Source organism: Capsicum annuum, chromosome 6, assembly GCF_002878395.1.
Source record: "Capsicum annuum cultivar UCD-10X-F1 chromosome 6, UCD10Xv1.1, whole genome shotgun sequence".
NCBI lineage: Eukaryota > Viridiplantae > Streptophyta > Magnoliopsida > Solanales > Solanaceae > Capsicum > Capsicum annuum.
In genome coordinates, this window is record NC_061116.1 from 221,029,656 (window position 1) to 221,101,744 (window position 72,089).

The following is a 72,089-nucleotide window of genomic DNA, read 5'->3' on the forward strand; positions in this document are numbered from 1 at the left end:
CTACTACCTATTATTTCACTAGTAGCCAAAGTCGAGCATACATACGATGATCTTTATGCGTAAATAGCCAGGAGGAAAGAAAGGGCGGTAGATGATAATGAGAAAGGGCGCCGCATCTGGACGGGTGGAATAGATAAGCGAAGGTTGTCATGCTATGGAGTAGGGAATAGCCCTTGTCTTATGTAAGACAACTAAATGCACCTTGAAGTCGAGGAACTGAGGGACCTTCTCGAGCACAGGATAGGTAATTGAGAGATAGAGCTAGCCTATTTGTTATGGGAAATCAATGCTCCAGGACAAATAGAGCTTACCTACGACACCTGGATTTCTCCGGCGAGCTTTTTATAATAAATTCAATGACGCCCCAAGACAAGGTACAACTGTTGGAAAGGGGACATGATCAATAGAACCTGGCTGGGATAGTGGCGCCTATTTTTAACCAGTTCCGAAAGGGCTCACTCATGCTGGAGGGAGCATCCCCACTTTGTGATCGGTCCGCTAGTTCACGGAAATCCAAAGAAGTTATCACGAACGAGCCATATGCAGGGAAACTTGCACGTGTGGTTTTGGCTGGGCTTTCCTGAGGTATCTAATAACCTTGCTTCTGCTGGCCGCTGGCGCATCTCTCCTAACTATTTCCCATTTATTTTGGAACAATCTTTTTAGGAGGGACAATTTTACATATTTCTGCCAAATCCTTCTATTATTAAGTACGGCTGGTACCATTTCAATGTGTTTCAATTCTTTCGAACAAGAGAGGTTTGATGGTTTTTAATCCATTGTATTAATTCCACTTCCTACTCGCGGTATGGTCTTTATGATCTCGACTTATGATTCAATTTCCATATATTTAGCTATTGAGCCTCAAATTTTATGTTTTTATGTGATCGCAGCATAAAAAATAAAGTTTGAATTTTCTACGGAAGCCGGCTTGAAATATTTAATCTTAGGTGCATTTCCCTCTGTAATATTATTGTTTGGATATGACCGGACAACTACCAAAATCTATTAATATCTTTTCTTAGAATGTTCTTTAGAAATTTATATCTATCTATCTATGTATCTATCTATATCGTAAACTATCGGATTGGGTATTACAATGATGTGAAACTTGCAGACCTCATTGGTTGTAATATTTATATTACGGGGGGAAAGAAATAAAAGAATATAGAGACTAGTAGAGACTCTCTATGTAGTTGTCTATCTAGGGCGATCGATCTACATCTTTCCTCATAGCCCTGGGGCTGTGTCTCGATCTCCTATGTGCGAAATAGTTGGCACTAGTACCTATAGAGATTCCCCTTGGTCTAATTCCATTCCTTATGACGAAAGGGGAGTGGGCGTGGCGTAAAGTGAATATTGCGGGGAAGAAAAATTCCCTTATGGGGTATTTCGAAAGTGTAACCTAGGCAACGAAAATGGGGGCCCGATACTTCAAATAGAGGAGTGACCTGTTGGTTCACCAAACCCCGACCCAGCATCACACATTATCCAAGTCCGAAGGGATCCATTGCCCAACTACCGACTCCTCCTAAAATTACATTATTGGAGCCGAGCCAGGAATGGTCGTTAGTGGACACCCACCACTTTTCACCGGTTAGAGAGACCTTCTTTAATACATTAAGAAAAGATGCTCACTGGGGCCAGAAAGACTCGGTCATAGGAATTTAGAACACCTACGTGCTGGTAAATGAAAACCACCTCGATCGGATCAGAGTAAACTACACTATGTCGAACCAGGCCGCCCTTTGCCTTGAAAGAATTCATACGCGGCCTCCACCTTTCCTAATATAAGGGGAGATCTGCTGCTTACTGCTCACGGAAACATCCGACCTATACTATAGTCAAGTTGTTCGCCTATTTTTGTAATTTCCTTTCCTTCTATTCATCAGATTTTTGGCTTTGACCCAGTGAAAAATGGGGTTGATGGTGTTGGCTAAAAAGAGGGGAGAGAGAAGAGCCTTATGGTACGTTCACTTCTTTATTTTTGTTTAGGTTCTCGAGATTTTCAATCGCTCTTTTAAGTGGTGGGGAGAAATAGTACGTGAATGACGGTTCTCAGATAAGGGAATTATTCCTCTCTAAATAAAATAAAAAGAAGCTAGAATCTTTCTATTGATAGAGCTTTCATGTCTGCGCATAGAATCCTTTTTTGCCCTTCCATTCTGTTCTTATGATATTTGGGTCGGAATCCGTGTGATGGTTCGAAAGTCATTTTAAATATTCTTCGCATCCCCAGAGAGATAGATTGTTGCCATTGTGCCTTGGTCCTCAAAAGGGGTACGAACAGCCTTATAGTACTGTTACATGTCCTAGAGGTCTTCAAGCCTTGGCATTTCGAATCCCATTGTATGGCTGTAGTTCTAGGACTCAAGTCTGGAGTCGCCAAGTAAGACATTCGGTTCATGAATCGAAAACTTATCTCCACAGCAAGCTCCTCAATTTGACCTAGTCTGTCACACTTTGGACATCACTACCAGGAATGTTGAGGTCCCATGAAGACGACTCTACTTTACTGGGAAGACACGTTACTCATTAGCAAGTGTCTAGTGACCAACGATTCCAGATTTCCCTGCCTTTCTGCCATAGTCTACACTTGTCCGTCCAAATGGTCGATCTTGCCATCAAGTTGGGTCACTCAATCCTTGAGTGTTTCCTTAACAACAGCTGCCGCTGACAGCACTCCACTGCTATCATCATGTACATGGTACAACAAGAAGAGAATAAGCAAAAATCGAAAGGTTTTTACCCAAAACTCTTCTCTGATACCTCCTAAAATGAAATAGGCATGCCCACGGGTAGAGAGTCTGCGTGAGTCATGCGGCCCCAGGTAACGCCTAGTTTAGTGTAGCACCTGGGTTCCACCTTCTCATTGTCGAGTTTTTCTTCTGATCTCTCTCTGAGTCTTTAGTTTGTTACCTTCTACTACCGATCTTCTCCCTCTGCTGCTACTGGAGCTACTAGATATCGACCTAAGAGATACTAAACTGGGTCCGAGAGAAAGAGATACTGCTATTGATGAACCGGTGCTACCTCTGGATCTAAGAATCATGGAAGACATAATTGAAATATGTACCTAGAATTAAATCACATTGGCATAAAGAGACAAAAAGGAAAAAAAGGAGGAAAGAAGCAAGGGACTGAGCGACGAAGCAAGGTTTGGAACCTTTCAATTACAAAGTGGAAGATGCCTCTCACAATGGGTATGATTACTGCATTTTTAAAATGTCGACTCTTATATTTGAGAATATAGGGAGTTGGGGCAGGTTGAAAGTGAGGGAAGTCCATTTAAACATAGTGTCACCATAACCCTAAGAAAATGAGATTGGGTTTGTGTTCAGCCTACATATCATGCTACAAGTAAAAAGAAATAAAGCACCCAAGCTTGCTTCTTTCCTTATTCCCTCAGGTTCAGCAGATCCCGTTCTAGATAGTTCGCTTTGAACCGTAGTCTTTCATATCCTTCTCGGCTGTTATCCTTCGTTCTATGATTATATATTGACCGAGAAGGCTTTCTACGGGATCCCTACAGTTGAATTACTACGTACCTCGTAGAGTTCCCATCCTGTCTACTGATTGGATAGCTTATCTAGTCTTTTCTTTCCAAGAGGAAATCCTACTAGCTTAGCACTATTGGGATTCTGATTTTGCCTTAGACTTCGACTAAGCTAGGACAAACCTTTTTTCTTAAAGAGTTGGACTGGGTGTCTCTCCTTGACATCGGGCTATTTTATAACTTGAAACTTATCCAAAATTTACAATGACTGGCTGTACATTATAAAATCCAACTGGTATGCCATTCATGCTTCTTTACAGTACGAGAACATGCCACATATATCTTCTTGCCAAGATATCCTTTCCTTACCAGACATGGAACTTTCTATCCTCTCCTTAGAGTTTAGTTACTACGTTCCTTGCTTGAAGCTATTGGAATTCCCTATGCAGAGACAGTTTTCACAATAGCTATATTCTCAAGATCTGATTCACTTGCACCCCTTTTTATTAAATTTATTGAAATAAGTCCGAAGGAGCTGGAACTCGGGGTAGGGCTTGACTAAACTCAAGAAGAGCCGCTAGAAAAGAGAAGGACTTTATTTGGCTAGTATTCTTACTGTGTCTAAGAGTTATAAAATTTTGAATTATCAGACATTGTTAATAAGTCTCATAGCAATTAAAAGATAGCCTAATAGATAGAGTGTCTAAGTCTGGAGTAAGGGTAAGACCCTCTAAGGCTATTCTTGCTATAAGGTTCCAGTTTATCTTGGTAGAAGGAAGAAGGGCTACTAGAATCCTAGAAGGAGATAGGAGAACGAAGTGACTTAGGGGATTTAATAAAGCAAGGTAATCGAGTTTCAGGATGTGAAGAAGCCCTTGGCCCCAAGACTCAACACCATCTTACGATAAGACATCGGGCTACCTGGCAGGAGTCAATAAATTGGTGAACCTATGAGAGACACTTCTAATTCTTTTCTTTCTCCTGACACTCACTATCCTACCCGAACAGGAAATTTGTTGAAATAAGGAAACTTAGGCTGTTGTTGAATTAACTTAGAATACAACCGGTACCCACATCGCAACTAAAGCACTCGTAGCATACGTTCCATCCACATCCGACCAGTTGAAGTGAAAATCGAGAAAATGTTCTTTAAAGCTTGCTAATAACCAAAAAAGAGTTGGACTAGTGTAAGGGACTTCCTTTTCAAGCTAGCATTTCAGACCAATACAATCTATCAGGAAAATCAAAATGATTATTGATCAATGTGGTAAGTCTCATTTCCTAAGAAGTAAGTCAAGAAAATAGGGGGATCGAGGACAACTTTCATATGCATTCTTTTCAGTATTACTATAATGGGCTTCTAGAGAACTACTCTAATCAGAGTTTTCTACGGATTGAGCAGTTTTCTTTCTCAAGGCCATGAGCAAGTGGATTGAATCCAACAGTTAGGGAAGCTAGTACACATACAGGAAGTGGTAAAGCTACAGTAGAGTTGGCATTTGATTGCCCTATTGTTTACTTGAAATTTGACTCTAACCTTGCACTAGTATAAGACAATGACCAAAAGCTATCAATCCTAGGGGAACTCAGGAAGGCAAAGGGGGAGATTTTCCTTTATCCACTCGAAATAGAGCTGTCAACGCTAATGGATCAATCCTTATTAAACTGGTGTATTCGCCTATTGCTAATTATCCTATATTTTACTCTACTAAACAATATTAGTTGTCTAACCCTAATAGATAGGGCTCCTTCCAAAGCCGCTAAAACCCTCTTCTATTTAAATCTTCTCCCGCGTGAGACAAGGTTATGAAATAGCTTAGTGCTAGCTAAGGAAGACTGTAGCCGGATCGCATCTGCTTCCTGATACCTAGTACAGATTCCCCAGTCTATTTAGTGCTTGGATTGGGCACTTTATTGCTTTATGTTGATGACAACAAGAAGCTATCCTGCCGACTTTCCTAAGGGATAGAGTGATGAAAATGAATCGTTACGCTGAGTTACACTCATTTCCCTATTCAGGGGAAAGAGAGAAAGAATAAGTCGGCTTCAAAGTAGCTAGCCGGTGAGAATAAACAACTACCATTGTTTATAGGAAAATAGGGAAAAATGAAATAAGGGGAATAGAGGCAGTCAATCGGTAGAAGTCAAGCAACTATTGCAAGAGGTCTTCGATGCTGGGGGAACCAGTAGCTGTGCCCCAACTCAACTCCTTGATGAAGTTCATCAATTTCTGCATTTTCTGTCTGTACTTTACTAAAAGTCTAGTTATATGATTGAGTAGGAAATGACGTAGGTAAAGTAAATGGGTCAATTACGCTCTATCAGTCTTGGAAGGAGTCCATGGAGTGTGCTTTCCCCTTTTTAAAATCATAAAGCTTAGGTTTTTTCCCTCTCCTAATCAGAATCGACTCTACTCGTAAAAGGGGCATTAGATCGAGGAAATATTGGGGGTTTATCTGCCATATCGCTTATTCTTTCTCGGGCCAATGCTTCATTTTCTGCTTTTTATTCTCGTTCGATAAGACAAAATGAAGAAAAATCTTATCCCCAACGAACTAATTCATATTCATCGACAGGCTTCTTGACTCCATTGCTACCCACCCGGAGTCGACTATTGATCCATCGCCCGAGTCCCTTTTCTTTTCGTCCTTGCCTGAGGTACCTTGTTCTTATTTGCGACACCCCTATGGTTTGTGTCTGACCCAACATAGTTCTTTTCTTTCCATTGTTCATTCTTTGTTAAAGCCACAAAATGATAGTGAGGTAGCAAGGATCCCTCAGTGTCAGCAGGCCATATCTGAGGAATTTCTAGTCTTGCAGAAGACGTCGTTCATTACCATATCAGATAGAGAGGGGTTCCAAACCTCGAAAGATCACTATTGAGGGATATTCAGACTCACTCGTTGGTATCAATCTGAGAATACTTTTGCCCCACTGTAAAAGGTTACTTTTGTACGGGCTCTGATTGAAAGAGAAAGAAAGTAGCCTTCGTTCCAGTGAGATGCGGGGAATCTTTTTCTGAATTGAAAAACTCCATAAGGGGATTTACATGCCACCTTCGCCAGGGCAATCAGTTTCTTCACATCTAGTTAGTTGACTTAGGAAGGCGTTGTATGGACTAAAATAAGAAATCGCTCAGAACTAAAGGATCCTTACAGGGATGCAAGTTACTATTCTTCTATTCACATTCACTGGCGAGTAGATCTCTATCAACATACTGAAATGACTAAAAAAGCAATAACTTCGGCAAAGCCACAAAAAGATCCAGTGGGCTCTCCACAACCTTAAATAGGCAGATGCCCTCTTCATTTTCCTTTTGCTTGATTTGACTAAAGTGACATCTTTGGTGAATGAAACTGCTCAGATACATATCTAGGTTATTGAACATAGTTCAACGAATACAATAAAAGAATACAAGGAAGGGTTCCCCAGGAAAGGCATCTCGACTGCTTCCAAAATAAGGTCATTGACTAGTAATGCGCCTTGTAGAAACTCCCTACCTATACCTAGAGAAGTTGGCACTAATGCACTAATAAGGAGAGCAGAAAGCAACTACTGGCCATCAGGAGATCCACGACTTTAAGATCCGTATGCAAGGGCATATTCTCTTTATTCCCACCTCAATCGATTATACTATGACGAATTCGTAGGTTCAATTCCTGCTGGATGCACTTGGAACCTGAAGTGAAATCGCTGCTCACGGAAATTATACATATAGCTCACTCTTATTTATAGGGCACTTCACTCGCTCAACACTCGTTCAAAACATCCACTCCTTCTTTACTCGCTAGGGAAAGAAAAGGGATAGATGACTGAAAATTTTGCTTAGAGATTGTAACTATAGTCAGAGTAGGAGTTCCCATCCATCATCTCCGTCGAGGCCTCATTTGACCTGTAAATTACAGTGGATCCATCAGATTTAAACCTCCATTATATTCAACAACTAAGGACGAGATTACCATAGGTCCTGAATATTCTCTTTAATAGGGTAGCCTTAACCGGGCTCTTCACCATAGAACCTTTACCCGAAAAACAAAGCCCAAGCGCAAGTGACCGACTTAGCCTCTTGCTATCTTTCTTTCGGAAGGACTGAAAAAATCAAAGTAGAATAGGGAGCTTGATTCGAAAGAAACGAATACAGTTAAGTTAATCAAGATAGTTAGTTAGATTACGGAGCATTCCACTTTATCAGTTCGGCTAAGCTTTGAACAAGAAAAAGTATACGATACGTGCGAGAAGAAAGAGAGTGAATTAGATAGAGTTACCTATAGAAATCCAGATGAAGGATGAGAAGTAATGGGGTAAAAATCCACTTATCTAAGAAAGATAAAAATAGAATAACAAGTGAAAAGAGCATTCAGGAGATAAGGTAAACTTTCCTTGCTTGGAAGCATCTACAACAAATACTGATTATGGACCTTAGATCACTAAAGGATAAGGCATAATCTATCAAATCAAGAGAAGGCTACACTTGCGTGTTTTTGCGCTTGGCGTATGGTAGTGTTCCTACACCCTTTTCGTATCCTTGACTCGATAAAAATACCCTTCGAACTTAGATACATAGTGAATGAGTTGAAAAATGAGTATCTTATAGTTCATTAGACTATTAGACTCACTTCAAGTATTCCGTTCGTTGAGTGAGTATAATGAGTAAGACAATGAGATTTTCCCAAAAATATTTCCTCATTGCAGAAAGCAGATATTTATGTTTCTTTAATCTTCAAACCAAATTTAGATTTCCGAATAGGAGGGTAGGCTACTCTTTATTCATATGAATAAGGATATCTTTCCTTACCAGCGTGAGGGAACAAGCAGAAAAACAATACCGTTGTCGTGAAGTTGATCTTTAGGTAAGTCACATGACTCATCCTCTTAGTTGAGGATAGCTAACTCTACCATGACGCTACGCCGCGCCTGCACTTCTAGTTAGAGAATGCACTAAAAGCATACCTTATCTCAGGGGTCGAAAGCCCTACATTCTTTTTCAATTCGGATGGGCTTCCTCTTTTGTCTGGCCTTTATTACTGGTGGAGTAGAATCCCAGATAATGCCTTATTCGGGCTCATCGAGCTCATCCTCTCCCCTCCCTAGGGGGACTCTTGGATCTATTTTTTTAATTCACCGCATGGGGAGGTTTATAATCATTTCACTTCTTCAGTCAATATTAAGTTCATTTCACTACATATAGAATACGAACTATCCAAACCAAGACCGGCTTCTTGCCGGTGTGAACAAGCATTAGACTCACTTCAAGTATATAGAGTGATTCGTTTCACTTTCACTTAGATACGTATCTTTTCGTTCAACTCCTTCAGTTAGTAAACTCGAGGATGAAAGCTCTAGCTAATCTTGGACAGGTTTATTTTTCTATTCTTTCGCGTAGTGAATTCTTCTCTTTCTTATGATATGATATTTTTGATTGAGGCTCTGCGAGACCTGAAATACAGGTTTTGAAGAAACTCGGCCAACGTCATCAAAGATGCTCTTATTTCGCGAAGTAGGGATTGGGAGTTTCATCTTGGACTTTTCTTGAAAAGGTCTAAAGCAGAGGTTCTAAAAGACCTTGCTTAATTTGTCTTCGGCTTCACACTGAACAAACTTGGTTGTATCTTCCCGATCCCCAAAAGGTTTCTCATCCTCAATAAGAGCCAGCCTTGTTTGTCTTTTTGCATCTACTGTAAGGTGATCACCCATCCCTTGTACATCCAACTGAAGCTCAAACACTTATCTCTGAAGCTTTTCTTTTTCCCATTCCCATTCTCTTCGCTTAGTATAAAATTCCTGCCTGACAATCTCAGCTTCTGAAGGAACCTAGAAGAAAATGTTAAAAGCTTCGATCACAGCAAATGGTAACACAATGCCACCGTTAACTCGCTCGCTTCTCCAAATAACATATTCTAGGGTGACAAGGTTAGGTTGGCACACCTGGAAAAGTTCATTCTTTATAATTGTTTCCATGCACTTATAATCTCACGTACCTTTCGAACTAAATATTCTATCCCATAGTCAAACTCTAGCTGATCTAACCCAAAAGTCTGAGGGATGAAAAGCTGAGACTCAAAATGCCTCTGAACCAACAATGGCGCATAGCTGACAGCTTCCCATACTCCCAAAAGTGGAACCCATGGTTTATCGCCACAAGCATACAAGAGTGGATGAGGATATACCCAAGTAACATCTTCCGCATTGAGATTATGAAGAAACGCCACCCATTATTTCTTAGTCATGTCCATTCGCCATTCCCTGGGACTTCAACCATCCAATTTCAATTGCTTCCGCCTTGGATTCATTATTTTACTTTGTCTATATACTCTTTCTTCAGAACCTGACTCTATCTTCGACTAGCAAAAATCGAAAGAAGCCCACATGCCCACTTTTCTTTCCCCCTATCGCTAGGGGCCTCTCTCATCACATCAGTCTAACATGAACTACTATTCCATAATCGAACGAAACAAAATTCAATCATAAAAAAAACAAAAAAGAAATACAAGGAGGGGGATGCCGAACGCAGGGCTAGTGATTGGAGTGAAGTCGTAACAAGGTAGCCGTACTGGAAGGTATGGCTGGATCACCTCCTTTTCAGGGAGAGCTAATGCTTGTTGTGTATTTTGGTTTGACACTGCTTCACCCCCCCCCCCCCCCCCAAAAAAAAGAGCTATGTCTGAGTTTAACTTGAAGATGGAAGTCTTCTTTCCTTTTTGGATGGTGAAGTAAGCCCAAGCTCATGAGCTTATTATCTTAGGTTGGAAAAATTTGATAGGACCCTCTTTTTTACGTCCCCATGCTCCCCCCGTGTGGCAATATAGGGGTAAAAAAGGAAAGAGAGGGATGGGTTTTCTCTCAATTTTGGCATAGCAAGCCCCTAGTGAGAGGTTCGCACGATGGGCTATTAGTTATGTGGTAGAGTGTGCCCTCATAATTATGTCATTATGCCTGAGCTGTGAGGGCTCTCAGCCATATGGATAGTTTAATGTGCTCATCGGTGCCTGACCCTGAGATGTGAATTATCAAAGGCACATTAGCATGGCATACTCCTCCTGTTCAAATCGGGGTTTCGAACCAAACTCCTTCTCAGGAGGATAGATGGGGCGATTCGGGTGAGGTCCAATATAGATCCAACTTTTGATTTACTCGTGGGATTCGGGCGGTCTGGGGGACCACCACGGCTTCTCTTTTCTTGAGATTCGATACATCCCTTATCAGTGTATGGACAGCTATCTCTCGAGCATAGGTTTAGGTTTGGCCTCAATGGGAAAATAAAATGGAGCACTAACAATGCATCTTCACAGACCAAGAACTATGAGATCACCCCTTTCATTTTGGTATGATGAAGGGATCGTACCATTCAAGCTATTTTTTTCTTGACTCAAAATCAAAATGGGAGCAGGTTTGAAAAAAAGATCTTAGAGTGTCTAGGGTTGGGCCAGGAGGGTCTCTTAATGCCTTATTTTTTCTTCTCATCGAAGTTATTTCACAAAGACTTTCCAGGGTAAGGAAGAAGGGGGGAACAAATTCTATTGGAGAGCGCCGTACAATGGAGAGTTGTATGCTATATTCAGGAAGGATGAATCGCTCCCAAAAAGGAATCTATTGATTCTCTCCCAATTGGTTGGACCATTGGTGCGATGATTTACTTCACGGGCGAGGTCTCTGGTTCAAGTCCAGGATGGCCCAGATACACCAGGGATAATAATAGAATAAACATATGACTATTTTATGCATGCTCCACTTGCCTCAGGGGGATATAACTCAGTTGGTATAGCTCCGCTCTTGCAATTGGGTCGTTTCGATTATGGGTTGGATGTCTAATTATCCAGGAGGTAATGATAGTATCTTGTACCTAAACCGGTGGCTCACTTTTTCTAAGTAATGGGGAAGAGGACCAAAATGTTCCACTGAAAGACTCTACTGAGACAAAGATGGGCTGTCAAGAACGTAGACGAAGTAGGATGGGTAGTTGGTCAAATCTAGTATGGATCATACATGGACGGTAGTTGGATTCGGCGGCTCTCCCAGGGTTCCCTCATCTGAGATCTCTGGGGAAGAGGATCAAGTTAGCCCTTGTGAACAGCTTGATGCACTATCTCTCGTCAACCCTTTGAACGAAATGCATAAAAAGAAAAGGAAGGAAAATCCATGGACTGACCCCATCATCTCCGCCCTGTAGAAACTATGAGATCACCCCAGGGACGCCTTCGGCATCTAGGGGTCATGGACCCACCATCGAATGCTATTCAATAAATAGAACACATTAACTGTACGCTCTTAGGTTGGGCAGTCAGGGTCGGAGAAGGGCAATGACTCATTCTTAAAACCAGCGTTCTTAAGACTAAAGAGTCAGGCAAAAAGGGGGGAAAACCCTCCGTTCCTAGTTCTCCTATATTTGGATCCTCCGGAACCACAAGAATTCTTAGTTAGAATGGGATTCCAACTTAACACCTTTTGAGTGAGATTTTGAGAAGAGTTGCTCTTTGGAGAGCACAGTATGATAAAAATTGTAAGCTGTGTTCGGGGGGGGGGGAGTTATTGTCTATCATTGTCCTCTATGGTAGAATCAGTCTGGGGACCTGAGAGGCGGTGGTTTACCTTGCGGCGAATGTAGCGGTTTGGGTCCACTTATCTCCAACTCGTGAACTTAGCTGATATAAAGCCTTATGATAACACCCAATTTTTTCGATTTGGCGGTTCGATCTATGGTTTATCATTCATGGACGTTGATAATATCCATCCATTTAACAGCACCTTAGGATGGCATAGCCTTAAAAGTTAAGGGCAAGGAATCTCAGCAAACATAGGCATTTAACTCAGATTACGCATCTCTGCCTAAAAACTGAGGAGCGTAGCAAGAGAGTGAAAATCGATATGAAATTACTTGACTTCATTTATTGCTTAAGGCTATACTTCAATTCTGACTTAAAGGAATTCAATCCTTAACTTCATTCTAAAGGAAATGATGAAATTCAATAAAGACTTTAATTCCATCCTGGTAAAGACTAAAAATCAGTCAATCCTAAACAAAATATACTGATTACAGGCTCTACTGAAATACTGAAATAAATGAAATCGAAGTCAATCTTACTCAATCTTTGAAATATAAGTCGAAAGCCAATCATTCGAGATTGATGCTTAGGCTGCGCACCTTAGCAAAGAGAAAGTAAGAATTTGAGATTTCTCCCTCTAACTCAAGAGAAAGAGGTGAAACTATTTCCTCAGTCTGACTTCCATGGAATTCTAATTGATTTCATTACTAGGCATAATTGGGAGTTGAAATCCAATAGGATTGAAGTCAGAGTCGTTCTCTTTAAAGTTACGATTGTTCGAAGTTCAATTTGATCCGGGTAAGAATACCTAAAGGAGGACTAAAGGTTCTTGGGCTTCTTACACTTTTATCTCTATCTCTGCTGTAACTACTAACAACAATAGTAATCTCTCTTCCTTTCTAGCTTAGCCTGTTGCGTAACCGATTTTGAGCTTCCAATCTTTTCATCTCTATAGGCGTTATTTCAACAGTGTTGAAATCCCCTAACTTGAACAAAACTAAGGGAAACCAACTCAGTAAATTCCTAGGGTTGATAGAGGCGCACAGTGTTAAAGTTTGACTCAATGGCTAATTTACCCTTCTTCAGCTAAGCCAAAAATGAAAAATGAGATGTTTACTTAAAACTTCCTATCAGTGCAATCTCAGGATGCTTGCAGCTCAACTATATTAATATCCTCAAGCCATAAAGCGTAAGGCATTGTATTCGAATAAAAAGATCAATCTTTCATCTAAAGCTGCAACTCTGTCCTCGACTTCCTCCCGGGTAAGATGAAGAATAGCCAAATACTGGAATTGAAGTAGAATCAATAGGGACTCGGAGGTCCTCTGCAGGACCTAGGAATAGAATAAGCGCGATGAGCTCAACAATAGCTAGATTGAGTTCTCTGGGGCTGTTTTCTATAGTCGTTCCCACGGGATAGATGTGAATAGGAGATAAGTTCAAGAGATAGATATAGTGATCTCGGGCAACTCTTTCTAAGAAATTTCTTGTATCAATAGATTTTGCTCTGTATCCCGTAAGGGAATGCAATAATAGAGAAAGATTCTAACTTTACTTGCTGCCTTTATGCTCTAGGAGTTAAGTGACCCATAGGCATGGGTCACAAATGAGAAAGTAGGTTCCTTTCCTTATTAGATCATCTGTCACTTAGACTTTCTTAGGAGACTATCAATTCTCAGTCAGTTGCCAGATTCTAAATATGAGAAGATTTTAGGGCCTTTATTCTAGCCGATAAGGATATGAATGAATGGGTGTTTGGATGATCAGCCTAGGTTTTTTCTTTTTTTTTTGTTTCTACATGTCATGACGGGAGTGCTAGAGCCATAAAATGCATTATTTAGTCAAGCAATGAGAAATATTGACCAATCTCATCATATGCTATTTCATATAAATATGCCCTCTAACTTGAACTTCTTGACTTCCTAGGGTTTCGACTACCTAACTAGACTTCTCATTCATCAGAAGTCAGGGCTAAGAGTTATCATGAGTTAACTCTGGCTTATCTACTAAAGCTGTAACTTTGAACTCAACTCTAAAGGAAGTGACTTCAGGGTTGGAACATCGGAGCAGAGGTGGGCATAGAATCTATGAGTGTTTGAATTGAATCCCTTGGGACTTGAAAATAAAACTTAGTCTGCAGGAATTAAGACTAGTTTGTAGCTTTCCTACCTTATCTAAAGTTGGATGGGATTCCTAAGTCGAATGACTAATCTCTGGACTCTTTACGGCTCTCAATCTCAATATTAGCTGGGGTTCAAATTGCCTTGACTCCGGTCTTGAAAAACTTTTTTGAGCAAGATACGAGCTTTAGAAGCAGGGATTAGGAATGGGCTTCTCTTTCCTGAGTATGTTCCCCCAGATCAAGAGATGAGAGATTAACTACTTGCTTCTTGAAGACTGACAGTTAGGCCTAAGGTCGTGTTAACTAAATATCATGACTTCTGGCTTTCCTAACTAAATAAAGGAAGCTAAAATTCTGACCTGCTTCTGACTTTGAAAAGGTCTAGTTTGATCTTCCCAAGTGGTACCTTTGTAGGGGTTTACTTTAGCAAGGAATTGAAGTTTGCTATAAAACTGGGGTACACTGTGCTCCTATTGAAAGGATACCTCTTTGAGAAGGGATCATCCCAGAAGTTTTTCCTAGAGGTGAAAGGGGAAGGGGCATTGGTACTTATGAAGGGTCGGGTTAAATGAGTTCCGCGGGTAAGCAATTCGGTGCAAGCTCCAGCTAATGCAATTAATGTAAAAAAGACATCTAGAATAGATCAAGATAAATATTGAATCATAATTAGGAGGGACAACACTTCCTTTTCTCCTTATAGGTCTACTTCTTTCACTACTTATGCCTTATAGCGTAGTGATAAAAATAAGCTTCTTCCGGGATCGGAACATGGAGACCAAAAAGTTTTGACTTACCACCTCACCTTGATTTTTCTTTATTACTATTACGTTCTACCCTTACATCGTAAAAGTAAGGGTTAAGCTATAGAACTTGATACATAAGAAAAAGAGAGAAGAGCAGAACTTTACTTCTCTGCTGAGGCATAAGCAATAGCAAACAATCTCTAACGTTGTAGTTTAAGTGGTCCGCTGTATAACATCTTTTGTATCTTGTTCATGTTCCGTATCTGGCTAACTCCTCAAACTGCTGGGTGCGGCATATTCATGGACTGGCAAAGAGAACTCTCAATTTGATCAGGAGAGCCTAGAGAGCTCTCTATCTTTCCCCAAATTCTGACTAGCGTGGTTTTTTTTCTCGACCAATTTGAATTTTATTTTATTTTGGATTTGTTGTTAAGTAGAGTAGTAAGTAGCTAGGCAGATTTCTGCGCATGCTGTATTGAGAATCTCCAAAGAAATTAGAAGCGCCTATGATAGCATATGATTATTCCCATTTGTGACCGACGGTTGCTTACAAGAGGTGGTGATCGACAGTGTTCTAAAGCACCATAATGACGTGCGTTAGAGCGTTATGGTTACCAATCAAGATATATTTCTTCTCATGGAGAGTGTGACATTGTAAACTTCCTTTGGATGACATTCTGACAAGACTTGGATATACAATGCCCTCAAGGTTTTGGTGTTGTAATCGAACAACAGTAGAAACCATGCAGTATCTTTTTTTGAAGAGTCAATGTGCTGATAAGGTATGGCAGTACTTTTCCTTGGGTGCAGGTCTTACACATGGTGTTAGCTTACAGTAGGTATTTCAAAGGTGGTGTAAACACCCTGCAAATGTATATCTAAAGGTCTTATATCAAGCATTGCCCTATGTAGTTGTCTGGGAGCTATGGAAGAGGAGAAAGAAAAGAAGGTATGATGGTAATATCTTTTTGAACAGGCTAATTTCTCAGGTTTCAGTAACTCTGCACAATTTACTGGTGTACAGGTTTCCTAAGATGAAAAAATTGTCTTCTAATTGGCCTGAATTGGTTAGTGAGTTTGAGAGCTACATCCCCAGGTTACATTATAGAAGAGTATGTTGGGAATTCCCTAGTGGACAATAGAGTCAATGTAAGACAGATGGTACATCAAGAGGTAATCCAGGTAAGAGTGGTGCTGCTGTGGTGTTTAGAGATGCTGCTGGCGATTTTTTTTGTGCTGCTACCCGTTCAAACTAATATGTATTCAGAGATAATGGCTATTCAGTTAGCTGCTGAAATCTGTGTGCATAAAGGCTTCATAAATGTGGTGATTGAGACTGATTCAACCATTGCTAAACTGATCATGATACAAGAGGTGTCTGCACCCTGGGCTGTTGATACAATAGTCAAGAAAATTATTACATTGTTGAGGGATAAATAAATTCAATTTTCTTATGTGTACAGGGAAGGAAATGCTGTGGCAGATAGCCTAGCTAATTATGCCATTGATGAGTAGATTTCTAGCACTTTTGAGGAGTTCCACCAGCTGCCTGCATAAGATAGAAAGCTTATCAATGTTGATAAAGCTCAGATTCCTTCATTTAGAGTCAAAATCCTCCATTAATGGATATGCCTCTCGACAGACTCTTTCATATGTAAAATCTTATTATTAGGGGGGGATATGTTCTATCACCCCTAGAAATAAAGTGAGTAATGGGGAGAGATCTAAGAGACTTTTTAAAGGAGTTAATACCTGAGTGTCCAGAATTCATGATTACAGGAGACGGTGGAGAAGATATAATTCATTAAATTATGCCCTCTAGAAAAGAGGATGCATTGGTATTAATGGGGATATCCATAACCCTACTTTGTCTTTATCATAGTGAGATATCGGAGGAAGGTTACCAAATCGATTATTTGCTTCCTTATTTTTATTCTTGTCTTCAACAAGAGGAAAGGGTAGATAGACTATATAGGATTGACTTGGGGGAATCAATAAGAGCAATTCCTTCCTCTATGATCAAATCGTGGTTAAAGCCTTTAGTTGGAGATGGATCAGTTTATAGATTAATTTAATCTTTTCTTAGCCTCACTGTTTTTTAAGATTTGGGAGGTATTCGTGTCTGTACAAGCAATAGCAGCTCAGGCATACCACCTGCGGGTGATATCACTCGGGTTTTACTCGATATAGCCTTAAAGAATCTTTTCGATAGTCAGTTTCCTAAAAGGTTTCCAGGTATAACATTTCATAGATTTGTCAACAAGGTTTATATTTTCATAAGAAAGAATGAGAAAGTTCTCTTTGATGATAAAGCAGGGTATGCCCTATTGGAAGAACTAGGTTTGAGGGGGAAGATAGAGTCTATTGGTCCAGGTGATGATCCACTTCCTCCTTAGAAACCTTATTTGAACTAAGATGGTAAAGTAGGCATCACGACTTTGTTGTCTTACTTTTTCTAGTTTAGGGAAAACTGGAATTTACGTTAAATCAACCTTCCAAATCAAAAAGATATTCCGCTCCTAATCCAATTAGATATCCACGACTTTGCCGAGAGCTTTGATTTTTCTTTAACGCTCGCTCTTCCCCCTATCCCTATAGTTTAAGTGCTAGTTCTCAATTCTCTCTATGAGATGATTTACACGCTATCCCCGAGACAGTTGGTACACGTGGTTAGAAGCTTTATACCTCCCTGGCAGAGATATTTCCCTATTTCTTCCGCCCTTGGCCTTAACCGCTTGCTCCGATGGATCCGTAGCAATGAAATTGGGAAATCTTTCACGTAATAGTGTGTTTGAAGTTCTACTAAGATAAAGAAGCAGATGAAGCATCGGGTCTTGGATAAGAATAAGATCACAGAGCACAGCAAACCGTTAAACCATGTGTGCGTGATTGCTCGCCTATCATGAGTTTGAATTGCGCTCTAAAGCTGTCTTTTTGAGGAAGAACGGAGAGAACCTTTATGATATTCTTGTGGATAAAGTAGTCGGAGAAACTTTTTCTTATGTTGTTTAAGACCCCTTATGGGGAAACTCTGGCAAGGTATATTATTCCTTTTTCCCAGTAGGTGCAGGCTTCATCAAAAGGCTCTCCGCCTCATAGCATTATTGGTTTGCTTGCAAACAACACTTCTCCTCTCGCCTATTCCTTTTCGTTAACTATTGAGATATATCACAATTTGCATTACCCTCCTAGAAAGGATTCCTTGTTCTAACCGCAGCACCATATCTTGACCCTTTTCTCGAATTAGTCCATTTTGAGTTGGCCCATTCCCCTTCGAATAGTCGTAAAAGGAGAATAACTGAGAGAGTATGCTATGCGCAAACTGACTTGCTGCTTGCTTTCTTTGAGGACTCTTTTGTAATAGCTTGATGTGATAAACTAACAAGAGATATTACATTCTACCCTCTACTTTGAGCTCGTCCAAGAGTGAGCTTCCCGATAGTCTCTTCTTTCCTAAAAATAGAACTCTAACTATCAAACCCATCCTGTCTCCTTACTCGAGATATCTAAGATAGCTCCATAAACTAATACCTTCTAATAGACGAGCCCATTATCCTTATGTTCTAGACTTTCTTCTTGGTACAGGGGGAGGGGCGAAGAATTTGAGTTCTAGTTCTTCTTCTGCCTAATATTTAGTACCACTTTGAGATTGAATCTTTAGAACCATGTGCCTAAGAGGGCAAAGACCTTTATAGCTATAATTCTTCCCCCGGTTCTACCTCCTTCTGTAATAGTGATCTATCTCGTCAATCCCACCCGCAAGCTATCCATTCTAACCTATTTTTGCCTAGCAAGATACGTCTAGTTATCCCTCTATTTGCTTATCTCAGTAGGAAATTGGAATAATCTTTGATTTCAAAGAAAAAGCTAAGGCAAGAGCTATATACCTTCTAGAACTGGAGCAATAACTGTTATAAAGTAAGGAGATGCGCAGGAACGATCCCTAAAGCAAAGACTCGGAATGCTCCATGACTAAGTATACCTATTTAGACTCGCTTTTGTTCAATTATAAAAAAATAAGCACTTTGATGAAGATTTATAGCATCATTCAAGTAAATACAGATTAAGATCGTAGAAACATGAGCTTGTGATATAGCTAAACATAATTCCAGACCAGTTAATGCAAGAACTATAAATAAAGGACCAAGATCCCCTATGAAATATAAAAGATCATTCATACATAGCATAGTCCAAGCGAACCCACTTAAAATCTTTACTGAACTATGACCGGCCATCATATTATCAAATAAACATATTCCTGAGCTTAATGCTCAAAAACAATAAGGGATTAGCTCAAGGAGTACTAAAAAAAGTGCTAATGGCAGTGGGACTCCTGCTGGTAATAAGAAGCTTAAAAAATAAAGCCCATTTTTTTTGAAATCTCACTATAGTAATGCCAATAAAAATAAAAACTGAGAGACCCAAAGTAATTTGAAAATGACTTGTAACTGTGAAGCTATAAAGTATCATACCCTGGGGATTACAAAATAACGAAAAAGTAAAAGTGACTGAGATTCGAGGGGAAAACTTTTGTTTAACATTCTCGGAAAGACCACCTATTTGTTCGTTTACCGGGTTCAACACAAAATCATAAATAAGCTCTACCAAGGATTGCCAAGCATTTGGTGCTAAGTTTCCTCCTCCCTTTTTAGTAACAAAATAAACCACAAGTAGGACCAAACTGAGAGTTAGTAGCATAAACAAAGATGGATTTGTGAATGAGAAATATAAGTTTCCTATTTTCATAGGAATCAATAGGGTTATTTCAAATTGTTCAAGTGGGCTGGAGACGATCTATGCTAGATCCAGTGTGAAATAAGTGAATTTATCTATTTGAGGCATTATTGATTGATTGAGACAAAACGATTCCCTCATGCAGCTTAACTCTGTCAATCCTGTACGAGTAGTGAAGAAGTATAGAGCATTTTAGTTGGTTGTTGACCAATGCAAAGCATGGGATGAAAAAAGGCAGAATTGAGAATCTCAAAAAAATCTCTTTCTTTCCTTTTTAGAATAGCGAGCACAACTCTGAGGATCATCTTAAAGCATCTTCTTCTTTGGCTATGTGTTCCTGTATAAGGGAGGCATTTTGATGACGTCATAGATCTTTCAGTCACTCCACCTCGGCCAACTTATTTCTTGGTTTATCGATTGGTAAATGCCCGAGGCGCAAAAGATCAATGAAAGGTCGATGATGTTTATAGCCATTCTTTCTTTGTTTTTTCACAACTTTACAAGGTAGCCATAGGGGAACCTGTGGATGGATTGAATCCTTATTTTATTTTGGCATCCCCCTCCTTGTGGTTAACGTAAGGACTTCGGGCATGGCCAGCTAAGGATAAAGTTCCATTAAAGAGAGTTTCCACATGCTAGACCCATCTTATCTATCTGATGTCTACTCTAACCTTTTAGAGTGTGGATTTCATAGTTTGTATTGGGAGTAGGATTTCGAATATATAAAACTCATTTATGGTTTTCAATAATTAGTTCCAAGTTATCCATGTACTACTATCGATCATACAATTGTTTTTTAATTGTCTTTCTTTTTTTTCTATGCCCGCGGGCCACCTAATATTTTAGACCATCCTACTGATCCGGCTCCATAGATGTAGGTGGGATTTGCCGAACTGCATCACAAAAGTGACTCCTCATGATAGGAGAGAAAGAAATTAGGGGAATTTAGAACGGATTCCACTTTTCTATATGCTAATTCAAATCTGACAGGTCGCTCATTTCTTCATATGGGGAGTCTCGTGAGCTCTTTATGGAAAAATTATTATTATTATTCTCCTCCATTTTTCCTATCCTATGGATCTAAAGCTATGATTAACTCATCTCTGAACTAGACTATAGTTCCCCTAGGGAATGCACATTCTCTATCCTATCCAAAAAATAGGAAGGTGACAGTCTCAATCTTGCGGCGTGGTCCAAAACAATTTCGGATTCATGGGGTTTTTGCTTTGGTTACAAAAAGTTCTTATTTTTTCACTTACAGCACTTCGACTCAAGTTTCTGCTATAGGATTGAGTGAGGTGATGATAGATGAAACCAAGGTTCCTTGCTACGCTCCATAGATGTTCCTACGATTCTTATGGATTTTAGGTGTGTTTGAATTCAGCCTCTCGTTAGGTCTTCACTGAAGAATTGTCCACCTTCTCAAGCCTCTCTACCATACCCTTAAAACGTGATAACGGATGACTTCCATTACTAAATGGAAGAACTTTTGAAACTAGTTGACAGTTGTTCCCTGCCCCATAATGGGTTCTAATTTACTAAATCATATGTTTCTGTTTTCGGAACATCACATGACTTTTTTGAGGGAGAATCACTCGGAGCGGGGCCTCCCATGTGAGGTCAGGTGATGGTCAACAACTCAGGAAGAAAATACTAAAAAACGGCTAGCGATGCAAGAGCTCTTTTCCCCTTATACGCTCTAAAAAAGGGTATGTCGGGTTTTTGGACCCTATGTTGAGTAAGGGTTCCAAACCTTACAAAAGTGATAGGTATGTGTTCTTTCTTGGCACTCTCTTTCTATATTATGCCAACCTAAAAAGAGCAATGGAAAGTGGATTTTAGGCTCGATAGTCTTGAGAAGATATTAGCCACCGGTGACCATACTTTCGTAAAAGCACCATTGGGCGGTGGTTCCTCTCCTTCCTCTTGAACCTCAAACAAAAAATTGATCCTGCCATCAGCTCTACTATGAGTTCCAAATCAAAAAATTCGACTGAACTTTACTTAAGACGAAGGAAGCGAGTGACGAAAAAAAACCGCTTTCTTAAGGCTTGAAACTACTAGTCATTAAAACTACTATGAATGAAAGGTATGGAAGTCCATTTCTTGACTTAGCCTGCATGCATTATACCTAAACCTTTCCCAAGATTTCAATCTCAACAAAGAAATGAAAGCATAACTCTTTGCTCGCTTGCAACACCTTTTAGTCTTTTATTTTAGCCTGCCTTGTGAAGATCTCTCGGGTGTCTACGACAGATCCGATCAGTCTTGTGATGAAGAGAATTTCTGATGTTGAAAGGTATCTTCACGAGAACTCAATTTGTCTGGTAAACTACTCAGGGCTCTCCATGGTTTAGTAAAAGGGAGGGGATATTTTTTCTTCATCCGGGGGTTCATTCATTATGAACTAAAAAGTGGTTGGATGATTAGTGAGGTCTTAAAAACATCATAGAATTCATGATCGGCCATTCCATTTTTTCTTTTAGAAAGTAGGCGATGCGAATCTATGCTTTCTATCTTTCAATCGGATACCAATTGCTTGGATGTGTTTGAATACCTCGAGATGACTTGCAGAAAAAATGCTTTCTAGGTTTGTCTTGTGTCTCTGAAACAAATGGTCCATTTATTGATGGGTGAATGATGGGGATTGAACTTGCGTGTGGTGTATTCACAATACACTACCTTGATCCACTTGGATACATCCTCCCCTACCCCCACACAGGTTGAAGTCTCTATCTACGATTAGATCCTTTCTAAACTCCCCTATAACCGCTTATCAAAGAGAAGCTTTTTCCATAACTATAGTGGCAAGTCTATTGTTGTGTTTTGGAATTAGGGGAAACAAATCTTCAAACAAAGAGGTTGGAATGTTCACTTCATTGATTTGACTTCACTTTACTTAAGATTAAAGATAGGGGCCGAGCAGGCAGTGAAGGCTCATTTAGTAGACAGCGAGCGAGCTGCAAGCACCTACTCCTATCAAAATGAAAAGCAGCAAGTGGAACTTGAACTTGAAGAAGCGAGCCTCTATCAAAGAAAGCCATTGCGCGCTAGTCCCTTCTATAGGGTTCCAAACCTGCGCACCCCTAAACTACAAGCTTTCTTTGAAGCCCCTACAACATGGGATATTTGAAGAATCCCCTTTCTACAAACCTTTCTATAATATAAGAGAAGCTCTTCGAGCTTTTTTCACATGGTTTAGCGCATCCCCTTTCTATTAGTAAGGTTGTCAAATTTCCTTTAGTTTCTTTATGACTATAATATAAATAATAAGGGTGGGGGACGTTAACGAGCAAGAAAAGGGGTGCACTAAGGCGCAACGGCCCTTGCTTCTTGCCTTATCTTTTACTAAGAAACTAATCTAAATAGAAGCCTTTCTTTCTCAAAGTCAACTTTCTCCCTTCTTGCTTTTAGGGATCTCTCTTGTTCATAGATCTTGAAACCAAATCAATATCCATTTCTCAATAGATCTATTTATCGATAGAAAGATATAGATCTATATATGGATCTATATCCATATCTAAAATATGGAAGAACCGACACACTTAAAGGGTGTAACCAATGGAAGGTTCTTACCCTGTACCCTACATTGTTCTCCGATGATGTCCCCTGGGCAAAAGGTGGCCCTTGGATCACTTGACTGGTTGGAAAGGAGCCACCATTCTCTTTCTTTCTTTTTCCAATTAAGACAAGTGGGTTGGTTCATTTTGTCCTCCTATCTACATAATTCTCTGTCTTCGTTCATGATTATGTTGGGTAAAAGGTAGTTGTAGAGGAGTGTTCAACCACTGTAAGGATAGGGCCTTCTTTTTTTTCTTTCTTTATTTTATTTTCTTATATTTTTTCTTCTATATCTTATATAGATTTTTTAGCGTATAATAATTACCAATACGAGGACTATCGACTTCGCTTTCAACTTATAATAGAAGGGTCTCCTCTTCCTTTATTTTGGTTGCTTGTTAGCTTACAGGCTGAACCATCATCATCTGCTTGCTTGGTCACTTTCATGATAAGGCACTTGAAAGGATTCTGGATTATATATATTTTGGGAACTAAAAGAGTGGCTGGTTGAGGGGAAAGGGAATCCAAAAAATCTAGGGAATCGACGTCCCCCATATCATTAGACTTCCAGAGAAGAGGAGTCCGATCGCCATTAAAACCCTTTTCGTAAACCGAGGAAATATCAAATCCAATTCCTATACTGGGTAGGATTCACCAGCCACTAGATATAGCACAGAAGCCAATATTAGTATGAATGGGACTGGAACTATTCGACCTCTTTCAGGAAAAGGCCTTACACACGGGGACACTGGCTGATGCCGCCGATAGGAGCAAAGAAAGGTCTCTTTCGCCTACGAGCATTTGTACGAAGAAAGGAGTCTCAAGGGTTGGAAAGAAGGATTTTACCTTATTTCAAATGGGTTAGTGCATATCTGTTCGGGTAGAGGCAGACAATGAAAACACAGAAAGGAGCGAATGATGCCAACCAACTCGACAAAGACATTCAGATATGAAAAAGATAAAGAAAGATGTGTTAAGCTTTTGTTTTCCTAGCCGACTCGCACACGACCATCTTTCTTCCAAAAACTTACTCTTGAAAGCATTGCATGTTGCTACTAGAGGGAAAAGAAATTAGCTTATGATGAAAAATAAGAATGAAAAAGCTTTTCTCCCCAACTGAGGTGATAGACCACCTTATGGCCGATGTGATTACCAGCCAAAGGGAAAAAAGATGAGGTTGAATACGACTCTACCAATACCAATCTCCTCTAGAGTAAGGAAAAGCAACTCTACCTGGTATCGCTAACTATTAAGATATTCTTTTTTTTAGAGATGGGAACCCTTACTTAAAAATAGAGAGTGGCTGAGTAGTATAGTAGTATGCTGGAAAAACTTGGGGTAACAATCTCGGTAGCAAAATCGATAATATTTGAGAACGGAACCATCAAGTTTTCTAAGAGATTTTGGACTAAGGATATGCAAATAGATTTATCGCCAATTTCTCTTAGGGCATTAACTGCTTGTCGAACGACTGTGGGTCTTTACCAATTATCAACAAGATATTTGATTTTTATATCGATGCTTCAAGGGATGGGAGGGGAAGAATTCAGAGTTTAGTCGCGCTTATATTTTACTCAATCTAAGTATTGGGAACGATTGAAAGCTGTTGCTCAGAAACCACACAGGTCACACTTACTATCTTTAGAATAATGGATTGGAAGAAAGGGCTTCGCTTTTCGATCACTTTTTAAGGCTGGTTTGGATGAGCGTGGGCAATTTTGGGATTCTCTGTCGCTTTTCTCTTGGAGCGGCTCACCCTCTTGTTACTTAAAGGGCGAAGTCGCCAAAGCAAGTCGAAAGGCCAAAGAGTTATCTTTGAAGGCTACTATGCATCCTTATTCATAGTAGAGTGTAAGGTAGGTTTTGGTATAGCACGACTTGAACCTGCGACCATTAGGTTAAAAGCCCAATGCTCTACCAACTGAGCTATACACCCAAAAAAAGATGTAGTAGTAAATAAGGATTTGTACGGAAAAAAGGCCGCCCCTCCTTCTTCTCATCATATTAAAGGAGCGCGGCTCTGTATAAGGCTCGTACTGCAGAGAAAGAAAAAGAAAATGTAAGGTCGCGTGTTAGCACTTCTATAAGAAAAGGGATGCGCTAAGGCGCAAGGGCTTTCGCGCAGCTTCTACGCCCTTGCTTATTCCCCCTTATTTCAAACTCAAGGAAACCCTTGATCGATATGATAAATATGTGCTCAAGCACTCAACCTATACAAGGGGCTTGGGCTCGAAAGCCGGCCTTACTCAACAAGCACCTTTCTTAGTAAGGTTGCTTCTTTCCACTCATTGAAGATTCTATCTACAAAAGAAGGTCAACAGGGGATACTCAAATTGCTCTCACTGACACCAGAGAAGGTGAGGCCATCTTTCTTTCTAGCCTCCATACGGTTTGCCTTAAAGCCTTAAGGAGAAGGGGAGGAGCAGTTATCTATGTAATTACGATCTTTGTTGGCCGTTGTTCCGGTGGAGCACTCTCTTTTTTTTGTCCAATTTCTATCTTACCAAACAAGACTGACTTCTTACCAACCCGTGAAGGGTTGTGAGGCTGGACCAGGTATGAGGAATGAATCTATATCTGTGCATGAAAGTTGCTGGCTGGTGGCCGCTCAACTGTTCGAGCGTAGTGCAGTGGTGTTAGTTCCAATTCGGTAAAGGTAGAATGCCTGGTCGAAGGTCCAATATAGTAGGTAGCAGGCGTGTTCATTTTGGCTCCTGAGTGAGAACAATAAATAGGCGATGCACCATCCTTGCTGCTACATATATTTTCCTTAACTTGACAGATTCATTCAATTGAACCCACACTCAAAGGAGGACCACAAGCTCGAGGCTCGACGAAACATAAAGTTTTAGCATGTTGAAAATGGGGTTAGCGTGAAAGAAAGAGCCCGACATTTATTTCTGAATGAATATTCATAGCTGAGTCTACTAAAAGAGGGACCAGCCTCATTGTGGTGATTAGAGGAAACCTCTGATCATTCACCTCTAATGTGACAAGTTCCCTTCCAGTTATATGATCAACGGGATCAGTCGGCTAGGGAGCGGGGTTATTTTTCTTTCGGGGAGACAAAGTCGTCCCTTCTACTGACCGAACCCTCAGTTTGGGGGCCTTTGTCAATATGTTATGAAGCTCCAGTCTTCGGTGGTTCACCATTACTTGACTTAAAAAGGCTAAAATCTGGTCAAGGGAAAGCGCAGTGCACCTTGTCCAAATGGCTTTCTTTTTTCATAATATACCAATCAGAATGGAGGGTCCTACCTACGTACATGATTGATAGAATCACTATGCAGGGGGTTGGTCAACTTGATGCAGGAGAGGCATGAGTGCAGTTCAATATTGTGGTGTATTTATTTGTAGTGAGTAGGACCTCTTTCTCGTTGATCAGTTTGCCTCCGCTCTATTGAAAAGTAGGAATTCCTATGGCGATTTTGTCAACGAACGCATCTCGGGCCGGATTGACTAACCTAACCCACCCTGTTGGAGGATTTTCCATATTTGGGTGTCTGCTTTAGTATGATTTACAGAGTCTAGGCTAGGTTTGGTAATATCCAAAACAAATAAAAAGAGATCGGGGTTGATATGTGGCAGTTGGCAAGGAACTTGATCCCCCCCAAAAAGGGGGAAGCCGCAGTCGAACTCTAATTCTGGAAATAAGTTGGGGCCCTTTTACCAAGTCTACCAGATAGAAGATGATAGAGGGCCAATTATCGTTGCCTTACACAAGACAGTGCCCTTTCACTTTGAGTTCCTTCCTTCGTAGTTAAATCTGATGATACACTTTGGCGATGTTACCTACCAAATAAAAGGCCTGCTAGGTGATCGAAATCGCTCAGGTGAGGACTCACTCACTCATCTACTCCTTATCTATTTAATACTTTCTTCTATCTACAATAAATATTTCAAAGGAGACCCACCACACCGGGCTATAAGATAAGATATTGTTCTTGTACTACTTGATTGACTGGTAAGAAAGAGCTTCCATAAGAACTGGAAGACTCTTGTATGTACAGTAACCCTCTCTTCCACTACTGGTGGTCTGTTGTACAGAAAGGGCGACAGAAGGAACCTTTCTTAGCACGCTTTTCAAGTGCTTAGCTTTTGCTAGTGGCGGGGCGGCAAAGCCATGTTGTTCAGTTGGAAGCTTAAGCTAAGAAGGTACGAACGAAGTGAGGGACCCCTTTAGAAGATAGGGGGCGGCTTTCTTGTGGTAGTAATTGTGAACATCTGTCCTCTTCTCTTAGCATGCACAGTTTTCTTACATGCCGCCTGAGGCACATCTCTCTTTCTTAGTTTCACGCTGGACTAATGATAATGAATGAAAGTCAGTCTTTTAGTAAACGTATATAAGCAGCTCTTTAGTGTATAAGCAATTCTTTAGTGGTTGTACAAAAATTACGGTGGAGGTTGGTTAAAGATGATGTTATGTGGCGTTCAGAACCAGTCTTAAAGTGAATGAATTAGAAAGAAGTAAGGAAATGAGATGACTCTTTCTTGAACTATATCATAAACAGATCTTCCCCTCCATACCAATCATGAGTTTTTCTCTATTCCTCCCGTATATCGTTGTAATTCCCTTAATGCTAGGTTTTGAAAAAGACTTTTCATATCATTCCCATTTAGGTTCAATTCGGATCCCTCCGTTGTTTTCTTTTCCTCCGGCACCTTTTTCTCGAAATGAGAAAGGAGATGGTACACTTGAATTGTATTATTTAAGTGCTTATTTCTTGCCAAAAATCCTACTTCTACAATTGGTAGTTCACCGGGTTATTCAAATAAGTCGTGTTTTCTGTGGTTTTCCCATGTTACAACTTCTGTACCAATTCGGTTGATCCGAAATGCATCGGTTAAACATTCCATTAGGTAGCCTGGTATTGACTCTTCTGTGTGGTATTCATTCTCGTTCGACTCTTGGAATCACTTCTAGCAGTGGTTGGAACAGCTCACAAAATCCAACAACTTCACCTACTTCATTGCCCCCAACCGTTTCTCGTACCTCTATTAAAACAGAATGGTTTCATGTTTTTTCATCGATTGGTTATTCCTCTACGTTCGTATATCTTTTTCCAATTTTTGTCTCGATTAGTTCACAAGATTGAATGGCCAATTCTCCTCCGAACCCTCGATTATATTGTTTTCCAAGAATGTTGACCCGGGTATGTAAGCCATGTATCTGGGATGAACAACAATAAAAGAAGGGCTTTCGGTTTTGGTCTTGCAGCTATTTTCAAAATATAAATATAAGAATCATTTTTTTAGAAGAAAGATTATAGTGGTGGTTGAACCAACCAAGATGTATGTCGTCCGACTCAAACTTAGACTCTTTCTTCCCGACCTATTTGACTCTCTGGCCATAGTTATTTAGGTGGTATTCTGATATCGAATTCCTCCCAGGAACACACGAAACAAAGATATGAACTGGGTAAATAGAAATGGAAAAGAGATGTTTCTATTTCATCCAAATTAGTTGCTTTTTCTACATCCATATGATCTACTAAAGTAGATCGGTATTGACCATATAATAAAAGAAGATCTTGGTCCATGGAGTCCCAAGAAGGTAAGAACTCCAACCTGTCCGATGCTTCTTCGGCCAAATACGATATACAAGTGGGACCTTCACTATGAGCAAGCTGTGCGAAAAAATGCTTCTTTTTTGTTGATCGAGCTGCTTTCCCTCATTCCACTCGTCCATCCCTATTCACGAACTTGTACAATCGATGCCACAAAGATAGCTAACTCTATTATCAAAGAAATAAGAAAAGGGGCGACAATTTGGCACCAAATATCCAGAGGTGTGGAAAGAGCAGCTGTGAGAAGCAAAAAAACCATCAAAAAACGATGAGAGTTCGTAGAGGTTTCTATAGAAAGATCCCTTGGTTCTGGCAAATGGATCACAATCACAGGTACCTGGGAGCATGCCGATAAAATGAACGAAATAATAACAGTTAACATAATATGGTCATAGATATTGGCTTGTAACTTGATCATGAGCGAATTTGTTGATATTTCACCCATGAAGTATGGAAAGTGCCAAACATTGGGAACTACCCTGGGAGGAGTTAGGAACAGGAATAAGGAGAAGCGAGAACCACTTAAATAGAGGAATCGATTGTATTTCATCCTTTATTCCTCATAGCAACTGGGGATCAAAAAGCACCAAATTTGATGACTTATTAAGGTAAAGACGAAGTAAGAGCATGCTATTGGAGACGTTGCAACATATGTCGGGAAGGCCTCCGTTGATTGTGTATGAACAAAATATGAATCCAAAGGCAGGGTAAGAAAGGGTTTAGCTAATGGAAATATTAACTCTTCTGGGAACCAGTAACATGTAAACCATGTCAAACCAAGACCAATCAATATCCGAATGGAATAGATTCAAACTTCTCCTAGAATAGTTTTCGATGCAAAATGAAATTCATAGGATATATATGAGTAATTCAAAGGAAAAATTGAAATATTTGATAGGATTGATTATGTATCAAAACTAAATCACTACAAATTAGAACTAAATCACTACGAATCAGAACTAAATCACTACGAATCAGAACTTGAATGAATGCATAAATAATGTTATGGGGCTTTCTTGTCAAGAATAAAAAGTTTTTCTCTTAGAGAGGCATTTTCTTCGCTTAGAAAAGCGTTGCTTCTCGACAGGGATTCCCATAACTCTTTTAACTCTCGGAGATGTTCCGTTTCTAATTGGGCATGTTGCTTTTGTTTTAAAAAGCCCTGGAAATGCTCTGCCTGGGTCCTTTTTACCTTATAATAGAATGGGAATGTCTCTCTTTCGAAAGACAAACTTTCCAAGACCTGGCATAGAGCCGGGTGATTGAATTCGAGGGGTTCAAGGTGCACTTTTAGTATGGAATCTAGGTCTTGGGGATAAATGAATAATTGGGGATCCTCTCGACCATAAAAATGAGTTGATAGAGAGAGGAAATCTGGTCGTGATTTACAAAACACATCTCCGTGTTTAGGAAGTCTCGGACCATTACTTCATATGTGGCTGAATGTATTGGGGTAATTTTTAGCACTTGATGTACATATTCCACCCATTCTGGGTCCAACTATTTCAGATAGAACTCCAAAAGGTTTAGTTCCGAGGGAAGAATCCCACAAGGAGAAAGAAGGATATGATTTAAGTTGTGCCAAAGGAGAAAACCCGCGCGCATTATTAGAAAGAAAATCACAAACAATTTCAAGCATAAAATGACCTGTTGAAAGGCCAAATTCTTTACATAAAGAAAATAAAGTTGTTCATCTATATTGAAAAACCTAAAAAGAACAATAATTAAATAGAAAAGGCATGACTAGAAGAATTGTGTGAAATAAGTGAATTTATCTAGTTGAGGCATTCTTGATTGATTGAGACAAAATGATTCCCTAAATACAGCTTAACTCTGTTAAGCCTGTACGAGTAGTGATGAAGTACAGAGAACTTTAGTTGGTTGTTGGCCAACGAAAAGACATGGGAGTCGAAAGGTGATCGAGTTAAGGTGAAGACTGAAAATAATGAAATCACGGAACACTTTCTATATCTCTCTTTTCCGTCTCAATCAAAGATAGTTCCATTCAATCTTAGGAGATCTCAGGTTACCTACTCTCTGGCCTCATTTCGAGGCACTATAGGAGAACTCATTGGGACTGCCACTTTCTCAATTGAAAATGGAAACTTTGAATATCACTGAATGATTCTCTCACTTACGTCATTTCTTGTCATCAGTCAATCTTCATCAAGATTGCTGACCGAGTCGAAACCTACTACTCAAGTCTTCTGAACCCATCCATAAATAGCTAGAAAACATTTTCTTATTTATGACTTTGCTACGGTTGTACGACATGAGAAAGAGTATACCAAGTAAAGGTAAAACCCGCACTGAAAAATGTTGAACGGTTTATAGCACTTTTCAAAAACCATTTTTTTGCAATGACTTGAGTGGACAAGCTAAGACAGTACGCTCACTAGATCCATCATACTATTACTAAAGTACACTGAACACTCACTAAATCTGGACGTCAATTAGATTAACAAAACCAAACCATTGCCTGACGTGAACAGACGCTTTCTCATTAGACTATTTGATCCGGCTCTGTATTTACTCAAGCAAAGATGAATCAAAATCTTTCTTTTCTGATGATGAGAGGGAAAGATCACTCCTAAAAGAAAGCTTTATTTTATATATGATACCATCAGACGCACATTCCTTGGGATCAGAAGGTTTTATATCTTCATATTACCAAATTAGAGAATCACCAAGGCCTTTTAGCGATTCGACGCATCCCCCTACCTAAGTTAGACGCTTCACCTACCTGACCTCAGAGAGAATAGAATGAGTCTCCCTAGCCCTAGTCTTACTAATAAAGAGTTCCACCCTTATGTCTGATGGCCACAGGGTAGTGATCCCTTGCAAAATAAAAAGAAACCACTTCTATGGAAGCTCGAGGCTGGTCTAGCCCCGATGCCTCCACAAGGAATTCTGTCCCGAAAACACCAACACACATGTTCTATTTGTGGAGAAGACCCTTTTAAGCCAACCAATCATCAATATGAACCAACTGTGGATCAGTTGTTTCACTCTTCCAGGAACGGTTCACAACTGGAGCCTCAAAGAAATCTCAAACATTTCCAAGACGAGCTTCGTCTGGAAATATTTGAAGATTTGTCTGCCTTCGTAACCATTCTTCCAAGGACCCTTTCAGGTACGGGTTGAGTGGTATACCACGGCCAAGCCACAATTCTAAGGGAATAGACTGTTTAGTGAATATCTCTAAGAGTATCCGAATGTGAGGCAATTATTGATGTGGTAGCGAATAAATAGTTTGAAAATCGACTGAAAGGATATGTTATCTGTATTGACATCAACATGGGAGTTTTTTGAGGGATGAAGATCAATTTTTAGTCGAACCAAGTTTCCTTCTCTCTCTCTTTACCATGAGCAGGTCAAGTCTATGTGACCAAGGAAAGCAAAGAATGCTAACTGAATAGGGGTACTTGGTTTCTATTGCAACAGAAGGAGGTAGAATTGTTGAAGAATGAGGAAAAGGAATGACCAAAAGAATTGTGTGAAAGAAGTCAATTTATCTAGTTGAGGCATGATTCATTGAGATAATCAAATTCCCTCTAGAAAGATGAACTCCGTCAAGCCTATAGGAGTAGTGAAGAATGTGAGTGAGTTGTGTAGTTTTTGTTAACCAAGAAAGAAATGGGAGTGTTTGGGCATACATTGTAGATCCACTGATAGAGGTACCGTACTAGATTGACTTTCTTCTTTGACGATCTTTGTGTGTCACAAAGTTTTCGTGTCAAATTAATCAGACCGCTGGTTGGTGTCTTCATGCTCTGACTCATTATATGCTAAACTGGTTCATTCGCAAGTCAAGATCAACATTAGTTTAGATCAATAAAGTAGAATGGCCGCTGATGTGTGCTAATCGACTTTTTTATATACTAATTCTATAACTGAGCTTTTATATCTAAAGGTGAGTTCAGAGCTCGCATTCCTCATGCAGTTGCCTAAGGGTTAGGCTGTGAGGAAGGGCTTTTTTCTGAACGATGATTGTATGCCCTGTACATAAATCGTCAAAGTCATTATCTATTTCAGAACGATTTCTCTCTCAGTAAATTGACCAACAAACTAATCAATCAGTTAAGCTGAAAGCGATTCAATCCACATCCGTGACAACCCTGCTAAAAGCACTCATTAGCTGTAGTGAGGCTTTTCCATCTTGATAGCCTTTATCTTTTATTTCATGGGATTCCTGGTTTAGGTAGACAAAGAAAAGTAAAAATCGAAGGAGGAAGCCATGAATGGAGGCACTCCCAATCCACTTGTTGCTCACTTGCTTTCGATCCTCTCCTTTAATCGGGCTATGCGAGGTTACCGAGGAAAGTCATGCGGAGAATGATCTTCCTTTCCCTTTTAGGATTGAGATGATTTATTTCGTTCACATCGAAATGAAATAAGGTTTCGTGAGTGAGGTCACATATATAAATAAGGAGTCTTTTGAGCATGACTCAAGTAGTGTAGAACATCCAACGCTATGTCGGCACTTGCCGCGTCCTCTCCGCAACTTTAACATTTTGATAGGACAAAAAGTCATTCTAGATTTAGTTCCTAAGTGTGACCCCGATAGAAGTTCAGTACAGGAGGTCGTCTAGCTCCGTTGTTCCCCTGGGTGACGAGCAAAACATCGACCTTTCCACCCGGTTCCCACCATAGTGAGAGACATGAATCCCGGTGGGTGGACAAGGAGAGTTGGCCGTCTAAAAGCTCTCTATTTGCAAGAATCTAATACATTTGGGGTGAGGGAAACTGATTAGTTTAAAGTAAGGACGACTGTGATCCTATTTAAAACTCAACTAAAGGATTATACCTTTAACCACCCACGGAGAAGGAAAGTGACTGTTCAGGAGAATTTAATAAAGGGGGGAATAAAGAAGGTTAGAGTCACACTATTATCCTTATTCAAACAAGGTTCTTGCCCTCGGCAGGGAGAAAGGAAAGTGGCTTAGGCCGGTACACTCACTTCATCTTGCAAGACTAACCAAAGCCAAATTTTACGATTAGAAGCATAGACGCAACCAATCTGTAATGTGTATCCCCCGAGAATCGAGGAGTCTGTCCTCTTTTCTTAGAGACCTGAAGGTTGCATTTGAGGCAGGCACTCTATGCCATCTTCAAATCAAGTAAGAAAGTATGGAACAAACAACACCCTGCCATAACGAGTTTCCCCATTTTAGCCCGTGGGGAACACAGTCAATTAATCTTTCCCTTTATAAGTAGAAAGACAGTTTCCTAACACAAGGGTAAAGTCGGAGTGACAACATAGCATTTGAGTACCTTTGCTAGAGTCACACTCGAGAGCCTAACTTCTTTCTATACGTGACATCTCTTTCTTGGACTTCTATACATGTGTAACAAATCCATATTATTTCAACCGACGAAAGATCTCGCTACTGGGTGAGGGAAGAAGTACCGAGAGGTTCACTATTTTTGCATGACTTTATTTCCTCGACAATAATAAAGAAAGTAGTCACAAAGGACTCTAAGCCTTAGAACAAAAAGATCATTTTGCATCCTCTGATATGAATCTCTCAGATTCTGTTCTTGAATCTTCCCCGGCCATAGCCTAGGATTAAGAGCGACATCCTCGATGTCAAACCCCATGGAGGCACTCTACTCTACAATAGACATTTCCTAACCTAGTCCCGTAGACGTAACCTCAATACTTATAAAGAATAAAGATCGGGGAACCTGCTAGCACAGAGAATCAATGCGCCAAAGCTATCGGTGCTGACCGCATCCATCTTATCTTCTACGGGGTAGGTAGAGAGGCTTTTGCTATAGCCGATGGTCTTCGCCTTCGGTGACTTCTCCTGGAGGATGGTCAAGTAAAAGTAGCCGCTTAATACTCATGAGGGAGATAGCCTACGCTAATCAGGTACCTCCAAAGACGCATCGAGACTGACCCATTGATGAAGCCTGGAATAAAAAGACTTCTCACTCCTGTTAGTGAGAGAGTGGTCACAGTTCGTCACCTCGGAGGCTTTTTTGAAAGAGAGGGTAAGGATTAAGGCTAGGTTATGTCTACTCTACAAGAACAATTAGAAATAAAGGATAGAGAGTCCCCTATGAAGATTTATAGGCCAGGGTAAAGATAGATCGAAATTCACGCTCGGGTGTGAATTGGTAGCTCACAATCTATGAATTCACATTGCTAAAAGGCTTATAAAGGATAGACAATTCCTTCGGTGACCGGGGGACTCTCGATAAGAGCACAACCTTTTGCCTCGATGAGGCTAGGCCAGAGTGAAAGCTCTCTGGATAAAGTGCTGACCGCAATCAGGGAATTCTTATGCTTAACCAGATTATTAGTCTTGGAAAAACTCCCCGTCTGCACCTCTCATAGATAATGCGACATCGTTCGAGCTCGGTGGGAACAATCAATTTCCTTGATAGTGACTCATACATGCTTTATTTAATTGTAAATTTGTCATCTGGGTTACCCAGTTGGACTATGTCTGATATGTCCTGAGAGTTTGGTGTTCCAGGTTGTGCACAAGAGGGCTGGGGATCATTCTTAGCAATCAGCAGCTCTTGGAGAAGGGGAACCCGACTCACTCATAACCTTATTAGCAGGATCAATTTTTTGGCATTCTGCAGCAGGCTTGCATGAGGGACCATTTGACCTTGCTCATTTCCTGAACAATGCCTGATGGCAAACACAATAAAAGGATAAGGATAAGGCAAGACAACAGACTAGAGCAGTAGACCCGACTTAACAAACAAGGTTTTCCATTATTTAACTAGTTTAAAATAGGTACGACCAGCGCGGTTGTTCATCTTTTATTTTATTATTCCAAACCAAGCTGGCTCTAACGATTCTTCGATAAACTAGTATATCCTTCACTATAACTGCCCTGACTTCATCTATGACAATCGAGAATAAAATCACAGTGATGCCACCATTTAAGGAAGCAAGTTTAGCCTATTTGAATAACACATTATCTCCTAGGGAAAGGACCATTTATAAATGAGGTTCTATATGGAAAGCCCAAAAAGCAGGTAGGTAGAAGAGCAGTAGGGGCTTGTTCGAGACTTGAGCTCTCTGAAAATGAAAGACTGAATAGCAGAATCCAACACAAGAGGACATGAATGATCAGACATCTTGCCCATTAGTAAGGGTAGGAAACTGATTGACCAAGGTCTAAATCCACAGCTTGATAAGCTGTTGGTATACACAACAGTGTTCGAAAATATTTCTCCAGAGGAGGACACGAAGGATAATGAAAGTGCCACACTCATTATTTCTAAGGGGAATAGCGGAATCAAGTGACTTGCCACATACCAACCAAGAGTCATTCCTTCTGAGACGGATCTCACTCTTTTGAAAAAGGCTCATGTCTACTAGTTCAGTTGAAAACAAGGTGTTGAACTAGACTGATAACTGATCGTCTGTCGAATCACCTCTTTAATTTAAAAGCAGGATACCGAGAATCATGTCGACACGAAGGCATATATGGGACTTTAGTCAATCTGCAACACCTTTCATTTAAGATGCCTTCTGATAACTAGTATTGACAAGAATACTTGATTATATCTCTATAATAAGCTGCGATGAAGCGAATCTCTCGTCTGGAACCCTCAAACTCCCAGCTTGATGGCTTAACTGCATTACCTTTCTTAGTCACCTTCTTAATTGCTAACAACATCATCCCAAATTTTGTTTATCTCATGCAAAATGAATCTCAGTCCTCTCATTTTCTAAACACATTTATATTATGGAAAGCAGCCAAGCGGGTCGCGGGGCAAGGTCCATCAACCCTGCCCTACTTGACCTATCCTGGTCTACGAAAGCCCAAGGTCGATATTGTCACTATAAGATCTCATTTCGGAGGGTTTATTTCCAGTATAGTGGTGAAACTATTTGAGTTTGAGACTGTGGACACCCTTTTAGGCTATTACTGTCTTTCTTTCTCTTGCTTCTTTAAACTCTTTCTATCAGGGCAGTCAAGTTCCCCTCTTTCTTTGTGATGTCAAAGCAGTTTCTTCTTTAGTTGACTTGTCTTCCCTCGGTAACTATAGATTTTGGAGAAGTCCTATCTCGAGTGTGGGGCCTAGAAGCCTTATAAACGCTTGAATCCCTTTCCTTTTAGCAGAACTGACAGTGCACGATCTTGATTTTGACTCTTTCTTCCCTGTTTGCTGCCCTGCTTTAAGCCGAAATAAGTTTCAAAGAAAGAAGTTGGGAGATAGTGGCTCTCATTCCTTTACTTATGCCCGAGTAGCCTCTCTGGTCGACTAAAGCTCACTGCTAATGTAAGGGCACGACTGGCCAATTCCCTCTAGTCTAGTGGGTTAACTCATTAACCTTCATTGCGAGAAGTGAAAGTAAAGGGATTGGAGAATCCATAGTTTATGGTTCCCTGTTCATGAATCGGGTAGCTCCGTTCCCGAATTGATTTTGGTACCTTCTATGAATCTAGAAAGCTAAGAGGTTGGATACCACTGATAAGAAAGGCTGGTCATAATCAATATCTTCCAATTGCGTCAATCAGATAGATACCATAATCGGACATATGAGATAAGCCCATTGCTTTTTGCGTGAAGACCAGATACGCTCTTAGCTGCCTTTAAAGATGACAAGTAAAATCCCTATTCAGGTTTTGAGTGCCCATTCTCTACTGCAAATAGTGTCAGTTGTTCACGAAGAGGATTGATTCATGGCACAATCCATCTTTGTCCGGGTTTTTTCACTCCTCAATAATTTGATTGACTCTGACTACTCTTCGGGGTACGGCTAAGCCTAACTCTGGACAGCTTCTTGTGTGCTCAAAGGAAGTCTAACTGATAAGCCTTATTGGTCTTGCACACTAGCACACTCACTTAAGCATCCGCCTTTGTATCTATCTCCACTAGTGGATTTAAAGAAAGGAAGTGATCTTAGATTGAAGAAGTTCATTATTTTAATTTCAGATCCCTTTTTTAGATTACCTTAAGAAACCCCCTCCCAACTCACCTTATCTGTGTTTTATATCTGCCTTGAAGGATACTGGATCCCCGGAGTAGGTCGGTCATCAGAAATTTTTGACTCTCTAGTGTTAAGTATATGGTACAGGACAGGGGGTCCTCACTTTTGACAGCTGGCCACTTTCAAGTCGATTGATTAGTTTGGACTCATTATTTGAGATTTTTGAGGATTCAAGATTGTATCACAAGGAAAGAGTTAAGAATGATTTACTGATCAAGTCGTCGTCACTTTCATCCACATCCACATATATTTAAGTGTGCGACCAAGCAAGCATTTTTCTTTCTATGTAGTCTATGTAGTACGATCAATTCAGTCCATTGCTGTGCTGCACTGATTGAGCGTATATTGATTAAACATATTTTAGGTTAATAGATAATAGAGATTGGCTTGGTCTTCAGTGTAACCTACTCTTTTGAGAAAGAATTCTTTGCATTCCAAGTGTGATTCCATACCATAGCTGTCAGAGTAAGAGAGAGTCTAAACAACCACACTAGTACTATAGCCTTTTTCTAACTGCCTTGACGTATTGGCAGGCTTGGGAGTTTACTGATGTAAGCTCAAACTTCAGAGTTTATGTAAATGTCCCATCTTCAAAGTAATCTGCTTACTTAAGGTATCTATGATTCGAGGTTTAGCTAGAATTTTGTATGGTGAAGAGGAAAGGAAGAAGTCATTGTAAAGGAAGAAGAAATTAACCATTTTTGCTGCCTGCCTAAAGGCTGATTGGTAGTTCTTAGGTTCTCTATAAGTAGAGTGATTTCAAAAACCTAGGTATGTTTATTTAACCTAATAATAATAGAAGGTTTGAGTTGTGATATACTATCCTCTGCAGCTGTAGCTACATGGAAGCCAGCTACTTAAAGACTAGCCCCCTAACCATTCAGCTATTCTTGCCTTAAAGCAATGGAATCTACTCTGACCCATAACCCCTTGCCAGATTGATCATGAATTAATCCTTGTCAGACAAGTGCTTTCCTCGCTATGAACTATGAGAACTTAATTGACTTGGAACTGAATGTACTGAAACAACCATGGCCCGACTCCTGTTGGTGCACAAACACTACATCCAGCAAAAAAAAAAGATCCCCAGCTGCAACTGCTTTCTTTGCAGTGAGTTTAGCTGGTCCACTCTTCCCTGTTATGCCTCTGAAAGCCAAATGAGCTTCGGGTGCCGTTATGAAATTACAAGAGATCTTGATTGAGTATCCTTTATTCTTGGGGGTTATGGAATTTCCTGTAAAGTGTGAAAGAAGAGTCGGTAGGAATCATTTGAACTAGATAAAAGAAAGCCAGTGCCAGTTCATGAATAAATGGCAAACCACTATGGGATGAGGTTACACCATTAGCGGTTCCTATTTTGCATCTTTCCAGTTCAATCAAATATTTGTTGAATGACCATTTTTTGAGGCTTTGGTTCAGTAATGGGATGACTTTACCATTGAGTTGATAAATAAAATCACGGGTTTTTAGCACATTGTTATGTTATTGCTGAATGCGATTGGCCTTTAACAAGACCAAGGTAGGATAAGGCACCAGTATCTAATGACTCTATGCCTCTTTGATTCGAGAATCCGCAGCAATAGATAAGGATTTTTCCTGCCTTAGTGGAAGCTCTGGATGTCGGTAGAGTGACTTCTGAACTACGTCCACAAAAGACTGACATGGTTCCCATGAACCGCAAACTCAAACTCCTAGACTGCCTAAGAAGTTTGAACTTGTCAGATTGAAATAGAGAAAGAAGGTATTACCTTTTTGGGAAGAAAGAGATTCGAACTACGCATACGAGATTCCGACATTAGAGTTTAGTCTCTTTCTTATCTTATTTGCATTCACTCCTAAACTACAAGACAAAAAAGGAAAAGAAATGCAGAGCTATACAGAGAATCCGTTTCATTACCCATAGACAACGGGGCACCCACTCCAAACAAAAAATGGCTCATTACTCACTCCTTCACATCCGACCATCGGGCAGACATACTGGACTCCCCACTCCCCGATTGGACAGTGGTACACGAATGAGACCAAGCATCCCTTCCCTTTGTATTAAAGAAGTAGCAATGAATGAATAATATCCCTGGAGAGGCTTGAGATAGTCATTACTGCTTCATACTTCAACTAGAGCTTTGAACGTGTGATTCCTTCCTGCTTTGACCTATAAACAAAGGAAAAATAACGACATAGGGGGCTTATAACCTTCCAGCCTAGTAGCTTCATTGCTGAACACTATACCTGCTCTCGAAAACCTATCTACAGAACGGTCAGTCCTCATACACAGACAGACAGGGAAGGCAGCAAAATAATGTCTTACTACAGACAGAACAGAGTCAATAACCAAATTCAGACCTACAAGAAAAGCCGAGAAAGGAAAAAGAATCAGAGGAGGATTCCCTCGCCAATCTGGCATCAGCCATTTTCATACTCTAAGGAAATGCTTTCGGAGAAAGAGAGATCAGGTAGTTAGAGTAACCAACCTCTTGCTTGTAGATCAGTGAGGAAGAAGGCAGAATGATCTACAAAATATCCTTCAACCAAAGAAGAGGCAAGCTTCCATTGTACGGATAAATAAGAGGTAAGCAAGGTGATGGAAGAGATGCACGAATGAGATTTTTATCCCCACTGGCCTAATGATGGCCAAAAATATTGCAAGGGTACTCTTGGCCGACTCTCGATAAAAATTGCAAAAATTAAGTCAAAAGAGGCTGCCATGAGCACGGGAACGGAACCTCAGACACACCCTAGAAATAGATCTTCGCAATTTAACTGCGCCATGGCCATTTTAAACATTAAGGATCGACATCATCATTTCTCCCAAGTCCTACAATGGCCACCAGTCTATCTTGGTAGCAGTGGATTCTTTCACCAAATGAGTTGAGGTAGAAATACATCAGACGACAACAAAAATCAAAATGAGAAGTGACGTCAGGTCATTATTCATTGCAGCAGAGGTCGCGTCTTGATTATACAACAGTCAATGCCAATTATGTCATTTTTATCAAGGCCAATATCATGACGACATTTTGTTTTACATGCCAAATGAAATCCGAAGCGACATCAAGAGCAAGACAGCTGATATGCGACATCCATTCTCTCTTCAAGTTCCAGCTAGACTAGAATATATACTCAGACAAAAAGGGAGAGAAGGTTAGGAATACCCTTTATTAAGAGGAATGATTGTGACATGTGAGGTTATGTATTGTCAGAACAAAAGGGGGAACGAATGAAATGATCTCTCCAAGTGACTGCTACTAAGCTTCTTTTTTGATTATAGACCAAAAACTATCACGGAGACCTATAGAGTTCTATTCTTAGGTATGTTGTATGTGAAAGGCTCTCTCACTTACTTTTAGATGAAATCTGAAAAATAAGGTGCCCCTGGGATCGGATACATCTTCAATCCTTGAATGTCAGTTTTGCCTTTGAGTCAATCGATCGATTAGAGAAAAAGTGCTTGAGGAACCCGTAATGAAAGGTTCCGGTGAATAAGGCTGCCAGGGCTTACCTAAACTGAGGCACTACTCTTTGCTGATAGTGACCCTAGGCCATGGACCTTTCTTCTCTGAGTCCATAGGTGCTTCGGTTAGACTTGGTCTCCTCCATGCCTTCTTTATTCTTCATCATCCGACCAATCAAAGTTTTCTCTTTTCAAGATATGTCAAACTAAGAAGTTGAGCTAGTTGGGGATTGGGGGACATTCTTGATCCCTTCCACAGGTTCTATGTCAATAACCTGGGACATATCAGCAAAAAAATCTCCTGATGAGCGGCTTTTGTACTTCTCGGTGCTACGAGAGAGAAGCCTCTTTGGTTGCTGGAGAAAAGCGGCCACAGATTGGATTTATGATGACATGGGAGCTCCGATGGTGCTGAAAGAGATCATAAAGATGAGCAAGAAAACTTAAAGCATTAGGTCTCCCATTAGGGCAAGCATCGATAGCATCTCGACCTTATTAAGAAGAATAAGCCTGATCGGGCCAAACAGTACATGAAAAGTAAACACTGTCATCGCACTGTCCAAAAGAAGAAAAGAAGCAGGGTCAAAGTAAATTTCGTTACTTTGCTTCTCTTGTTTTGAATGGAAAAATGAGAAGTAAAAATAGGTAGAATAGCCATAGCTTGCATTTGTATTCTTCTTATAGAGGTGTCTCGGCATTGTAAGGTCTAGGCCAAACAAAAATGAAAGCAATCAAAGAAATGGGTATAACATGTTCTTTTTTCCGAATCTTTCAAGATAAAAAGATATGATTTTTGGCTTCACTTCCTCTATGCGGTTGCATACTGCTTTTCTTGAGTAACGAGTAGGCCATTACAGATAGGCTTGCTATTACTGAAGTTGTTCCGATAAAAAACCTTTCCTTTATGATATTAAGCTTGATGAGATTAAGGATTTGTCCAATTATTAGATTGGGCCCTTTCATTCATGTTTTATGGATCAAATTCCGTTGGCCTAATAGGGTCAGTAGCAGAATTTAACCTACATGAGAGGTTATATAGCACGTTTAGGTACTCGGGAGAGGAGGAATCGAATCCCTATTGAAGTCCCACCCCATAGAAAGGGCTAACCTCCTCGTTAGCCTGCCTATGAAGACGAGAATCTGAGTGACGTTCAAGCACTCTTTCGGTCGAGTGAGTCACGTGCATTCAAGTCAAACCAAAACAATAGAAATTGACCTTAGGCAGAGGTTTTCAAACCATTCTGTTTGGAGTCCCATCATTCAGATGGACAAGACAGATGCCAAGGCAAGAAGCCCCGTAAATGCAATTCAAGAGGGAAGTGCCCTTCCACCTTTTCTTATTTGAGTGTCTTGATATTACAGCTAGTGCCACGAGAGTTGATTTGATAAAGACAATAATGAAATAAGATAAGCTCAAACCCGCACTAGAATGAAAAGGATAAGTCAGAGCTCCCTAAATAAAAGCTCAGTCGGTAGGTATAAGCTGGTAGACTGAAATTATGACCCACCCTTTTAAGATTGTTTGTTTAAACTATTGAGGAAAGCACGAGTGAACCAGATCGGCCTAAGAGGGAGTCCCAGGAAAAGGTAGATGAAAGAAGGTCTTCGATACGGATATGGAGACATCGGTTTAAGCGCTGAGTTTCCAGACTCAGTTAGTGAAAATAATATTGGACTAAGATCAGAAGTTTATCTGAATCACATCACGGGGTGCATTCGTCTCATCTATTGGTCCTGAGTATGATATAAATTAGTGGTAGCCCCTAGGTCAAGAGAAAATAGAATAGAAAAAGAAGATTTTACTCGATGAGTCAAAGCAAAGGAGTGAAAAACCTTCAACCGTACCTTGTTTATTTAGTAGCGTGTCTCACTTTATAGATCTCATTGATTTTGACCATGACCCCCTGACTTGACTGGTGGGAGAGACAGTCTCAGTACTCACTTACTAGACAGACAATCGACCCTAGGGACCGGGAACTTTCTATGGTGGCAGGTCATTATGAGTTCTACCGCACCTTATTCCCGATAAACAAGAAACCATCACATCAATAAAGAAATGCAAGTGACTTGCAGTTTTCACCAGATCTCCTTTATGATTTCGACCTTGATCTATTTGAAATGAATTACCCTACGTTCAAGAATAACCAGTCTGGCTGTAGCCATGCCGAATGGATAATGGGAGTCAAGGGCAGACCGCTGCTGGTAGCCTTAATTGGGTGGCGCGCTATAGATAGGATCCTCAGTAGCTATAGATTAAACCCTAGAAGATGGCCCTACCGGAGTAAGTGGGTAGGTTAAATCTCCATCACGATTATAACAACCTAGCTAACCATTGATGCAATGTCCTCTTAGTAGGGGCACCAGTTTTTTTATTGTTCTCAACTAGTTTCCCCTCTTAGTTAAACATGATTTTTGAAATGCTCATTCTGTAGTCAATCTATGCATGATCTTCAAGGATATGTCTCACTTATCGTAGAGATCAACTGCTAATCTCATACAGGAATTCAAATCTGTTATCCAAGCCTCGGGCTTCTCATCCGTACAAGGGTTATCAACTACTGGCATTGTGGGGTAACCTATCTTTGACATAGAAGGATGTCCCTCAGAAGGTTTAGCTACGTCCTGTAAGAACTTGCTACAAGCCTGACTACCTAACTCTCTATCTATCTCTGAGATGTTTGGATTTTTCAAAACTCCATGGACATGCAGAAGAGAAATGCTATCCCCACACAGACTAAGATAGAACTTTTACTTGTTCAAATAACAATTAAGTGAAGCAGGGTCAAGAACGACAAATGTCTTTATGATAAATAGATCTATTTTGGAAGTTCGTTATTACGGGTAGTTCCTACAAAGGACTGGACTAATGACGTATACAATACTTGAATTCTCGATGTAGATACTACATAGTTGGTTCTCATCCTTTAGAGACCACGAGTGTAATAAGAGAATCCGTCGACAAATGGATCACCCTAAGATGATCATCTCGTGGCTATTGAGAATAAATTAAATCAGATGGTCCTATTTCTCAATCTCTCTGACTTGCTCCTACGAAACCAAGGTAAAAAAGATTGCAAAAATAAGTCATTCACAACCACCGATGAAGGATTCCTTGAAAAGTTAAGGATTAGTAATCCTTTTTAGAAATTGAATGGATTCAGTCTTATACATACGCGAGGAAGGTAATCAAAAAAGAAAGAAAATGGGTTCTTCTTTCTTTTATCACTTAGGATCCGTGTGAGATGAAAGTCTCATGCATGGTTTTGAATGAGAGAAAGAAGTGAGGAATCCTCTTTTCGACTCTGACTCTCCCACTCCGATCATTGCTTTTCTTTCTGTTACTTCGAAAGTAGCTGCTTCAGCTTCAGCCACTTGAATTTTTGATATTCCTTTTTATTTCTCATCAAATGAATGGCATCTTCTTCTCTCAAAGAAGACCAATTAGTTCAGTACCTGTCCTCTAACAAGAAAGTAAGCCAACTACCTTATCTCATTAGCAAAGCTAGAGTACATGAGTAGACTGTTTTTCTTAGTTAGAGAATGGAATTGATAAAAAAACTTTCTATGGGCTTTACTGCTCTCCCCAGGAAAGATCAAAAGGTCAGAAGTGGATTCAACCTGTGTGCTGCTCGCGACGCCCCTGTGGATATTCCTTCTAAGGAAGGCACTATTGAATAGCATCATTTTGAACGAGATATCTTAGTTCGTATCTTGGATTCCATTCTCGTGAAAAGGCCTTTTCCTCATTTGAGAGGAATTCATTTGTTAGCAAAAAGCTAAGCACGCTCCCTCCCCTACGAGACCCGAGGTTCCTTACAAACTAATGCAAAGGGCGGGCATCTCCTGTAGGTGTACGCTACCGATATCCTTAAGTAAGGACTAGACTCTGTTCGAGTGTTAGAGATCCCATAGATAGGGAAAGACGGAATGTTAGCATGCTACACCTAAATATATGACTCTCCATCGCTATAAGCAAATCCCAAGGAATGTAAGCAAAAATATTAGTGGTCAAAAGACCTAGAAAGCACAGGTCCGAGATCAAGAGTTAGGGGGTTCCTGAGATACGACCTATAAGATGATGGATGGTCTAGGTGAACAGAATACAACCTTGCAGATGAAGACATGGTCAATGGTAGAAGAAGAAGTACCAGCTGGTGAAGTCGTAGCTTAAGCTCAACGGGAAATCAAAAGGCTCCTACAAGATAACCAAAAAGAAAGAGTCGTGCTAGCAGACCGGTATAAGAAGAAAATAGACTTCCTAGAGGAAAAAATAGAAAGACTAACTTATCAGGGCGCCAATGATCGACTAATAGAGAAGGAAAGAAGAGAATTTTTTGCACTAATAGCTGACTATAATCGTAGAGTGGCACGACTCCTCAAACGATGAAGTGAACTAAAACAACAATTAGAACTAGTAGAAAGAGCGCCTAATATGTTGTTGCGGGTATTCTTGCTTTTAGCATCCATCCTTGGTCTTATTTTTCACATTATCATTCTACAAATGTAGTTTTGCTTTATAGTTTCGGCTTGTAACTTCCTTTTCTCATAGAGAAGAAAGGCAGGATAGCAAGACAAAAGCTACCATACCATAATTCGTCTGTCATTCCATACCTGAATTATATTCTTTATTAAATAAGTCTGTTAGGGCGAATGCCTAAGGACGAAGAGGATTTTTCAGGCTTAAATAGTAGGTTTATTCATCAACTAGGCCAGCTAGGAGCATTAAGGCCAAATAGCTGGGAAAGGGTCCTCAAATTGGGCAATCATTAAACCTGCCCTGAATTCAGCTTCAGAAAAAAGAAGGTCAACCGCTCCAACAGAGTGAGAGTTGCTTTCCAAACCCAGTAGAATCTTAGTCTATTAATAAGAAAACTGGCACTAGCCGCTATTGGACTTAGAGACGATTAGAAATTTTGGAATATGAGAAAAAGTTCCCTACGCTTAAGATATTGATTCTCCCTCTCCTTCTTCTACCATATAAATAGATTCCTCCATTAACATAATAGGTGTATGGTAAGGGACCCATAAAAGACCTAATAGGTAAGGTACCCTAAGCCCATACCCTTCTGTCTTTCTAGTAGCTGCAACCCTCCGAATCCTTACTAGTGCTATAGCTCGCTCTCCCTTAGTTGAGTAAAGAAATTGGTAGTTTGATAAATGGATAGGCCCTAATCCGTTGACTCAGTATGATACTTATTCCCGAAGCCCTCAAAAGGAGTGTGAGTGGGTCAATTTTTAGTTCATGGGAGGGTGGATTAATGAATGACTGCTTTAGCTCTATCGACAGAGGAAATAGGTTCCTAAAGAAAGGAAAGCCACCCCCGATCGAGCTTTCTTATGCTTATGATTGGCATTCTTGGGGACACCTATAAAAAGGAGTCTCTTTAGGGAGATCCAACCAGAAATACTTATTAGATTGGTTATTCACCCTCAGAAACAAGAAGTTTTGGTCCGGGAGGGATAATATCAACCACTTGACGCCCATATGACGCATCTATTATGGTTATCTCATATCCCCATTTAATTTTTGTATGATTTTTCTTACTATACCTGCTACTATAGCATTAGAAACTGTATTCTTACTCTTGTTGCTGTCGGGATAAATCTGACCCCTTTTCCTGTTCCTGCCTACGTATATAGGATATTTTGAGAAGTGAACATCCTTATTAGTAGCAGGGTCCGAGGAAATAATAGGGAGGGTTATTTCACTGTATTTTTTACCAAGGATAGGGCCTACCATAAGAATCTTTTTTTACTGGGGAGATAGCTCTGAAAAGATAAATTGCCAATCTTTTCTTTCATCTCAGGAGAGATATGATCGGGAGGAACTAATTCAAACCCCTCCGGTAAAATAAGAACAAACCCCCATGTTCAACCCCATTTTTTTCCCTCTAAAGCCCCTCGCTTCACTCATTTTGGAACTTCTAGTCAGACTTGGCTGAACTTGGAACGACATAGATCAAAGGGTCATCCATTAGCCCTACTAGTCAAATACAGGAAAAAGAGGGATGGATTTCGACCTTGCTTTTTTAGGTCTCAGGCTAGCTTTTGACTTATATGGCGCTTAGACTTAGCTTATCAAACAAGTGTGCCAAAAGTGGGGGATGGTATCATATTCTCTTAAAATAGAGGCACACCTGCTTTTAGCTCGTAGTTTCACTCTTGATTTTGCCTTACCTTCTATTATATTAGTAAAGAGAGAATGAGTGGCGTGCGCAATAGTTTTCTTACTTTTTCTCAATTGCTTCAATGCCTATAATTTAAGAGATAAGAGAAAAGCCCTCTCTCGAATTCGAAGATGTAACACAAATAATAACTCTCTTCGCCGGGATGTCAGCAGGTTAGGCAGCTCTAAGGTTTTTGATATTCGGTGGAAGGCAGGCTAAAACTCTGCCCCAACCAAGTGAAACTAAGGGTCTGAAAGAGTTCATGATCTGATATATGGGGCCCTCGGAGGACGACTAAGAATGTCCATTAAAAAGAGCGGACCGATGGGGTCATTTTTTAAGCACGAATAGGATGATCTAAAGGGGTTGTGCAACCTAGAGAGATGACCATATCTTTTTGATGAATGTGGTATCGAGGTTTGGTTTATTTGGAAAAGAGGTCAATCTTAGGGGAGATGATTCGAATTGTTTAATTGATGACTTTGCTTTGATCTCTTCGACTGAACCTAAAGGATACTACGATCATTCAACTTTAGCTTCTGAAGGAGGAATCATGTCACTTGGAATTTCGGAAAGTGAATCCTCTCTTTCAGATCCTGGCCTTGGTAGAACTTGTATTTGATTGGGATTTCGGTTGAAAAGATGTTAGGCTGATTCCTCATGTGCCTAAAAAGCCAAGGTAATCTTGATTGAAACCAATTCAACATTTTCCTACTCAATCTTATTTATAGAAATAACACTCGATCAAAGGAGAGCATAAGCAAGTTCAGTGGTAGAAACCTATGTAATTGATGGGAACCTCAAAATCTGTCTGGGGCAGGAGAAAACTCATATTAAGAACTGCCCCAATATCAACTGGTACAAAAAGGAGGCACGATAGCAAAGATCAATCCATCTCAATCTACAAAATGCATTGCCTTGGGCATGGAACCCAAAAATATAGAAAGACCGCTCGCTTGAGGAAAACTCTTTTAGAACCTGGTACCAGCCAAGCGTCCTCTCCTTATAATAGCTGAACGCACCCTTGACTCGGCAACAAGAGTTGGTTATGGAATAGCCTTTTAGTCAGCTTTCTCATTCTTAAGGACTTTCTGGCTGGCCGGTAGGCTTTATAGCAGACCTGCCTTGATGGCAGCTAGGATATTACATATATAGTTGCACTTTCCTTTACTTAGAATCTCTACTCCCCCTATTAGAGTAAGGCATGCTCTCGAAACTAGATTCACTCGTTCTTGTCTCCAATGATTAACCTATTCCAGAGCAGTCTAGTGATTAGCCTATTCCACACTACTTGAAGCCTTCGTAAACTTATTATCGATTTCTATCGTAGTGGAGGTTACTGTGAGAAGATCCTTGTGCCAGTGAAGATTGCTTCCAATGATTGGGAAATCCAAAATACAAAAAACATTGCTATATTTCCAACATTCTGGATAGGCGGAAAGATCTATGTCCATCCTCAACTTCCTTTCAATCCACATCAGAAAATTTAGGCTTTCTCTATTGGGAGTCATCAAAGGAAGAATGGGCATACGCTGGTTTGATAAGCCAAGGAAAAACAACCACTGCTTGGTTTTGTTTTGACACTCAAGCGACCCACCTTGATAAATAAGATCGATGTAAAGGTTAGATTTTACCACCTCTATCTACCCAACTAGTACTATTTGATCTAAAAAAATCCAACCTGGAAACTTTTTCTCCCCCAGAAAACCCTCTATCCCCAAGCCCCTTTACTAGGTTGGGCAAGCTTTGGTGCCCTTACTCCCAAGAAGTTGCTGGTCGGGATGGTGGAACTATCACTTGAGAAGTAAGAAGCTGATCCTTGTTTGGTCATAAGGATAATAGTTCTTCTTAGGTCAGCGACGGCCAGACCGGGGGTTACCCGCGATTGGTAATGGCACAACCAGAAGAGGAGTAGAGGAGACAAGTTTAGGCGCTGGGTAGTGTAGCACATCTATTTTGGGTACAGAGGTGACGAGGGGTGCTAACCCGGCCACCAAACCCAACAGGTCAGGGTCAGGTCGGCCATAGGTTCGAATCTTGCCACCTTTCTTGTAGATCATCCTGTGGTTACCGGATGATGGGAATAACAAAGCAAAAATTTGGAAATGAGCACGAAATGTCAATATATGAATTGTTTCATTATTCATTATTTCCGGGTCTTTTCGTTGCATTCACTTACAACAAGAAACAACCACCAGTGTTTGGTGCAACACTTGCATTTTGGTGTAATCTTCTTTCTGTCCTTGGTCTTTCGTTCCATCATATTCCTAATAACTTATCCAATAACAACGTATTAACCACTAATGCACCTTTCTTTTATCAAATCTCAGGGACATGGTCTAATCGTGAGGGTAGTATTTTATCATGGTGTCGGATCCTAAGTTTTTATGGATTTCTTATTTGTTACCAGGGTCGACCCCTAAGCCATAATGTATCAAAAATAGGAGAGTTCATCCACTTGACTGTAAGTAGAGGAGGCCATAGAGAAAGTTTTTTCATTTCTTTGTTTTGAACTTCGTGAAGAACTCCATTCTATCTCTCCCTCATTATAAACAAAAAAGTTGAATAAAATCCCAGTTATACACTCCCTTCATTCTATGAACCCTTTTTGATTTTGAACTTCTTTCGCAAAGGATCCGGACTTTTGACGGGCCAGCCCTTTTTTATACGCCACTTTACCCTGAAAGGAAAATGAGCTTTGCTCCTCTGGGTGCTAGGCGCTCCCGTGGTTTGCGAGAAGGAAAATGGAAGTTGCATCTGGCATGAGATGATAAAGAGAGAGATTCGTCTATCGATGAACAATGGATTGACGGAGCTCTTGGCATTGCTTTGTTTTTCTCCCCTTTCCTATCAGCGAGTTCCGACCCTTTTGTTCGAAATTTCTTCGTTTGTACTGAACCGCTTGCAGAATCAAATCCTGTTCCACAAGATCCTATATCATCTATATATCCTCCTTGCATTTATGCCGTAGACGTCGCCAGTGCTATGGGCTTTGGCTTAGGTAGATGAAAAATAATGAATGGGATTGTGGCACTCCACTCGTCGCCAATGCAGAAGGATGCCGCCGAAAAGAATGGAGCACTGTTTCGCTTTGTGGGATGCGTCGGATCTCGTATAACAAGTGACCTCTTTACCCTTAAATTCAAACATATGGGCGGATAATGCTATCCTTCTTTATTGTTACGTAGCAATAGAAGCCTGCTTATGCTTCTTCAACGGTGCTTTTTTGCCCTCTCTTCACTCTGGACAGGAGCGCTAGTGGACACGGGGAGGGAGCAGGCGAAGCGTGTCATTCGTAATGGAAAGAAAGATACCACTACTTTGCCTCTTTGTTGGAACGCCGGCACGAACACAGTGGTCTCTGACCAGGACCAAGAACCAATTTTAATTTGGATCTTAACATGTCGGTGGTTTTTAACCATATGCATTTTGCCAGGAAGTTGGTGGGTTTATCATAAATTAGGTCAGGGTGGCTGGTGGTTTCGGGATCCCATAGAAAATGCTTCTTTTATGCCTCGGGTATTATCCACAACTCGTATTCATTTAGTAATTCTACCCCTTCTTCATTCCTGGACCTCATTTTTTATTATTGTTACTTTTCCATGTTGTGTCTCAGGAACCTTTTCAATACGACCTGGATTGCTATCTCCGGTTCATAGTTTTGCTACAGATGATACACGAGGAATCTTTTTATGATGGTTCTTCCCTCTACTGACCGGCATATCTATGATTCTTTTCTCCCAGATGAAGCAGCAGGCATCGGTATATAGAACCGATAAAAATGAGATGGTTGTGGCGCGAAGTACTCTTGTGAACCTACGTCATTCGGTTCGCGCGCAGAAGGTGGTGCTCATAGTCTTCCAGGCCTGCTCTGGGGGCTTCTAGTACCTATATGAGTAGTGCGCGTGTCTGAATATATTCTTGCAGGGCCAAAAAGAGTGTCCATCGAGTTAGATAGAGCAAAGGAGGGTCCTGTCAAGTCGTTCCGCCAACGCCTTATCTTCCTATTTATAAGCCACAACTTACTTCAACATTTCCAATTTGCTATAGAGGAACTGCTTCCTGCGTCTGTGGCCATTGCAGCTAAACTAACGGAGGAAGGAGGAGGTGAAGGGTGGCGGACATCAAATGGATTAGAGTTTTCAAAAAACTAGAAGAGGTTCAATTCCTTTTTGATGTGGTTAAGGCAAAGGATAGTTATTAGAGAATAAATTCTAAGGTAAGAATGGTTTTTTATTAGGTCATCGGTTAAAGTTTAATAGTTCCAAGCTAAATGTACTAAATCAATTAGCTTATTACTATTGGAAAATTCAATTCATTTCTTGAAAATATTTCCTACTCATATTAGCTATCTACGATAAAAGTAGAAGCAAGGTCTCCGCTTTTTTCAAGGAAAGTTTCAGTGCATAAAGAGTCCTCATACAAGAAAAAAACCAGTATCGTAGTCAGCCAGGTGAGTAACGAACAGGTCGTAGGCAGAGGAGGCCCTTTTCCCAATCAAAGTCTTTCCCCCTTAATCTGCATCCGAATATGGAGTAAGGATAAAATAAAATGAAGGAGTAGAGTAGTAAGGAAACTATGATGAAGTGTATCAACAATATATTCCAAAATATGCTTAACAACAACAAGATGAATGCCAAGGTCATACATGACGTGCTTAAATTGCTCTTTGCTATAGCTCGGAGAATGGCCAAACCAACCCATGAAAGTAAAAAAGAAGGAAAGAACTAAATCCAATGCTATTGATTTACCGCGTAAGGATTTGCGCTCTCCAAGAAAGCATTAAGATCCTTTGTTCAATGGAATTAAGATTAAACATGTAAGATGCACCAACAGATACTGTCACAGCTAATTTAAGTGCTAGTCTAGTAACTATAGTTATTGATTCAATTACCGGTCCTTTATCTTCTGTTAGAAGACCCTCAAGGCTGACTTCTTTTTGTTACCATTCTTCTACCCAAAGGTGATTAGTTACCAATGAAGACATGAATCATCAAATTGAATCTATACAATTTATCAATTTTGAATGCTAGCGGACCTATAACTATCATCCGCAGTCAACCTTACTTTGGTACAAAGGATTGATGTGTCACATTCCTAACCATAGGATTGCTCTACTAGAAAGGTCGGGCATTCATTACTACATATATAATTACCAGTATCTCCGCTTACCCTGCTCTGATATAAGTTGAAATTCTCAAAGTTGAGAGTAAAGTATAAGTAAAATGTCAGAGACTGCCTCCTCTTCTAGGGTCACTCTCTTTATTTATTCAATGCTTTGGAAGAAGAGGAGCAAAAAACAAAGAAAGCACTTAGGATTGGTTCATTTCATGCTATGATGCTATCTCCCTATCACTTGGTTGAAGCAGGGATGAGACCCTATAGTCTCTATCCAGTGCTCTTCCAGCTCGATATCAGTATAAGTATCAATCTCTTTCCTTTTCTGTGTATGAGTTGAATTTTGAGTAATCAATGAGACTATTAAGGATTCTCTAATAGGTATAACCCTTGTCTTTGTTCTTTTTTAAATGCTTGAGGGACTTCTTTCAATGTCAATGCTTCGGGTACTACTAGGAATAACATAGAGAGAAGTCGTTCTGCTATGTTTAGTTATCCCTAACAATAACAAGCAAGAGGGGGGTGCTAAAGTTCAAATCTGTAGTGATCTCTACTGATGTATATAGTGTGTCACGTTAGGTAACTTGACTCATTTCCATCGATTAAATGAATCAATATCGGTATGTCATGAATTCGTATTGTCCACGACTCTATCTGGGTTAGTCCAGGTTCGTTATCAAGTTCCAATTCCAATTTTGATTTTTGTGTATATTAATGTGATTGTTTTGCAAGTCAACATAAAACTAACTTGCTAGCATGGGATTGCAACAATAAGGAATGAAGGTTCCGGTTGCAGTAAATGTCTCAAAGCTAGACTTAAAGCATGCTTCAAGTGGGAACTGTCTCATCCATCTGAATAGGACAACTGAATAAATGCCGCTGACCAGTGTGACCGGTCGATTAGTGGCCATGATTAAGACACACATAAACCGAGCTATTCATGGGGAAAAAGGTCAGAGGGCCATATTGGAATCGTGGCCATCAACAAGCACTATGTCTTTCTTATTATAGGGATAATTGAAAGAAAGCTTAGTGAATATTGTTACTCTTACTTGATTATGGTGGGCAGGTTATTGTATTCACATATGGATGGCGCTTGGACATACAGAGGGAATGGGTGATTCATCGAGCTGGAACTCTCGTCACTACGGTGAGACCAACTCCAGCCAGTATACTAGTGGAATGTGCTACCGATTCATTTCATGGGAAAACCTACATCCACAGCGGTGAGCCAGTACTCTCTTGCTCCAATGTTTGTGACCCAATTCACTGGTATGAGAGGACCAATCCTCTCATTACTAAGGGTAAATCAAATCTACATATCGCAGGTTGTTGGACCTTCTTTAGTCCCATTGGCCTATAACAAATATAAAATACATACTCACACCAAACAACACGTGTTATAACATGCTAATTCACCAGGCAAGAGATGTCATCTACCCGTTGGAAAGAAGCCGGGACTCATGCAAACTAAAAAGCGCCCTTACGCTCTAGTTTGATCGGGGGCGCAACTAAGATCAGAGGGATAAACTTTCCCATTATCGAAATAAATATTTTATTTCTAGGGTTCCTCACTTGTTTTTTACTTTCTTTTTTATGAAATGCAATTCCGGACGACCGGAGCGAAAAACCTCTCCCGACAATTGGAGAAGGAGAAAGCCATTCCTACTGGCCTGGAACTGTGATGAATGAAGTAAGAATTTTGGGCTAGGGCCTGAGAATTTACATCTAGGTGCTTGTCTAGTTCCTGGTGAGACCGTTGACTTTGATAAGGCCCGAGGTCCCCGCCTTCTTTGCTTATAGATCAGGTATTCTTCCCTTACCCACTTATGAAATTAAATCATGTAGTCTTGCCGCTAGTAGCCATGCTACCTTCTTTGGCCCTGCCTTACACACCTTATTTATCCTGCCTGCTGCCCTTGGAAACAGCCTTCCTTAGCTTTCGTCCTCCCACAGGAAACAGAGTTCTTTAATTTAAAGCTCCGTACTCTTGTGAAAATGGACTACACTGTCTCAATCACCCGTCTTTCCCTTCTTTTGTTTGTTCTGGACCCAAAAATTCCCGTTCGCTTGTCATTGGGGATCCCAATCTGACTTGCTCGTGGTTTATTAATGTTAGGGTTGTTTTTACTTACCTTTCTGTCTATGAAAGAAATGAATCAAAAATAAAGATGTCAATGAAAACGTATGTTATCCTCTATCGATGTGAATGGATTTTTAGACTAAACCCAAGACCACGCTCTTTCCTTTTGAGTCTTCTCTTAGGTGCCTAGCCCGAAGAAGGAAAGACGAGGCATAGAAAAGGCTACGGTGATGGAAGCTAGACTGAGTCCCTGTGGGCCTATTTTGCTTTGATGCGAAGGAGTTCATTAGCTGCTTGGTAGGTTGCTTCTTGATTCAGTATTTGTATTGAATTTTTTTTCTAATTTAATATACTTACACGTAGAAAATATGACATAGAGCCATACCGGCCTACCCCTCTCTCCATATTGAAAACTGGATATCAAAATGAATTGCGCTCATGGCCCCTTCTTCACGTTAAAGTGAATTGTGGCAGCAGCCCGAGGTGGGAATGAATCCTTCTTGTGCACTTTCAAATCTTTAATCAACTGTTGAGTTCTCCCGGGTAACTCGCCCTTGGGATTTAGAAATATCTATTTCTGTTTTTCAGGCACTACCTGTCCACCATTTCACTCATCCTATCCATCCTTTCCGCGTAATCCATCTTCGAGCCGTGGCCGAAAGAACTACTTTTCACATCAAAACTCGGGGTCCTACCCCTGTCTTTCGCCTTATCACCCTTATGCTCCTTTCCTTGCCAATGGATTAGAATCTTTTCCAATAATGTCCAGGACTCTATCATCCCAATCCCCCTACGACAAATGAATCGAACATTAAGAGATTGAATTAGGCAAGAGGCGCTCTAGTTAACTGATAGATAAGGCACCTGCAAGCAGGGACCGAAGAGATAGAAAAAGGAAAGACATACCAATCAACCCAAATAGATAGGCTGTGGGAGAATTGGTGCACCCAACCTCAAGATAAGAAGAAAAGGACACTTTGAATGCCTTCCCTTTCGTTCCCTTCTTCCCACAAGAAATGACGTAAGTAGTAGTGCCTTTTTTGGCTAGTTACGAGAACTCAACAGTTGAGACGACTTGACTCGTATCAAGAGTAAAAGATCTTGGCTATCTTTAGAGAACACGACAATTGGTACTACTTCACTATCGGTCACCGTTAAGGATGATTTGGCTTGTGTTCATCGAATTGACTCCAGAGAAGAAAAGCAAAGAAGGATCTTTCTATTTGGGTCCACTCGATGAGTATCCCTTTAATTTACATTCCACATGTGCAAAGCCTTCCATTTCGATGGGTTGAAAGTGCCATAAAGGACTATGATCTCTTTCGTCAGAAAAGAAATTGTGTAAATTTTGCCTTTTTTGATCCCAATTTCCCACTCTTTCTGTGAGGCAAAACCTCACCACACTACACTGCACTTCGACACAAGAGAAGAGGACCGGCCTTTTTGTATCTTCGGGATAGGAGTTGGTGGTCTTCTTTAAGAGAACTTCAATCTAATACTCACTATGGATCAACTCATGTTTCCACTCTATTTTCATTACGAGGATGTTTCACGTCAGGATCCGTTACTCAAACCAAATCACGCCAACGTTATGGAAGTTCCTGGATCATGTAAAATAATAGTAGTACCAAAGACAACACCTTCTATCAAAAATGGAAAATTGGCTATGGAGATTCTGTGCGGTCAAAAATTAATACAGACACAAAGGGCTTCAACAGGAAAGTCGTTTCGATCCAATCCATTCTTGGGGTCAAATAAATACAAAAAAGGATATCTCAGTGACCTAGCATGACAAAGAACTCTCCAAGGTCATGGAATTTCACATTTTTTGGTCAGAATATCCACAGTAATGTCTCTTTTAGATTCTCCACTCAAAATAAGGGAAAGGTCAATTCAATTCTTGATGGAAACAGAATTTTGCAAATTCTCCCCCAAACTGGAAGATCATTTCGAGATCTTCAAACATATTCGAGGGTTCAATGTTACTATTGTAACTTTGGCCAATACACAAGATGAGACTTTACCACCGTGGAGCAGCTTTTTGCAAAAAGATGAGGGGGAAACTCAGTAAGATGTTGGAGAAGCAAAATATACGAGATCAAAAATACAGATTGCTCACAGCTAGGCTAAATATAAATTGAGACGAAAGCTTTATAAATCCCTTTGTAAAGATCCCAATCTTCCTAGTGATATGCGGGATAAACATCGTTAGTTGTTGTCCAAGTTGCCAAGAAATAGTGCCTTTGCATGAGTCAGAAACCGATGTATTTACATGGGTCGCCCTAATTCCGTATATGAGTTCTTCCAAATTTCTAGTATTATTTTTCATGGATTAGCATCGCGAGGTCCTTTGATGGGCATAAAGAAATTGTCTTGGTAGAACCAACAAACCAATAGAATAAGGGTTAGCTTTGCAGCAGGTCTACAAGCAAGGTAAGTAGGTCCATTACCAGCCGGCTCCAGATCGAAAAGACCTAATGGACTAATCCCTTATCTAGGATCGTAGATGCTAATGGGGTGGGAATTGAAGTGGGGGAGCCCTCTACCGCCTGTGTCTATATCCTGTGAATTATGCTCCCCATACATAGACTACGTACAGGGTAGTACTCTTGGAAAGATAGAATATCACCGTGTGAGCATAACATTACATTAAGTTACGAATGTAACTTCTGAAGGATCGACCACTATTCTAAATATAGTAAGGCAAAGAACTGTTGTTCAGTAGAGTGTCGGAGTGTGGAGGTTGCTCCCATCACTGAAGTTAGGGTGTGGGACTGAGCCTTCCGAATAAGAAAGAATAAAAGTGCAACGTTTCGTTAGAAAAACCAATGCAAATATTATATTGACTTTCTCTCGCCCTACTTCTAAAGATAGATAGAAAAGGTTGGAGAGAATTTCATAAAGTCATTCTCTTCTTTCTAAAGCTGCGCAAGGCGTCCCCCCAGAACAAAGCCCCACTCCTCTTTTCCCCCTTTCAATGAAGGACCCTCGCCTTGCTTTCTATTCATTTGTGGTTCTGGACCCAATTTTTTTTTTTCAATTTCTAGAATCAACCAATGGAAAAATCCGTAGCCCAGGTAACTCACATCCTCTCTCTTGCCCAAATAAATGAAATAGGATGAATCAAATCAATAAGCTTTTGGATTAATTTAGTGCACAGCGAAGCCAAATTCAATCAAGGAAAGGGGGCTTACTTTTCCTGAGGTTGATTCATCCTATTCAAATTTACCTATGCAAATGGAAGAGGAAAAGTTTTCAGATGAGATGAACCACCAAGAGATAAGCGAGAACCCCCAATTGCTTAGAGGTCATACTCTATCTCGCTTGGTGGATGAAATCTTCTCTCCTTTTAGAATTCTTTCTCCCATACACCTTTTTTGCCCTCTTTCACCGAGGAGGAAAGAATAATCTAAATAGCAGATAGAGACATAAATTTCCATTAGATTTATTCCTAAGCTTGCTTTGTTGCAGTAAGATGATCAGTACGAGAGTGCTGGAGAGAAGAGAAAGTGGTAAAAACCTCTCTTATTCAGTCATCAAGAAGTCGAACGACTCTTCAGTAACCCAGGGTGATCCGGCCCCTTCGACGCTTTTTTCGCTGTATACCCCCTCCATTCTTTGGAGGTGGATGAAAGGGTACTCATATTTTAATACATAGTACGGCCCCAGAATGCTAAAATATGGGGAACAAGATTTATCATGATAGAAAAGAGAAATAAATAAATGACTATAAGGAACCAATGACTCTCTTTTCTTAAACAACCTATATCCTTCACACTTAATCAACATTTGATAGATTATCCAACCCCGAGCAATCTTAGTTATTGGTGGGGGTTTAGTTTGTTAGCTGGTATTTGTTTAGTCATTTAGATAATGACTGTCATTTTGTTAGCTATGCATTACACACCTCATGTGGATCTAGCTTTCAACAACGTAGAACATATCATGAGAGATGTTGAAGGGGGCTGGTTGCTCTGTTATATGCATGCTAATGGGGTAAGTATGTTTTTCATTGTGGTTCACCTTCATATTTTTTGTGGTCTATATCATGCCAGTTATAGCATTACTAGGGAATTTCTTCAGTGTCTTAGAGTTGTAATCTTTCTATTAATGATTGTTACAGCTTTTAAAGGATATGTACTACCTTAGGGTCAGATGAGCTTTTGGGGAGCTACAGTAATTACAAGCTTAGCTAGTGCCATACCTGTAGTAGGAGATACCATAGTGACTTGGCTTTGGGGTAGGTTCTCCGTGGAAAATGCCACCTTAAATCATTTTTTTAGTTTTCATCATTTACTCCCCTTTATTTTAGTAGGGGTCAGTCTTCTTCATCTGGCCGCATTGCATCAATATGGATCCAATAATCCATTGGGTGTACATTCAGAGATGGATAAAATTGCTTCTTACCCTTATTTTTATGTAAAGGATCTAGTAGGTTGGGTAGTTTTTGCTATGTTTTTTTCCATTTGGATTTTTTATGCTCCTAATATTTTGGGGCATCCCGACAATTATATACCAGCTAATCCGATGTCCACCCCGCCTCATATTATGCCAGAATGGTATTTCCTACCGATCCATGACATCCTTCGTAGTATACCTGACAAATCGGGAGGTGTAGCCGTAATAGCACTAGTTTTTATGTCTATTGGCTACCTTTTTTTAAAAGTATATATGTACGTAGTTCAAGTTTTCGCCCGATTCACCAAGGAATATTTTAGTTGCTTTTGGCGGATTGCTTACTACTAGGTTGGATCGGATTTCAACCTGTGGAGGCACCCTTTGTTACTATTGGACAAATTTCTCTTTTAGTATTCTTCTTGTTCTTTGCCATAACGCCCATTCTGGGACGAGTTGGAAGAGGAATTCCTAATTTTTACACAGATGAGACTGATCACACCTGATTAGTGAGAAATTTTAACACCAATCATTTATGAGTGAGTTCGAGGAATGAAGGGAGAGGAATTAGAAAAGAATGAAAGAGATAGATTTCGAATTAGAGTAAGGGCAAGCTAAGACATTCCTTTTTATGCTTTCGATCTGCTTACTTTGAATAAAGAGAAAAAAAAGAATAGATAGGAGGAAAGGCTTTACACAAGACCATAGAGCGAGAGAGAGAGCCTTCGCTTACCTGCTTAACTGTACCCTTCTATCATACCGATATAGCCTTTCCTTTAGTTATATCCAGTTTCAGTTCTGCTTCCAACTACCGATAAGAGAAGTCTTTTTTCTTACATCTAGTGCTACATCTAGAGGTACAGTCCCCTAGGTCATTTGATATCTCTTGTCTGAGTTTGAGTTCTGTTCAACAAGCCAATTTTGTTAGATCGCTTACAGTCCCCATATTGTCCAGTAGCTCTATCTTTTTCTTACCTTACCATTAGGCAAGTGAAAGGCATAGGCTTAAAATTCAAGTGTTGGTATATCCATCCCAGATTACTCTCTCTGATGTTGTTGTTTAGCTCAAACTTATACAGGCAACACTGAAGGTGCGTGCTCAATAGGTGAGCAGCCAATAAAAGGTCTTTTCTAGAAATAAAAGATTGCTACCCTTGTCCCTCACAACACCACCCTTGAAGCTGAACTGAATTCTTGTGCCACAAGTGACAACCATTTTGGTACCTTACTACATGTTTGGCCTCCATTTCCTCTTTTCTCATATCTGTCCATCTTTCTAATGGAGAAGGAAGAAATTCTGACAATAATGGCGATAATGGAAACAAAGCATGTGGCAAGGCCTCCCAATCCAAGAACCCAATCGAGAATCTTCGTTCCTCTTTTATGATGATGAATAGAACTGCTGTCCCGCATAAGCCTTTGGAAGAAAACAATTGTAAAAAGGAAAAATAGAGAAGTAGTCTAAGTAGAGCTAAGGTAAAAACATGGGCAATCCTGTGTATTCGATCTCGTGCTCTCACTTGCCCCCAAAAGAAGTATGATGGATCATTGTGATTGTGCATTGACTATCGCACACTAAATAAGATAATTGTGAAGAAGAAATACCCTATTCCCTTGATCACCTACTTGTTTGATAGATTGGGGAAATCCAAGTTCTTCACGAAGGTATATTTGAGCAAAAGATATTACCAAGTGCACATAGCCGAAGGAGATTAGCCCAAGACCACGTGCGTAAGAAGGTATGGAGCGTTTGAGTGGCTCGTGATGCCGTTCGGTAAGGCACCAGCCACATTTTTCACTCTTATGAATAAGATTTTCCAGCCATACCTTGATGAGTTAGTGGTGGTATACTTGGATGACATAGTCATTTATAGTAATACCCCGGAGGAGCACGTGGAGCATCTACGTAAAATCTTCCAACTACTCAATTTTACATCAAGAAATATAAGTGCTCGTTCGTTAAGAAGGAGGTAGACTTCTTAGGGCATGTTATAAGCCAAATCAAGATGGACGAGGCCAAGGTGTCTGCCATAAGGGAGTGGGAGGTTCCTACTTTCGTGATCGAGTTGCGGTCATTTTTGGAGCTCTTGAACGACTATCATCGATTTATTTATAAAAGGGTATTCCGCTATTTCTACACCCAAAGAAGAATCATCCTTGGGAGTGGACGGAGAGCTGCCAAAGAGCCTTTAAAGAGTTGAAGGCCGCCTCTATGTGCCAAAATGGGGGAACTTAAGGCGCACTCTTCTAAAAGGAATGTCATGATACAATGTGGGCTGGTCATCCAGGGCAACAAGGCACACGAGTACTCTTGGATTTGGCATATTATTGGCCGCAAATGAGAGAGGATATCAAAGGCTACATGCAAACTTGTTTTATTTTCCAATAAGACAAAGTGGAGAACAAGGAGCCCGGTGGACTTTTAGAACCTCTACTAGTGGTGGAGAGACCATGGGATAGTGTCACGATGGACTTTATCATGGCACTACCATTGTCCGGTTCCATTATGGTTGTGGTTGATAGATTCTCGAAGTATGCAACCTTCATTCCCGCATCACCGGATCGCAAGGCCGAAGAAGCAACTGCTTTCTTCCTTAAGAACGTGGTAAAGTATTGGGGACTACCACGGACTATCATAAGTGACCGAGACCCACACTTCACGTGTCAATTTTGGATGGATCTCTTTCCACTCTTGGGTTCGGAGTTGCACTTCTCCACGAGTTTCCACCCGGCCGGGTAAATGCCATACTTGAGTCTTACTTGAGGCACTTTGTGAGTGAAAACCAATGGGATTGGGCTAGGATTCTTGATGTGCACAATTCTCCTATAACTTTCAAAGGAATGAAGCTACGGGGCATACACTGTTCGAGTTTGCAACGGGGTAAGAACCACATACTCCCCATACTTTGGTGAGTTCTTACAAAGGCAGAAGTACCGGAGCATATCGCTTGGCAAAGACTTGGGAAGAATATACCAACACCGCCTACTCATACTTAGAAAAGGCTGCATTGAAGATGAAAAGGTTCACGTATAAGAAGTTAAGGACTTGTCGGTAGATCAGCTAGCTCGCGCTCTAGTATTTTATTGATCTTTTCTGCCCCTCGCTCTATGAGGATAACCGTCTATCCAGAACGTGTAAAGTAAAATAGTGGTAGATCAACTGGATAGTATGGCAAGAATTCAGGCCCAATTATTGTATTTTATGAAAAAGGATCTCCCTCTAACCCTAGTGCACATTCAAATATCTGTCCTACATTCATTTGTGAAGGTACTCCTAATGGGTTAAATACCATATCAACGGATATTCCATCTTGTAAATAAGACATATCTTGTCCAGGCAAAATTTGGGAAATGATACTCTTTTTTTCGTGTCTTCCGGCTACTTTATCGCCTAATTTGATTTCACATTTTTATGAAATATATACATGAATAATTTTGAGATTCTAACTAGAACCACCCCTTTTCTGGATCCACCTCTCATCAATAACCATCCCCCTGCCACCTATAGGTAATTTGTGACAAGTTTCTTTTGAAGTAGATACCTGAATACCAAGTATAGCTCATAACAATCTATCTTTTGGGGCATACGATGATTGTTTCACGATCTGGGGTTTAAATTTCCCAAATAAAATATCACCCATCTCTACCCAAGATCCCAGCATCACAATTCCATTTTTGTCTAAATTTTGGAGTATATGGGCTTATAAATGCGGTATTTCATTAGTGACTTTTTCTGGGCCTTGACTTGTCACATGAGTCCGAATTTCATATTTCTGTATGTAAAAAGAAGTATAAATATCTTTATATACCAAACGCTCACTAATAAGTATTGCATCTTCAGAATTGTAACCTCCCACGGCATATAAGCTACTAATATATTTTTCCCCAAAGCAAGTTTTCCACCAACCGTAGTAGCACCATCCACTAAAATTTGTACCTTTTTAATGCATTTACCCTGAGGAACCTAGATTTTTTGATGCATACAAGTTTTTTTATTGGATAAGTAGATGCGAGATATAGAAATTCTCTTTCCGTAGTTGTGGAAGCCGTTTTGTTGTTGGAATCCTTTTTTTAAAGAAGAAGTTAATGGTCGAGTAAGAAGTAAGAGTAGTAGATCATATTCGATGAAAGAAAAAATAGAATAATTGGAATTCATAGTTGTGATGCATTGTTGTGGATCTCGATTCAAAGGTTCTTTCTTGATCTAGCTACAAGGATGGGGCCGTGTGGAAGGATAAAATGTGTATCCTAATAGAAATTACTAGTTTTAGAATCTAGTTGGCCAAAAAAAGATTTTATCAAGCGATTGTGTGATAACTTTTTCTTCTTCTCCATCATTCAGGATATTATGTGAATTAATATATTACTGAATCTAATGAGTTAAACTTAAATTAAAGTAAAAAGAAAAAGTTTTATAAGGTAACTGTTCACTTTAAAATCAAAAATGGATTCGATACAATTCAACAGAATCTAAGAAATGATCAAATTCTAAAATCATTTCTATTTTGATTCTATAAAAATTCAAGTTTCATTTTTGAATGAAGTTACTCAATACAACTCTTATTAATTTAATAGTTTACCCAAGAGTTACTCAATGAATCGGTTGATTGAAATTGCGAGATGGATAGATGTTACAGATGATGAATCAATTTCTTTTATATGTCTGGCACTTTATCTTTCTTAGTGTTGTCTGCCTATAATGATAGATGAATCAAAAACTTTTCATTCAACTTATTCTTCCAATTTCAATTGAGATTTTTGTCTACCCTCCTATTTTATTTTTATTTTGCAAAATTTGAAACTTAGGTAAGTGCTTTTTAAACATATGTATAAAAAGGACATATTTCATTAAATTTAGCCCCTTCATGCTTACTATAACTAGTTATTTCGGTTTTCTTTTAGCGGATTTAACTATAACCTTAGCTCTATTTATTGGTCTGAGCAAGATACAACTTATTTAAATTGAATATTTAAAATGAACAATTCATAAAAAGAAATCCTTCTGTGGGATTACGCGTATTCTATATTTACTTACGTTAACAATTGTCAATTCTTGTTCATTATCATTGAGATTCAGGTCAATTCGGATTAATATTTAGGTATCAATATTACCTTTTTTTTTCTCCTTTCAAACAAATAAAAATGATTGAAGTTTTTCTATTTGGAATCGTGTTAGGTCTAATTCCTATTACTTTGGCTGGATTATTCGTAACTGTATATTTACAATATAGGCGTGGTGATCAGTTGGACCTACATAGTATTCTCCATGCCCGAAGTCCTTATCTTAACCGCAAGGAGGGGGATGCCGAAATAAAATAAGGATTCAATCCAGCCACAGGTTCCCTATGGCTACCTTGTAAAGTTGTGAAAAAGCAAAGAAAGAATGGTTATAAACATCATCGACCTTTCATTGATCTTTTGCGGCTCGGGCGTTTGCCAGTCGATCAATCAAGAAATGAGTTGGTCGAGGTGGAGTGACTGAAAGATCTCTGACGTCCTCAAAATGCCTCCCGTATACAGGAACACATAGCCAAAGAGGAAGACACTTTAAGATTATCCCCAAAGTTGTGCTCGCTATTCTAAAAAATAAAGAAAGAGATTTTTTTGAGATTCTCAATTCTGCCTTTTTTGATCCCATGCTTTTCGTTGGTTAACAACCAACTAAAGTGCTCTATACTTCTTCACTACTCGTACAGGCTTCACGGAGTTAAGCTGTATTGAGGGAATCATTTTGTCTCAATCAATCAAGAATGCCTCAACTAGATAAATTCACTTATTTCACACTGGATGTAGCACAAATCGTCTCCAGCCCACTTGAAAAATTTGAAATAATCCCATTGATTCCTATGAAAATAGGAAACTTATATTTCTCATTCACAAATCCATCTTTGTTTATGCTACTAACTCTCAGTTTGGTCTTACTTTTGGTTTATTTTGTTACTAAAAAGGGAGGAGAAAACTTAGTACCAAATGCGTGGCAATCCTTGGTAGAGCTTATTTATGATTTCATGCTGAACTCGGTAAACGAACAAATAGGTGGTCTTTACGGAAATGTTAAACAAAAGTTTTCCCCTCGCATCTTGGTCACTTTTAATTTTTAGTTAGTTTGTAAGCCCCAGGGTATGATACCTTATAGCTTCACAGTTACAAGTCATTTTCTCATTACTTTGGGTCTCTCATTTTTGATTTTTATTGGTATTACTATAGTGGGATTTCAAAAAAATGGGCTTTATTTTTTAAGCTTCTTATTACCTACAGTAGTCCCACTGCCATTAGCACCTTTTTTAGTACTCCTTGAGCTAATCCCTTATTGTTTTCGAGCATTAAGCTCAGGAATACATTTATTTGCTAATATGATGGTCGGTCATAGTTCAGTAAAGATTTTAAGTGGGTTCTCTTGGAACTATGTATGAATGATCTTTTATATTTCATAGGGGATCTTGGTCCTTTATTTATAGTTCTTGGATTAACCGATCTGGAATTAGGTGTAGCTATATCACAAGCTCATGTTTCTACGATCTTAATTTGTATTTACTTGAATGATGGTATAAATCTTCATCAAAGTGCTTATTTATTTATAATTGAACAAAAACTAGTCTGAATGGGTATACTTACTCGTGGAGTATTCTAAGTCTTTGCTTTATGGATCGTTCTTGCGTATCTCCTTAATTTATAGCAGTTATTGCTCCGGTTCCAGAAGGTATATAGCTCTCGCCTCGGCTTTTTCTTTGAAATCGGAGACTGTTCCAATTTCCTACTGAGATAGGCAAGCAAAGGGAGAACTAGACGTATCTTTCTAGGCAAAGACAGGTTAGAATGGATAGCTCGCGGGTGGGATTGATGGGATAGATCACTATTGCAGAAAGAGGTAGAACTGGGGGAAGAATTATGGCTCTAAAGGTCCTCACACTCTTGGGCACATGGTTCTAAGGATTCAATCTCAAAGCGGTACTAAAGATTAGGCAGAAGAAGAACTAGAACTTGAATTCTTCGCCCCTCCCCCTGTACCAAGAAGCAAGTTTAGAACATAAGGATAATGGGCTGGTCTATTAGAATTTATTAGTTTACGGAGCTATCTCAGATATCTTGAGTAAGGAGACGGGACGGGTTTGATAGTTAGAGTTCTATTTCTAGGAAGGAAGAGACTATCGGGAAGCTCACTCTCGGCCGGCCTCAAAGCAGAGGGTAGAACGTAATATCTCTTGTTGGTTCAGCTCATCAAGGTATTACAAAAGAGTCCTCAAAGAAAGCAAGCAGCAAGTCAGTCTGCGCATAGCATACTCTCTCAGTTCTTCTTCTTTTACGATGGGTCGAAGGGGAATGGGCCAACTCAAAATGGATCAATTCGAGAAAAGGGTCAAGATATGGTGCTGCGGTCAGAACAAGGAATCCTTTCTAGGAAGGTAATGCAAATTTTGATATATCTCAATAGTTAATGGAAAGGAATAGGCGAGAGGAGAAGTGTTGTTTGCAAGAGAACCCAATAATGCCATGAGGTGGAGAGCCTTTCGATGAAGCCTTCAACCACTGGGAAAAAAGAATAATATACCTTGCCAAAGTTTCCCCATAAGGAGTCTTAAACAACATAAGAAAAATCTTCACCGACTGCTTTATCCACAAGAATGTCATAAAGGTTCTCTCCGGTCTTTCTAAAAAAGACAGCTTTAGAGTCAAGTCAAACTCATGATAGCCGAGCAATCACGCACACATAGTTTAGCGGTTTGCTGCGCTCTGTGATCTTATTCTTCTCCAAGACCTGATGCTTCATCTTCTTCTTTATCTTAGTAGGACTTCAAACACACTATTGCGTGAAAGATTTCCCAATCATTGCTACTGATCCGTCGAAGCAAGCGGTTAAGGCCAAGGGCAGAAGAAATAGGGAAATGCCTCTGCCAGGGAGGTATAGAGCTTCTAACCACGTGTACCAACTGTCTAGGGGACAGCTTGTAAATAAGCTCATAGAGAGAACTGATAACTAGCACTTAAACTATAGGGATAGGGGGCAGAGTGAGCGTTAAAGAAAAAGCAAAGCTCTCGGCAAAATCGTGGATATCTAATTGGATAAGGAACGGAATCTCCTTTTGATTTGGAAGGTTGATATAGTAAAAATTCCAGTTTTCCCTAAACTAGAAAAAATGAGACAACGAAGTTGCGATGCCTACCTTACCATCTGAGTTCAAATAAGGGTTATAAGGAGGAAGTGGATCATCACCTGGCCCAATAGACTCTATCTTCCCCCTCAAACCTAGTTCTTCCAATAGGGCATACCCTACTTTATCATCAAAGAGAACTTTCTCATTCTTTCTTATGAAAATATAAACCTCGTTGATGAATCTATGAAATACTATCCATGGAAACCTTTTAGGAAACTGACTATTGAAAAGATTCTTTAAGGCTATATCAAGTTAAACCCGAGTGATATCACCCGCAGGTGGTATGCCTGAGCCACCACTGCTTGTATAGACGCGAATACCTGCCAAATCTTCAAAAACAATGAGGCTAAGAAAAGATAAAATTAATCTATAAACTGATCCATCTCCAACTAAAGGCTTTACCCACGATTTGATCATAGAGGAAGGAATTTCTCTTATTGATTCCCCCAAGTCAATCCTTTACACTCTATCTACCCTTCCCTCTTGTTGTAGACAAGAATAAGAAGAAGGAAGTAGACAATCGATTTCGTAACCTTCTTCTGGCATCTCACTACGATAGAGACGAAGTAGGGTTATGGATAGCCCCATTAAGACTAATGCATCCTCTTTTTTAAATGGTATAATTACATGAATTATATCTTCTCCACTGCCTCCCGTAATTATGACTTCTGGCCGCTCAGGTATTAAACCCTTTAAAAAGTCCCTTAGATCTCTCTCCCATTACTCGCTTTATTTCTAGGGGTGATATAACATATCCCCCATGATAATAAGATTTTTCATATGAAAGAGTCTGTCGAGAGGCATGTCCATAAATGGAGGATTTTGAATCTAAATGAAGGAATCTGAGCTTTATCAACATTGATAAGCTTTCTAGCTTATGCAGGAAGCTGGTGGAACTCCTCAAAAGTGCCAGAAATCTCCTCATCAATGGCGTAATTAGCTAGGCTATCTACCACAACATTTTCTTCCCTGTACACATGAGAAAATCAAATTTATTTATCCCTCAACAATTGTATCAATAGCCCTGGGTGCAGACACCTCTTGTATCATGATCAGTCTAGCAATGGTTGAATCAGTCTCAATCACCACATTTGTGAAGCCTTTATGCACACAAATTTCAATAGCTAACTGAATAGCCATTATCTCTGAATACATATTAGTTTGAACGGGTAGCAGCATGCAAAAAATCACCAGTAGCATCTCTAAACACCACAGCAGCACCACTCTTACTTGGATTACCTTTTGATGAACCATCTTTCTTACATTGAATCCATTCTCCACTAGGGAATTCCCAACATACTCTTCTATAATATAGCCTGGGGATGTAGCTATCCAACTCACTAACCAATTCAGGCCAATTAGAAGACAATATTTTCATCTTAGGAAACCTGTACACCAGTAAATTGTGCAGAGTTGCTGAAACCTGAGAAATTAGCCTGTTCAAGGAGATATTACCACCATACCTTCTTTTCTTTCTCCTCTTCCATAGCTCCCAGACAACTACAGAGGGCAATGCTTGATATAAGGGCTTTAGATATACATTTGCAGGGTGTTTCCACCACCTTTGAAATACCTGCTGTAAGCTAACACCATGTGTAAGACCTAAACCCAAGGAAAAGTACTGTTATGCCTTATCAGCACATTGACTCTTCAGAAAAAGATACTGCATGGTTTCTACTATTGGTCGAATACAACACCAATACCTTGAGGGCATTGTATATCTAAGTCTTGTCAGAATGTTATCCAAAGGAAGTTTACAATGTCACACTCTCCATGAGAAAAAAGATATCTTGATTGGCAACCATAACGATCTAACGCACGTCGTTATGACACATTAAAACACTGTCGATCGCCACCTCTTGCAAGTAACCGTCGGTCACAAATGGGAATAATCATTCGTCATCATAGGTGTTTCTAATTTCTTCAGAGATTCTTAATGCAGTATGCGCTGAAATCCGCCTAGCTACTTACTACTCTACTTAACAACAAATCCAAAATGAAATGGAATTCAAATTGGTCGAGAAAAAGAACCGCGCTAGTCAAAATTTAGGGAAAGATAGAGAGCTCTATAGGATCTCCTGATCAAATTGAGAGTTTGCTTTTCCAGTTCATGAATATGACGCACCCAGTAGTTCGAGGAGTTGGCCAGATACGGATCGAAGCCCAACTTTGAAAAAGTCAGGACTTTTGGGCAAATTCCAATATCTGACCCATCTCTTTCTGCCGATTCCTTAAGTTTTCGGAATCTCTAGTTCGATCAAGACCAGGAGTCCCATTCATTCATTTATGGGAGCAGCTTTCTGTTCCCATTCTCCACCAGTTCATCAAGTGATTAGCCAGCTCAATCCATTTTCCAATCCAATTATCTTCACCCTAGGACTGACTCTTTTCGACTTGCATTGATTCCTAGCTAATGCTACCGTCGCAAAAAACCTCTCAAAGAATAGGGAGTGAACGACCCTTCTATCTAGATCGACGATTCCATTTGACTGAGCCAGCTATCGAAAGTCTTGCAGGAAACCTATACTAAGCTAAGCGAGCTAGAAGGTAAAGTGAATCTTTTTTGGCATTTTTTTCTTTGCTTTGACCGCGACTTTGTTTGGTCTTCCTCTTTCCTTCGGCCCATGTTTCAAAGATAGAAAAAAGTTTGAACCTTTGGGATATCTCTTGAATGGCGGTCGGTCAGTCCTTTTCTTCTGTTGATACTGAGACTGATGCTTTGACTGTCTCCCATATCATTTGATAATAAAGATCCACTACTTTCCTTCTCCACGCTAAACTAAGTACCTCGTTTCCTTACTAGTACACCTACTAGACCCATACTTATTACAAATGTGTTTACCAGACATCTGACTTAGCAACTTTCTTCTTAGACCGGCAATGATAAGGAATGAGATCTATGGATAATGGGATATAGAATTTAGGTACGACGGTCAACACAGTCAGAGCAGAAGCAGTCAGGCAAGGTTATCGTCAGAAAATGTAGTCCAAGTGACGGGTAGCGCTTGCCATATGAAGAAGGAAACTGCAATGGAAGATAAAGGCAACGTGGGCATGCCATATAGATGTAGCGCTTGCAAGGCAATTCAGACGACGTTAGCAAGATGTAGTGCTAGCTAGGTTAGGGTAGCGCTTGCCATAAAGAAGCTAGCCAGAAAGTACGTTAGGCAGGAGAACGATAGTACAAGCAAGCAAACATATGGGCGAGGTTGAAGGGGTCTTGTGCAACCTTCGAATTATCACAAGTGCAACCTTTGACCCCTTTGTCGACAACCTCTCATTTGTTCGACTACTCGCGGGGCCTGATGCATTTAGGTATAAGAAGCCCCACCCCAAAAAAGAGTGTAAAGTAGTAATCATGTTAAATTGTGTCCCTTGTAAACGAAAGAGCTCATACCATAAATTGCTAATGAAGACCGGGTCCCCAGTCGCTGACAATTGAGTGTGGCATTCCATGCAATAAAATTATCAGTCAATGACGTGTTCGTTGCCAAGGTAGATCTTTTTATTTGCCTTGTAAGATACTGCGTATAAAGAGAAAGATAGCCAGTCCTCTTGGGAGGGCGAGAGTGTTATGTAAAAAGGACCAAGGAGGATCCTATCAGTCAGGAGAAGGAGGAGGAGTAGGAGCTAGCCTTAGGGGCGGAATCGAATGATTAGAAGATAAGAAATGAGACAAAGGAGAGCACTTAGATGAGTCATCCAAAAAGAAAGACCACCAAACGTAACGACCACTAAGATAGGCATAGTAATTCGATCTTTTGATCACCCATTTTTGGAAAACCATTTTTGGGGGCTTCCTCCTTACACACGAAAGATTGGATTGCCTGAATCACGAGTCTTATATACTATTTTATGATTACCTCATATTGATAAAAAGTCTAGAGAACAATTTTGGATGAAAATCAAGAAAGAATTTCTGGTCATAAAAACAGAAAGGCATGAATTGCGTAAGAAGTTCTTTTGGTTAAAACGTCGTCCGACTTAGAGGACATAAGACTTCTTGGTCAATCCAAAAAGATTGCCGACTGGATGCTCCTACCCCACCATGACTGGCCCTTTATCTTACCTTAATAAGAAATAGGAGGTATGAAGCGTAGGACAAAATGCAAGAAGTGTATGATACAACAGATAACCTTAAGGAGTGGCGGCAACCCTCTTGATTGATCAACGAGAGTGAACTATGCTTAGAAGCTTTCTAAAACTACACCGATCTATGAGAGGAGCTAATAGATGAGTAGGCTTCCCCTTTCGATTCATGAAATATGATTTGGGATACGATGGGAGTTTGCGTATCTCGGTAGGAAAGATATCACCTGAGTATAGCACAAGATCGCCTTTTCTTGCTTCCATGGGGTCGACCTGTGAATAAGGTAAACCTAATAAGAACAAAAAATTGAGGGGTACCGTATTGGGAAGAAGACGATCCAAAAAGCGAAGGCTCACCCAACTGAAGGAAGGGGTGAGATAGGCAAGAGGTAGCTTGGTTCCAAGCCGGCCTGGCCACGAGGACTCAAGAAACCTTTGCCGGTGATGACTTCGATCTTGGGTGATGGAATAAGGCAGCCAAAAGCAATGAGCAATCGCGATCGAAGCTTGGCTCTAGCCGATAGGCTAGTAGTAAGCTTGGCTACAGCGAAGCGCCTACCAAGAGTGAAGGAAAGGGCCTTCGTCACTTTAGCTGTATGTGGGGGAACTCGGACGTGCGGTTCTTGAGGGGAAGAGCTAGTAGGAGCCATCCCATCCCATTAGCATATATTTGGAGCTCAATATGAAATCTAATTTTCTTGTAAGACCCGTTCAGATAAGGGAAAACTCCAGAGATTGCTTCGAAATAAAATCATTGAGTTGACCCTTTCCTGAACCACAACCAGGGGAGGATGAGAGGTAAAGGGGTGAAAAACATCTGTTTACCTGTGTCGGTTTGGGATACGGTCAGTTCCCCAGCCGAGGAGACTATCCTTACATATTCAATCTCTCCTAGTGCTTAGTGG

The 72,089-nt window shown here is 40.1% G+C and overlaps 1 protein-coding gene, 1 non-coding gene and 6 pseudogenes across 2 annotated transcripts; 4 read left to right on the forward strand and 4 right to left on the reverse strand.

The window, feature by feature from the left end:
- Window positions 1-18,887: 18,887 nt before the first annotated feature.
- Window positions 18,888-19,689, reverse strand: LOC124899367 (annotated as a pseudogene).
- Window positions 19,690-25,059: 5,370 nt separating this feature from the next.
- Window positions 25,060-25,132, reverse strand: TRNAK-UUU. The gene has a single exon. It is a non-coding gene; the product is annotated as a tRNA-Lys (tRNA).
- Window positions 25,133-27,671: 2,539 nt separating this feature from the next.
- Window positions 27,672-28,292, forward strand: LOC124899368 (annotated as a pseudogene).
- Window positions 28,293-28,812: 520 nt separating this feature from the next.
- LOC124899641 lies at window positions 28,813-29,653 on the reverse strand (annotated as a pseudogene).
- Window positions 29,654-50,001: 20,348 nt separating this feature from the next.
- Window positions 50,002-50,336, reverse strand: LOC124899369. The gene has a single exon (XM_047414109.1). It carries the CDS (start codon window positions 50,304-50,306, stop codon window positions 50,022-50,024), a length of 285 nt encoding a protein of 94 aa, XP_047270065.1. The 5' UTR covers window positions 50,307-50,336; the 3' UTR covers window positions 50,002-50,021.
- A 308-nt stretch (window positions 50,337-50,644) lies between these two features.
- LOC124899642 lies at window positions 50,645-51,231 on the forward strand (annotated as a pseudogene).
- A 4,637-nt stretch (window positions 51,232-55,868) lies between these two features.
- Window positions 55,869-56,646, forward strand: LOC124899370 (annotated as a pseudogene).
- An 8,097-nt stretch (window positions 56,647-64,743) lies between these two features.
- LOC124899371 lies at window positions 64,744-65,543 on the forward strand (annotated as a pseudogene).
- Window positions 65,544-72,089: the final 6,546 nt, after the last annotated feature.

What these genes read in the sequence shown, in the direction of transcription:
- LOC124899369 (XM_047414109.1), bottom strand. Translation starts at nt 50,306, where the DNA reads ATGCAAGGAGGATATATAGATGATATAGGATCTTGTGGAACAGGATTT.